This window comes from Oreochromis niloticus, linkage group LG7, assembly GCF_001858045.2.
Source record: "Oreochromis niloticus isolate F11D_XX linkage group LG7, O_niloticus_UMD_NMBU, whole genome shotgun sequence".
NCBI classification, from domain to species: Eukaryota; Metazoa; Chordata; class Actinopteri; order Cichliformes; family Cichlidae; genus Oreochromis; species Oreochromis niloticus.
In genome coordinates, this window is record NC_031972.2 from 11,698,839 (window position 1) to 11,765,042 (window position 66,204).

The 66,204-nt window shown below is 38.6% G+C and overlaps 1 protein-coding gene across 1 annotated transcript; it reads right to left on the bottom strand.

Moving 5' to 3' along the window:
• Window positions 1-5,771: 5,771 nt before the first annotated feature.
• zswim6 (zinc finger, SWIM-type containing 6) lies at window positions 5,772-55,497 on the bottom strand. The gene is made up of 14 exons (XM_005459665.4): window positions 54,041-55,497; window positions 28,770-29,126; window positions 27,484-27,632; window positions 27,036-27,186; window positions 24,138-24,317; window positions 22,946-23,122; window positions 22,702-22,848; window positions 21,458-21,598; window positions 18,999-19,259; window positions 16,817-16,952; window positions 14,919-15,076; window positions 12,477-12,640; window positions 12,277-12,358; window positions 5,772-9,839 (listed from the first exon to the last, which is right to left on the bottom strand). Exons 1-14 carry the CDS (start codon window positions 54,465-54,467, stop codon window positions 8,974-8,976), a joined length of 3,396 nt encoding a protein of 1,131 aa, XP_005459722.1. The 5' UTR covers window positions 54,468-55,497; the 3' UTR covers window positions 5,772-8,973.
• Between the last annotated feature and the right edge of the window lie 10,707 nt (window positions 55,498-66,204).

Sequence of the window (66,204 nt, forward strand, 5' to 3'; positions counted from 1 at the left end):
TGATACCGATTATGCCGTTTAGCTTCCTTTTTTTATACCACCTTCATTTCTAGTTCAGAAATAAAGGTTTGTAAGGAGTTAGAAAGAACTCAATGATGGCTCGTGTATAATCTCCTGTGGATATCCACAAAGAGCAGTAGTGGGGCAAGTCAGCTGACACAGCATATGACTTATTTTTAAATGATTCTTTTATGCTACACCAGATCTGATTGTTCCTCCACCAATCCCACTTTAACACCTGCTGACTATCAAGATTATAATGGGGAGGGGGTTGTTTTTTTGTTTTGTTTTTTAAAATCTTCCTGATGCTTCATGCCCATGCTTGCTGCTGAAAAGATGGAATCAGGAAAGGCTAAAATATCAAAATGAGCATTGCACGACGTTAAAATAGCTTCAAGAGAAACGATGAGTTCATTCTGGAGATCATTCACCTGGAGGTTGTTTACTCGTTTGAGTAAACGAGTAAACACACGTTTGCTTCTTTGTTTATGAGGGTCTTGATATTCAAATTCAAATTTCAAATTCAAATTTATTTGTCACATACACAGTCATACTCAGTACAATACGCAGTGAAATGCTTAGACAACTGCTCGTGACCTAAAGAAAAAAAGACTATGAATAGGATAGGAAATAAATATGAAAATTAAAAAGGGTAAATTTAACTAGGAAGGAATAAAATAAAATATAAAAATTAAAGTTAAAAATAAAATAACTGTACAACAACAAATTAGAATGAAGGGTAAATTTAACTGGGAAAGAATAAGATAAAATATAAAAATTAAAGTTGAAAATAAAATAACTGTACAACAAAATACACAATACACAAATACACAATATAGAAATATATAGGAATATATGAAGAAATATAGAACAATAACAGCAGCTGTACAAGTATTAAATGGAAATGAAGAAATATAATGTCCAGGGTTGTGCAATCCACATGTGTAAGTGTCTTGTGCAGTGCAAATATGCTTAAAGTGATTTAAGTGATAAAGTGATTTGATTTGATGACCACGCAGTGTAGTTGTGCAGTGGCCACTAGTGTAAACAATGTCCAGAATGTCCAGTGTGTGTGTAAAAACCATATGTGTGGGTCAGTATTATGTGGTGGTGTGATTGAGCTCCTCCTCAGTCTCTCTGTGTTGGTCTTCAGGGAGCGGAATCGCTTTCCTGACCTCAACACAGAGAACAGCCCGTTGTTGGGATGGCTGAGGTCCTTCACGATCTTCCTGGCCTTGGTCCAGCACCGCCTGCTGTAGATTAAGTGCAGGTCAGGGAGCTCGGAGCGGATGGTGCGCTCAGCTGATCGCACAACCCTCTGTAGAGCTCGTCTGTCCTGCATGGTGCTGTTCCCGAACCAGGTTGAGATGTTTCCCGTCAGGATGCTCTCTATGGTGCACGAGTAAAAGTTCCTGAGCACCTTGGAGGGCACTCGGAAGTCTCTCAAGCGTCTGAGGTGGTAGAGACGCTGTCGGGCCTTTTTCACCACGGTGTTGATGTGACAGGACCATAACAGGTCCTGCGTGATGTGAACTCCGAGGTATTTGAAGCTGTCCACTCTCTCAACTGGGCACTTGTTGATGACAGGGGTCCGGTAGTTCCTCTCCTGCTTAGTGCTGAAGTCCACTATCAGCTCCTTTGTCTTACTGATGTTTAGAAGGAGGTTGTTCCTCTGGCACCAGTTCTCCAGATTCCTAATCTCCTTCAGGTAGGCCGACGACGGTGTCGTCAGCAAACTTAATGATGGTGGTGGAGCTGGTAGTGGCCACATAGTCATATGTGTACAAAGAGTACAGCAGGGGGCTCAGAACACACCCCTGGGGGGCTCCAGTGCTGAGAGTGATGGAGGCTGAGACATGTCCGCCCATCCTTACTGCCTGTGGTCTGGATGGGCGGACATGTCTCGGCCTCCATCACTTACTGCAGTGTTGTTGAGTAGGTATCATCAGACTACTAAATGAGGATTTATTAAAAAATGATCAAGTTAATATATTCAAAGTAATTCAGAAAACATTCTCATTTTCTTTTGAATAACAGATGAGAATGAATTCCAGTCCAAAACCACACCGGACCAGAATAAGTTGAAGTTTGTTGAGAAACTTTCACCACATAATCATTAAACTAACTGAAGTCTGAAACGAGCAGATTGGAGGAGCGATGCTGCCCAGGGAGCTTAAGATCAACGATTAAAAACAAACTGCGATCCAAGTAATCCATTATCTTCTGTGAGTCTCTCTCTTCACACAAAGATAAATAAAAAGTCCCGAAGTCATCTTCTCATACATGTCAATCTATTTTTCTTCTCTGACTTCTCAGTTCTTTCTATTTTTTCTTTTTTAAATATCTCAATCAATCTCAAGAAACAGCTAATGTGTATTTTTACTCTGATCATGCTGAAGCCTCATTCTATATCATTTAATTCTTTAAGATTCTTTGAAAAAAATGTGATTATGTTAAAAGATGCTTTACTACAGCCTCCTGCCTTGTATCAGAGGCCAAAATAGATGTAAATAATGAAGGGAAGTGCTTCCATGTTTCTTTGTTTTTTTGGCACATTCAGAAGATTACGGAAGCGTAGAGCTGCCACCCAGGCAACAGAAAAATAGAAGTATATCACGTTATAATGTGAAAAGTTTATTGTTCTAACAAGATACTTTTCATGTTTGTACAATATACTATCATGTTTGTACAATATACTTTTCACGTTTGAACAACATAATATCACGTTATTACAATATACATAATTATCACGTTTGTACAATATAATATTTATATTGTACGAACGTGATATTTATATTGTACGAACGTGATATTTATATTGTACGAACGTGATAATTATGTATATTGTAATAACGTGATATTATATTGTTCAAACATGAAAAGTATATTGTACAAACATGAAAAGTATTTTCTGTTGCCTGGGTGGCAGCTCTACGCTTCCGTAGAAGATAAATAACACTTGTACAAAGAAAAATTTATGGGAGACATACCCAGGATGGCTTGGTAAGCTTTAATATGATGCAAACTAACACTTTATCATCAGAGTATAACACAAAATCAGTTAAACTTAAGACTTATCAATCTGTCAAGCTATGAAGCTTTGAGCCATTTCACCTGTTATGATCCAAATGAAAGTGACAATAGATGCACTGGGGAGACAACAACAAGCTAACCGCCCAAAAAGGAAGATTTTTGAAGGTGATGGCCACAGCCCATTGTTCTCTGTTCTCCCCCTTGACTTATTTTTCTCTATTTTTGCCACTGCTAGTGTTCTTGTCACTATTGGTAGCACAGATAGGTACGATGAGGGAGTTATTACACGAGGAGATCTGGACAAGGCCATAGAAGGGCATCATCCCCACAGGATGTGTGAGGAGGACCAGGAATGAACAGGAAGAGTACTACTGCTTCACTACTGCTTTTATTACTCTGGTCACTGTTGTATATTACTGTTTACATTGCTCTGTTAAATTACTTTGGCCATTTTGTTTATTCTACTTGCACTGCTCTGTCAATACATTGCTGTGCTAATATGGGACAAAGCACTTTAACATTCCATTTGCAAATGTACATTTTCAGTTTTTAATTTAAAATTTCCAATTTTTTAATTTAAATTTACTTATTTTTTATAATGTTTTGCACAGTCAAGGAGCAGTTCAGGACACATTTCACAGTGTGTTGTATTGTATGGCTATGCATGTGACAAATAAGGAATCTTGAATCTACCCTATAAAATGACCTCCATTCTACAAATGTGCGATTTTCTTACCAGACAGACATAGTAAAACAGTTTTTAAACTGCCAGGGGTTTAACTGGCAATGCCCAACACCTCTCCATAGCTGAGAGCATGGCTAGGACCAATGGTAGAACCTAATTAACTTTGGTCACTCAAGTACAGGCTTCAATGTACTTATTTTAAAGTAAAAGCACTAATTATATAGAATAATATTAATTACATTATTTTGTCTTAATTCATAAAAATATTATATATCACTAAATTTATACAGCAAAGACTACAAAGTAATGAGCACCCAGCTTTAAAAAAAAAAAGTTATGACGCATAAAGTAAAATATTTAGATTCAAAATAAGTAGGAAGTGGCATAACACAGCATATTTAATTATTAAAACTTTTTTATTATTACATAAATAAGATTAAGGGATCTTATATAATTAATAATAAAAGGGTTTTCTTTCACCACTTTGTAAAATAGTTTTTCAGAAATGCTTAAATGACTTCGTAGTACCACTTTTCACAAAGTCTGCATCTGAGAACTTAAATGTATTACATTTATTTTAATTCAACATGGTATTGGCAGATGGAACAGGAACTCTTGGTATCTACTGGCTCCACCAGAAGCCTCAAAAAATTGCCCATTGCCCCCAGAGACTATGTCAGCAGGTTGGCTTGGCATGTGAATGGATAAACCATCTTTCTGTATCCATCCTGGCTGACTTAAACTAATCAGATAAACAAACCATTTAATGCAATTGGTAAAACAAAATCCTGTGGAAGTCAGTCAAGAGTAGGAAAATATTTTTTCTATCATTATCATTTTTTTTGTCTTGTAATTATGTATTACTAATTAACAACTTAATGGACAATAAAAAGAGGAAGTAATGAATATTACTAAATGAAAAATTAATTATTTAATAAATACTTCTCTTTACTTGTAAAGAGATTTACAGAGAGAAAAAAGCAACTCGGAACAAAAATGTTATTTTAAAAAATAATTTTAGATTCACAAATAAAAACGGTGATTTAAAAAGAGAAATCTATAGACCTTTGACCTTTGACTAAGGTCAAATTAAGAATGCAGATTATTTTCTGACATTTAAAATGGTGAGCTCCTCCTTTTCAATTCAATTTCCTTTTCCTATTAGCTTCTGGATTCATTGTTAGATAAGCTTTATCATATAGCAGTTCTGTGTTTTTTTGGTCCCTGGAGAAAAAGCTGTACTAACTACATATTAGCACTAACATGAATTACACTAGCATCACTGCATGTAGCGCCAGCTTTTTTTTAGGCTTATGTTTGCTTGTGAATGTATAGCATCCCAGCAGTACCAGCTAGCTAGCTAGCATTTTTGGTAAACTAATGTGCTTGTCACAATTAAAGTTTGAAGCAGTTCAAACTTTTAGAACCACTACCGAGCCCTGTTACATTTATACAGTAAGATCAGTGGCTGCCACCTACAGCGTTTAATATTATGATTAAATTGCTGTAGGTGGCAGCCAGTGGCCTGGTTCTGCTGGAGATCTTGTGGGTTTTTGCCCTATATTAAAGTGCCTCGAGGCAACTGTTGGTATGATTTGGTGCTGTCTAATTTAGCATTAAAAGAATTGAGAGAGGATTATTAAAATGATAGCTTACAGTTCTGCCGTTCGTTGTATTTTACGGTTTTCTGTTTTAGCAATTACCTTATGCAGAATTTTACTAAAGCTTTCAGCAGCACCAGTTTAAGTTGTAATGTTATTTTTTAGCTATCCCATTACATGGGATAGCTACAAACTAAAAATCTACTTTCCCGATAAAGTCAAAATGACACTGACATACTACGGCATCTTATGTTACAAATTGGTATTTTACCAAAGTACAGCCCAGCTCAACTTAAGTTGATATCTCTTTAACACAATACATAGATCTTTTGGAAATAAACAGGAGTGTTTCTTTACATTCTGAAGATAGCTATAGTGGCTGATTATAAGCCATTTAAAAAAAATCAGAAATTACAATATGTACCTTAAAAGCAATAATAAACACAAAGACATTTTCCTCTCAAAAATCTAATTTAATTAAAGCAAAGTGTTGATTCATTAACAACTTTATAAAACAGTGATTTAGTTACATAAATAAATCGATCAGTGTATCAAATCTTAGTTTTAACTTCATGAGCATGTTGACATGGTTGTACAATCATTTACCTAATATAATAAATAAAAGGGCGCATCATTCATTTCTAAACAAAAGAGCTACTAGTAGACCTCTAAGAGACGACACTGAAGAAGATGAGATGAGCTTTTCAAGCACAAAATACAGAGCCAGTTCAGCTACAAATCAAAGACACTAAAAGGCCATCATCATGGTCAGTTTGCGTATGAAAAGAGTTTGGTAGTTAGAACTCCCATTTGGTTATTTTAAAGCATTAAGACAAGGCAAGAAAGAAGGCTGTTCTTGTGTGAGGAATTCTAGAGACATGAAGTTGAAGAGGAAGAGACAATAACATTACAATTAAATTAATTTTTAAAAAATGAAGTGGAACAGTCAAGACCTGTTGTACAGAGCAACTTTCTGTCCTGCACAAAGTCGAGATGTGAGAAAAGGCATGGACTTTTTAAAAAAAAGAAGAAAAAGCAAAGCTTCATTTTGTGAGCGAGTCACTGCAGAAGGTGGAATGAGGCAGACTTGACCACGATGAGAGAACTGCAGCAGCTGGCAGCTGTATGTTGCTGCCGCTCTGCCTCCTTCAATGACTTGTAAAACCCCTCAGTACACTTCTGTGCTCCGGATAATATCCACTCTGCACGTCCACTTCCTGACGGCCACTTTCTGCAGTTCATTTCATGTCTGCAGAGCCCAAACAGGGCCCGTAATGCAATGCCAGGCCAACGTTTAGAAGTCCTTCTGATATGTTTTGCTTTTCGCTTGTTTCCAAAATTACTGCAGCTTCAAGTATTGTGTCTTACATAGAATATTCTGTCATAAATTAGTTAACATATACATTTTTTCAATATTGAGACATATACTTTCATATATACACAGGACAATAAAATGCTTTTGTTCTTTTTTCTGCTTATTTTTGTTTGTTTGTTTCGGTTTTTTTGGAGAAATCCCTGAGAATATACATTGTTTCCACGAGGACGAGAACTGAGATGGTTTGTCGTCGTGCTATCGTGGCAAATGTGTCCGTCAAATAAGCATACTGAATGTTTGCGACAACACTGCAAAGCCAAAACAACCAGCCTGGAAATGGCAGCGAAATGAATTTTGATGGTGGATTTAGAGCCTTTCTTGAGCAGATGGGTGAGGAGGCCTGGGGGGAAAGAGTAAAGCTGGATCCTTTAAAAGAGGTACTCGTCGCTTCAAATGGTCCATTTGGTTTAAAGCCATTTGTCTTCTCTTTGAGGCTGTGAGCATTAGCCGAGGGAAGCAGGAGCAGTGCAAGGCAGACATTTTGCCACTGGACAATACAGGAAATACTCAGCATAAAACCCTCTCACGTTTGTATGTAATGGAAAACACAAAATCTTCAAACAAAGTGACAGTTTTGGAAACTAAACACATAGTTTTTTGGGTTTTTTTTTTGACACATCAATACCAGGGGCCAGATGTATAAACAGTGTGTACACCACTCCCACAGATTAAGTGATGTTTAAAAAGTCTGGTCTATTAAAGGTATCCTGTGGAGTTTTCTTAGAAATGAAGGTAAGTGTTTCTTCCCCCATACAACATTGCAAAATCATTACACTTTATACATTTACGTTTGTTACTTAGCGGTCTTATTCTTTGCTGCCTTTGAAAGATAACTGCCAAGTTTGTTGGTGTGTTGACACAAAAAATCATGTGAGCTACATTTAAAAACAAAAAAAAATCTGCTGCATAATGCTAACAGTGGTCAGCGGGGTACCTTCTAAACATCAGAAAGCAGCAAAAAAATAAATAAATAAAAATGTTTGGTATTGGTGAACAGTCCAAGATTTTCAGTGTCTTGTACTGTTAAGACACCAAAAAGCAACGGATTTATATTTCATTTGAGCTGCATACTTGGTTTTTTATGCCATCATAAACCACAATCATTTGAAAGTGCTTTAAGGAAAAGACCCTACAACATTAGAGAAAGAACTCTACCATGATCATACACTTGGTGTCAGTGGGAAGGAAGAACTCCCTGAACAGTCTGAACAGGAACTCTAAAATGTAATTCCTGCTTATCTTTTAAACATTTCATAAGAATTATGGTTCAACGCTACAATATCATGAATTAGTGGAGCTGTTATCTATAATTTTGTGATTATATTGCAGTTCAAAGTAATAAATTTAATTAGAGATGCAATGACTTAATCTATCTGTGGATCAACAGAAAATAATAGTTGGCAACTATTTAAATAATTAAAAACATTTTCAAAAGAATGCTGTCAAATAAGAAAAATTGTTGCTTTTCTGTGTCTCTAATATGATGATGCCACACTGACTCCAGGATGTGGTGATGAGTGGCCATTAAAGGTAAATTCCTTCCTCTGGTTAAATATAATCAGTAGCAGATAAAGCTTTTGGGCATTGCTCTTGCTGCAGTTATGACTACGGTTGTAGCTACTGCCGATGGGGAGAAGATGATTTACAAGTTACATAAGGTCTGATTAAAGCCCTGATGGGAGTGTCTGTATTTACAGTACTGTCTTGGCCGGCATCACAATTGTATGTGTTGTAGAAGCAACTATTTTGGAACAAACATAGTCACAGTGTAGCCATTAGCTATCCACCAGTAGCAACTAAGTCTACATTCAGAATTATTTATGTGACAAAAGACTCGGTGCATTTGTATATCTATTTATGGTGAAATAATCTGGATAAGAACAGAACCGGTATGAAAAGCCTCAAATCTCCCAAACAAAAACGTGTGTACACTCTGTTTTAGTCTTGGCCCCGGGTGTTGCTCATATGGTTTACAGTCTTTTTCTTTCCTCTCCAAATTTTAAACTTTACTCTAAAACCTTTTGGGCTACCCAACACTAGAATCTGTGTGTGATCATGCTTGGTAACGTTTTAACCTCACAGTCTTAAATATTTGCCTCGAAGAAATTGTGTTCGTTATCCATCAGACCCAGCAGTCCTAAAGCACAAGAATAAGATTCACATGAAAGTTGTTTTAGGTGGATTTTCACTTCAAGTTAGAAAGGATTAAAAAAAAAGGAGACAACTAACAAAACAACAACAACAACAACAAAAATACAATTTGGTCATATGATCGTCTTTTAACCAAATCTCTCTCGAACAAGCATCATGAGCTTCTTCTTGCCCTTGTATATCTGTTTTAGGTTGTCTATGAACTGTGTGAACTGGATGTGTCCGTCGTGTGCCATGAGAAATGTTTCTCTGGCTTTGCTGAGGAACTCGATAAACTCGCTGTAGTGGCGTGGGCTGATGTGCGTCAGCCGAGAGTGCGTTGTGTTGATGTAGGCCCCGATTGTGGCGTCCAGTAGCTGCCTGAGTGGAGTTTTGTCCAGAGACATCAGCTTTCCAGAGTTTCTGCGACTGTGTAGTGCCACCATGCCACCTGGTGTTGTAAGAGTGCACCGGCGTAAAATGTCCGACAAGACAGTGGCACACTTCACACTCTTCACCACTAGAGGGATGACGGCTGCCAGTTCGTTTTTACCCAGGGAGTGGCTGAGAGCACATGCCCAGAGCACATCATTAATGGCCGGGTGTGTGTCTTGGTTGTAGCTTAGGTTCAGGTGAGTCATGGCTAACGTTGCTAGTTTGTATGCCCTTGCTGGATAACCACGGTGCTCCATGTAGCGTGCTATTGTAAACAGCTGTGTGTAGTTCATTCCAGTGGCAGCTGCATCCAGTACAATCTTATAGGCTGTTTCAAAGGCATTGTGGTCCTTTTCACAGAGTGTCAAAGCTGAGAGGGCACAGTTTTGGGGGTCCTTCATGGCACACTGCAGGGCTAAGGTGCGGGCAGAGTTGGCCAGGTTCTCCTGCTGATGGCAGTCCAGATGCAGGCGGACAATAGTGCTGTTGGACATGACAGTGCTAGCCACAACGCTGGTTGCTTCAGTGGGGGTGAAGAGGGTGAACCAGTTCTGCATGATGCTGTCCAGAGCAAACACACCTAGAAAGACAGAAAAAGAAATCTTAGCTTGACAGTTAAGAGGTTTTTAAAATGAAGCCTTCAATCGCAAATGTCACTAAGTATGCTCTACATTTACCATATTTCCCAATGAAAGTCTAGTACCAAAAGTGTGTAAAGTGTAAATTATAAGACAGGAGATCTAGTGATGCTGAAAACTGAAACATTACTTTGTTAACCATCCTTCCATGCAAAAACCTTGAACGAATCCAAGCAGAAATTAAAAGGCAATCTAAAATGACTACTACAGGGTTCCTTTAATGTGATTAGTGTTTGGAGTTGTTAAAAAGGCTTTTTACATTGTAATTGGACAGTTTGTTGGTAATTCCTCTGACATTATATGATGTGGCCCCCCCACTCTGCATCACCAGGCTGGCATTTTCTCAATGAATCCATTCAAAGTCCGCTCACAGAAACAGGGTCCCCTTGTCACTCCCCTGCATTCACAAGAGATCATCTGGAAGGAGGGTTTTCCTCTGTAGAGCTCCTTCCCTCTGGACTTAGCTTCCTGTCCACTTCAGGGAAATCAGCCACTGGGTTTCAGTATTCAAGGCCAAACATAAGGCCCACTTAATCAGCCAACAGCCCACAATCTCCCATAATTACTGACCTTCCAGTCATTCCATCTCCCTTGCAGAGAGCTTTCCAAAACCCACTTAAGAAGTCTGACCTGCTGTTTCTCAAAAGTCCCTAAATCTCTAAGCATTCACAGGCACAAACATCTTTACAATCTATTTGTAGCTAACTGTTTGCTATTCCCTTCCCAAAACAGGGCACAGCAGGCCTGTCGAGCTTTTCTACACATGTATGAGTAGACTCTGTGGTGCAATGGAAAGACAAACTGAACTGCATTGTACTTTATACAAAATTTAACCACAAGCATAGCAGCAGTGTAAGAACTGAAATAAACAGTGTGCTTAAAAAAAAACAGTCAGTTTATTGCCGGTTATTCCTGATAACAGCATAACATAAATGATACTCTTCTCCAACTTCATGTCTTGGACTCCTGTTTTAAGTCCACGCTTTAAGGCCAATCCTCCTTGAAGTCAACTCTCTTCTGATTGGCTGTTCCTTCCAAACATAATTTTAGTTTAATTACTAGACAGTGTTGACTGTGTTATGGTGTGTTAAAGTATTCTGATACAACCTGTTACTTTTTAAGTCGCATAACCGATTAGATGTTATTGCATGACCAAGATTTGGGATGATTCTGTCTCATAGGTGGCAGGGGAACAAACAAGATGGCCTTTATATTGTGCTTTTCACACTTTTTGTGCCCAACTGATACTTTTTTGTCAGCATCTAAAGGCCATAATTTAATTAGCACCACAACAGCTCCAAAGCAGTTTAGGCAAAGAATGATACCCATGTTACAACTCTAAACAACCAGCTTTCACAACCCCATTTCCTCTGACGATATGGGGGTGAATGAGCGGAACTGGCATGTTGCATATATGGAAAAGCACCATCAATGCTGAAAGGTGTATACAGGTTTTAGAGCAACATGTGCTCCCATCCAGATGACATCTTTTTCAGGAAAAGCCATGCATCTTTCAGCAACACCATGTTAAACTGCATGGGGCATCTGTTCCAACAGTATGGCTTTGTAGTAGAAGACTCCAGGTGCAGAACTGGCATGTCTACAGTTCAGACTTTTCACCAACTGAAAACATTTAGCCCATCATGAAACAAGAAACATGACAAAAAATAAATAAAGAAATAAAAACCTGACTGCTGAGAACATACAATCTCATATCAGACAAAAATAGGACAACATTCCTAAGCACACCTAATGTACATTTAGCAAACAGTGACAAGCTAAATGCAAAGGAGTGTTAATTTTGTCTACACAAAGGTACTCAATTAGTTTTCTCAGTACTTCATACTGTAATGGTAAGGGGCCATTTTTTTATTGGCAGTAATCTTGTAACAATTACTTTATGTAAGGGTGAAATTAAGAATTATTGACCTAAATTTACTTTAGCTGAAAAAGAAGAAAAGAAAAAAGAAGTACTCTTTTAGTCTCTTATTTAGCACTAGAAGTGCTAAATATATTTTACTAGTCCAGGTGTCTACTGTGACACGGGACAGCCGTGTTTTTTTTTTACCAACTGAGGAACTGAACCAATATCATGCCAGTCTCCATGCTAATGTTTATCTTATTTTATTTGTTTTATTTGTTAATCTTAACAAATAAAAAAAAAAGTCACACTAACACTGCTGCAATGCTCTCACTCTTAAACCTGTACATGGTACATATACGTTTTTATCCAAATATTTCACCATTAGATGATATTAATATCCAGGCTATAATATGCAGAAACACAATTTATATAAAAAGACACCACTGACACCTCTGACACGATTAGCACTGTAAAGAGGGTGTGTGCCACGATTTCCTCTGGTATGAAAAACTCACCAACTTCAGTAGCACAGGTGACAAGCCAGCGCACCATCTCTCTCCGACGCCAGTTCAGTGTAGACAGGGTCATCCTCATCACCTTTACAAAACACAAAATTAAAGTCTGCACAATGGAAACTCTGTGTGTGTGTGTGTGTGTGTGTGTGTGTGTGTGTGTGTGTCTGTGTGTCTGTGTGTGTGCGTGTGTTCCTTCCTACCTGAAGGCCCAGCTCCAGGGAAACCTTGAGCAGCGTGAGGTCAGGCAGGCTGTCCATGAGAGTGGCGATTTTGAAGGCATCCTGGGCCAGTTTAAAGATGTGGGAGGAGGAGTGGATGTTCTTCTGGATCGACTCTAACACAGTTTCTAGCTTGCGAGCATCACCTGGTAACACATCAAACAAAGCAAATGGAGACAATGAAGCAAAGTCACTATCATCTTCTCTATGGAATCTGGTTTACTGGATTCATTTTAAATTTTTACAAAATACGACTCGTTTATATCCACACAAACGTCTGATGTTATGTTACAGAAACAAGCGTATCACAAGAACTAGACAGACCAATTCTGAAAGTGTCTGGAAGTATGACCCTAATATAAATGTACTTCAGAAAATTGCTACTAAGACAATCTTGTTGTTACCAAAACATAAACATTTTGCGATATATCCCTTTGTCTAGCTAGCCCATCGAATAAAAAGTTATTTAAAGGGAATCTTTTTTTATTTCCATCCACTCTTTTATATACTCGTTTTTAAAAAATTCCCTCTATCCCTGCACCCTACACTCTCTGAAATGAGAGGTTTTAGTCACCGCCCCTTAAGCTAACTTGCTTTCTTTCTTCTTTCTGATTGGCAGCCCCTCGTCAATCCCAGGTAGTACTCTTAAACCAAATCCATGTGCCTGATAAGATCATATACATATACAAAATACATAATGTCACCAGGCCCTCTAATAATACCTGGGTAGTTTCAATTGCCTTCTTCTGCCAAGTACATCCAGTGTCACATCTTTTAAACTTTCTACATTTTTGGTAACGTTCCTGAACAAACATTTCAACATTCCCACTTCACACAGCAGCTGCTCCGGTGTGCAAAGTTCTTTACTGAATAAATGCCTTCAAGCAAGACTTGCAGTATTTGAACATTTATTGCCTGTTCAACACTATGTTTCTGTTTTTCATGTGCTTTGATCACACATTTCCAAAGGATATTTAAAGTAAAATCTTAATTAATGTAAATGGGTGAACACAGCAGAAAGTGTGACCTGAATTGTGTATTGTTTGCATGCAGCTCAGTTTGACACAATTATCCTCCTAACAACTATTTAGGGTGACAGGCTTTTTGCACCTTCTTTCCATGTGGTGCTTTGAAGCAGCTAAAAACACTTTCCCTTCAGATGTAATCAGAAACTAATTTATTTTGAGGGTACTCTAGCTCTTACATGTCCTGGGTACCTGCAAGTTTTGTTTTTTTTCCCCCCAAAATAGTTTCTCTCGCTTGCCATAGGTAGTAAGATTAACTTTAGTCTTGTATGTGGTCGCACATGTCAGAAAACATTAAATACCTCTAAACTAAAGGCGAGATTGCTCTGACAGGAGGCTGTTCAGTTTTTTTTGAGAAGTCTAAGTTGACACCATCAGCCTGAGTAGATGCAGCATCTCCTCAGCTCACTGTGCCTTCCATCCAATTTCCTGTTTATCCTGGTTGAGGCTGTTCTAATTTAATTCATTTTATCATTGAAAATAATTCCCACATACTGTGGGGAAGTACTGAAATTGGTGATAAGCAGCATAAAGGATATTACCATCAGAGCGATATTAGGGCTGTCACGGTATCAGATTTTCACTTCACAATTTATTGTGGAAAAAAAAAGGTTTCCATCGTTTCCATGGTATCAGTTTTTAGATTTTAAACATTTCTTCTTTTTCTTCCCATTCCTTCTGTCTTCTACTCGATCATCTTCTTTAGTCTTTATTGTTTCCTGCCTTTGTGTTTAGATGTTTGGTTTGGTTTTGGTTACTTCTTGTTTAACTTTCAAGGTTGGTTGGTTTTTTGGTGCTGTTTTGTTGTTCTTTTTCCCCTGTTTTTTGCATTGGCCCTGCCTTCAGTGCTTTTCTGTGTTTCAGTGTTTTCACCTATCTGATTACCATATCCTCCCTTTGTGCGCACACTTTCTCAAAATCAGCCATTTCTTCTCCCTCATTCCATGTGCGTCAAGTGGCCCCTTTTGTTTTACTTATTGGTTTTGGGTCACTTTTGGATTCTTTTGACAGTCAATAAAGTTTTTCCTTTTGCTGTTTAACCTGTATTTGTGTGTTGCATGATGAATAAACATCACCCCAAAGCCTACAGGTGGATGCTGGGGTAGTGTAGGGGTGTGTTTGATGGAGTCATCTACCTGAACTCTACAATAAATAGTAGTAGTAATTTCCCCTATATTGCAGGACTGTGAAATAAAAGATAATATTTTTCATATGTGCGTTACTGACAGTATTGATGTTTCATTTTGAAATTTGATGGTTATCATGAATATCAGATATTTCTCTGCCTCATCGTACCTATCTTGCCTTGAGATCTGTTTTCTGTATATATAATTCTGTATGATCATAAAATACCTCAAAATGCACTTTTCCAATTTTGAGTCAATGTACGTTTGTGTACCTTTAGCAGCAGTGAGCATCGTGGAGGCCAGTTCACACTGTTGAGTCTCTATGTGGCTTAGAGTGAACCAGCGAGGGTATCGGTTGGGCACCACAGACACTATGTGGTGAGGCCGAGACAAGTCACTAGAGGGGTTTGTGGACTCCAGGACCGGCAACCTGAGCGCAGATGGAAAAAAAATTGTATTAGTTCTTTATTAGACAGGAAGAGATGTGACCTCTCAGAAGAACACTTCATGGAGGTAAACAAGTTATCAGAGTGTAATGTTCCACTTACAGGATCAATCAATAGTTTTTCAGTGCGTGTCCGCACACCTGAGCTCAGGTGGATCTTTGCCTCAGGCTATGAACACTGAGAAAAGGATGGATTTAAAAATAACTGTTCCTTTTCAGCCAAACCACAGAGATGTTCTACCCAGATAGAGCTGATGTACTTTTATAATCATCTTTTGTTTTTAGGTCTGGGGGGGAAAAAAAGTCTGATCGATTTACATAATATAAAAATCAGAGAAGTTTAATTTAAACAAGACGAAATAAAGGTTCCCGTGGTGGTCTAGAAGCAAACCAACAGTGTGTATTTATTATTCACACATTTTCTAAAACTCCTCCTCAGCATTCTTGAATTATTCAGTGAATATTCCAGCAAAAGGAGGTTTTATCATTAAACAGTGTCCCAGATAACTCCTCAGTCTGCCTCTCTTCTTTTTCCATCTCTGCATCATGAACCAGCGGAGACTTAAAGCGGGCAGAGAGGCAGGTTATACTAGGAGGTGGTGTTAAAATTCCAGCCTTAATCTGTCTTTATGTAAATGCACATTTTCCTTTCTCTTTCAGGCATGCAGACTAAAACTGATCCTCTTTAGTGAATGTCTAGAGGATGACTTAGATGATGGACCGCCATCATTAACCCCCCAACTTACTTCCTTCTAACATGAAGGAAGTCTGAATGAAAATGATCGCCTGAAAATGTTAGCTTAGCTCCACTGTCTGCATGTTTTTTTAGTTTCTCAGCCATTTCGTCTTGCCTAATCTAAACATCTATTTTTTACTATGATTTATAGATAAAATATTTTTTGTTTCTTTTTTGCTAGCTTCATTTCCTCAAGAGATTTTGCCTTTTATTGGCCCGTCATTTTAAATAATTTAAGAGTCACGTTTCTGCAGTAATTCTGTAGGTAATAACCACAAACCTTTCTAAAGTTACACTTCAACCTGACGTACACTTTCTTATGTGCAGGCACATGCTGTACAAGTATAAATGGTGGCTACTAACGTAGGCTTAATATAGAAATATGAATCATGTATTGTAATTTTTATGACTTCCTCAGTTAAATAAAGGTGACGTTGACTTACTGCATCAGCCTGTGGTACAAAATACCATTTTGTACACAAGCCCTTATAACACAACACGCCCTCAGTCAGCTTCAGTTGATATGGCTTCAACACAATACACAGATTTTTTTTGTAATTTTTTTTAATTTCGTTTAGGTCACTTTGGTGGTTTGTTCACATTCTGTTAACAGCTTCAGGAACTTACAATAAGTACCTTTATCACTGATGTTATACAAGTACAAAAGGTACTGTATCAGTCGTGGATACTAGTATTCTGTCCTTTTTAAAAATCATGTTCTCAGTGGTTGTTGTACTGCCACTGAAATCACATGAGTACTTTTCCATACAGGATATTTAGAATTAGGTCCTAAGACGATATAGTTTGGAGGTGGGGAAAAATAAAAGACAGGAGATAAAGGAAATGACCTTGAACTGTCACCTTGTCTATCCATTCAAAAACAATCAACTGGAAAGTGAAACATCCTGTTTTCAGAATGTTGTTGGTTTTCTTGTGATGTTTTCTCATGTCTATATTTAAACTACATTTAAAGATAGCATGGAACTCACCTCATAGCCCTCAGTGCAATTCTATATGCCAGTTCAGCATCGTGAGGTAGCAGGGAGGTGAACAGAAACTTGGCAAAAGTGTGCATGGGGACACTCTCTCTGTAGAGTATTTCCCCCAGACCACTGTAAGGACCAGCTGGAAGAAACAAGACACAACACATGGATCAGTTCAGTCTGTACAGAGTCGACGTGAATACAGATGAGTGCAGAGAAGAGCTTCACATATGACTGGGTGGTAACCCTGTGTACCAGATTGTTTCCCAGCCTGATGTTAACAAGTTTGATAGTGCTGATTAAACCCACAAAGTAAAGCCGAAGTGTGTGAGTCAGCTCTGTATCAGAGGGTTGATCACTGTGTTGGTGAAACAGAAAGCAGAAACGTCTTGCTTTTAAACTGTGCAAGAGGACATCCTGAAACATGTCAACATGCATGTAGTTCTAAAGAAAATTAAACAGCTTCTAGGAAAAGCTTTCAAGTGCTGGTGTGGTGGCACAAAAAGGGCTTATTTAATATAATCGCTTCTATTAGTTTCAATATTGTTTTTTTCTAAGACAATAATTCAGTTAAATTAAAGAAGTTATTGGATTTAAGAGAAATACTGGGGTCAGTCTCAATTTTCTCATGCTTTATTTCTTTATACTTTATAAATAAAAGAGTTAAAATGTAGTAAAAGAAATAAAGATTTACAGACTTTGATAATATATATTAAAATGATTATTTCCTTCACTTTTTTAAGCCTTGCAGCTGTCAGTGGATAACTGCCCTATTCTTTGTGGAATATATAATAAGCCTTTTTTCACTCACACACTCAAAGCTCACTGGTTTTTACTTCGTATTCAAGTCTTTTTTTAAAAAAAAGAAAAAGAAAATCACAATTATGTAGTTTCATTTTTAAATTCTCAGATCACCTGGGAACAGGTTTTTTCTACACTAAAATAAATAAACCATTTTTAACTGTAAATGAATGTACATTTGGTACTTCGGGCAGATTATGGTTTTGAGTGAAAGTTTAGTTTTCTATTAGAAATTACGCCTTTTAACATCTTAACCTGGAATCTAAAAACAATTTGCATGAAAGTACTAAAAACAACAGTGAGTTAGGTTTCTTCTGCTGTACGTGAGAAGTAAACTAAAACAGACTACAATGTGTGTCCATAGCAAAGAAAGATCATGTCACACAATCCAACAGTGTTGACTCATGGATATGCTTTTAATATGCTTTTGGAGAACAGCGGAACTTTCTGGCACAGGAAATGTCAGCTTTTAGTAGGCTTTTGCTGACAATAGAATAGAGTAGAATATCACAAGATTATTTTGTGTTAACATTTTTTTCATAATATAGGGACAGTGAATAATTTTACCCAATAAACCATGGTGTGCAAAAGCCATATTGGCAGGAAAACTAGAGCCCTAAAAAATATACACACAGACAAACACAGTGACAACAGACTGACAATGCAAACAAGTCCACAATTGTAAATACGGGACTCCAAACAAAGTGTAAACGTACATGTACAGCACAGAACCTGCAAAGTACACAGAGTTAACAACCCTGTACACACTGAGTCTGTTCTTTAAGCTGTCTGTGGGTCAGGGTGTGAAATGGAAATTTTCTTCCCACCACCTTTTCATGCACATCATTATGAAAAGGTGGTGAACAGCAATTTGGGAAATCTTGCCATTTCTTTATTAACATGAGTCCAGGTTCAAAGAATTTGATGCACAATTATTTTGGATTTTCTTCAGTAAAAACAAGGTCATATTTAGGACACTAAATATCCTGGACGAAACCCATTGACCACGAGATTTGAACGAGGAACCTTCTTCTTGAATTTTTCACTTTTAAAGATCAATGTTTTGTAGTCATTCAGCCCAACATTGCCAAAACATTCACATTCACGAAGAGTGCATCTCAGCTTTTAACCTAATGTGTAGGGTAAAAGATGCTAGAGGGTTGCAGGCTAGCTTAGCTTGGCATAGAGGCTGTTTTTGCTTGCCTGGTCCAGTCCAAAGGCAACAAAATCTCACTAAGTAGCATTGTGCAATCTATTAAAAAAAATATATATCTGTATTTTGGGAGAAGAACTTACTCAATTAAAAAAAACAAAAAACAACGTATTACAGCAGTGGCTCACTGTTCGAAAAAGCAGCTTAATGTTGTTAAAGTTGGGTCCAACTCACCCTCTAGCAGTAAGACAGCTTGCTTCCGGAAGATCTTCACCAGCATGTCGTTTAAATCAATTTCTTGAAGCTTGCCCAATAGCTGCTCTTCATTGCGACACACTTTCTCCTGAGCGTAAAGGCCGTCTGGCATCACTCTCTGCTGCCCCAGTCCAATGAGAGCCGTCTCCACGGCCAACGACAGGAAAGACTCTCCTTCTTCCAAGAAACGCTGCGCTGGGAAAACCGGATGCTCCGTCCATCTGCCTGAACCCAGCAAGCCTGAGGGTAAGAGAGAGAGGTGGGAGGAGGACAGGGTGAGAGATGACTTAGCAAGGACAATGTACCCTTTGGGGTGCAGATTGAGCTGAGTATTGATAAATCTACTGATCTGTTTGTTCATTCTCATGTTCCATTTTCCTCACTGTGTACTCTCCTGATGGTAATCATGTGTTTTAATGGTTTAATGATGTCTTGGCAGACCTTACAGTTCATCCCAGGAGAATTAACAGTCCCTAATGAGCGCACACACACACACACACACACACACACACACACACACACACACACACACACACACACTCTCAGTTATAAATAGCACAGGCTTAATTGAAAACCTTCCCACCCCCCCAAAAAAAAAAAAAAAATCCCTTATATTCACTATAAAAAGTTCCTTCACTTCTTGAACTCATATTGACAATTTTTACCCATCAATCTACACTCAATAAACCTTTCCTAAGTAAAGGTCCAAGAGTCTCGATGCAAACCACCACAGCTGAAGTGTGTATGAGCAGTGTATGTATGATACCAAACACTTTGGTATCAAACTATTTATCTTTATAGTTGGTGCTTTGATACCATCGAATCTTTTCATAGAGTTCATCATCCATCTAAACAGAGAAGCCCTCTGCAGAGAAGGAAAACATGCAAACCAATTCAACAGCACTGCACCAATTAGACCTTTACAGTAAAACAGCTGGATGAAAGTAAGTCTGAGCGAAATATTTATGACTGCTAAGAGCTTAACAAACTGTACAATAAAGGGCTGAGAGAACACGAGGAAAAAAGACAGCTAATTGAAGGATGGTGGCAGTAGCTCCCTGCTGCGGTGGTGCTTCTAAGAAGGGGAAAAGGGAAAGGGAGATCAGTTAGGACTAAGAGCCATGTGCAGCCAAACAGAGAATTTCTTGAAGAAAACCCCCTCCAGAGACCAAAGACTGGGACTACAGTTCAGCTTTCAGCATAACAAGAATCTAAACTGGCGAAGATAATAATGGAATGGTCTCAGGACAAGTCTTCAGGGCTGAAGTTGAGTGTCTCAGCCAACACCCCACAGACTACCTTTGGAAAACTCAGCGGTTCAGATGCTTGCCATCCCATCCTGCCAAGCCTGACAAGAGGTAGAAAACAAAATGGGAAGAACTGCCCAAATCTAGGTGCTCCATCTTGGAGACCTTCACCATCGACAGGAAAAGCCTGCGGAGGCTTTTCCAACATGACACAATTACATAACTGCAGCTAATGGTACCTCTACAAAGTACTGAATTAAGTCTCTGAAAACTTCTTTTAATAAGGAGATTTCAGTTTTCATTAAGAATTCATTGTAGATTGATGGTGTATAAAATCAGGGTTATGTATTTATAATTAAATCTAGAACATAAAAATGAAGGGCCCTGAGCAGTTCCTGAATAAACTGTTCTTTACAAGCAAAACCGAGTGCTAATGTGACGTCTGTTCTGGCTGCAGTACGCTGAAATTCGTCTCGCTGAGCTCCCTGCATAATTAATGCATTTTAATTGGAGTGTTTTTCCTGCTGCATTTCTTATTCATGAGCTGTTATTGGAGGATGACTGGAGGCCAATCAGCATGTCTGTGTCATTTGTGCTGATTGCGACCTGAGGGCCTGCAGCTCTGACAGAGAAGATACAATCACTGCAGTGTAAATGTTGGAGGCACACTCTGGAAAATGAGTGTGTGTGTGTGTGTGTGTGTGTGTGTGTGTGTGTGTGTGTGTGTGTGTGTGTGTGTGTGTGTGTGTGTGTGTGTGTGTGTGTGTAACATCTGCAGCAAAGGAAAGCAACCATACATACATAATCACTTGAGTATTTTCATTTTCAGCTACTGTATATTTCTATATCATTGCATTCAGAGGACAATATTGTACTTTCTATTACCACTACACTTCTTTGACTTTGCATCCTGTGGTAACATTACAAAATCCAATAAAATGTTAAAGCTCATCAGTGACTCACCATACTTTTGCCCTATTACCTCTTAAAAATCTGTGCCTTGTTGGGTTCTCTAGGTAATTTCAGCAAACACACATCTTCCATACATATTATCAACTGTCCAAAAAAAAGGACATAGTATGAAAATATCTCACAAAAGAATTAGAGCAAACAAAGGCACCCCTCTTCAGAAAGAATTTTGGCACCAGAGGATGTGAGCGATTCTACAGCTATGTGTTCATCTGCACGCACCTGAGAAATCAAGTAGAGTTCCCTCCTCGCTGCCCCTCCCCGTCTCCATGAGGGTGCTGAAAAGAGTGCCGATGGGGTCCAGAGGGTGGCCCACCCATCCTTCCAGGTTGGTGACTGATGTAATTCCTCTGTTTAGCAGCTCTACAGTAACACAAAGACACTAAGTATTAGTTTAAAACATTTGTTTAAGCAGGCTAGGAAGACCATGTCATGATGCTGAATAAGCCTAAAACATCCATGTATCTCATACAGGGAATACTATTTAACTGACTTAAGCCTGCACACATTTCCACCACACATCCTCTTTTCCTGTTGTTTTTATATTGTTGTTTTTTTTTATATTTGCACCAGAACAGAGTGGGATATAAATTCCTGCATATTAAATAATCTTTCATGGTCGTAAATTACTGTTAATGAACTGTTGACAGTCTGGTGTTAAACTGATAGAAAGTGTCACAGAAAACTAAATACAGCTTGTATGCAAATCTAAAAAGGGTCTCCAGCAACAGATGGTGTGATCCCCACAGAGCCATGGTGTCAGTGTCATTGAAGGAATACATAGATAGGAATATATAGATACAGATACGCAGAGACACCTTAATCTACTCCAGAAAAGCACAAAAAACAAATAACCTGTGGTAAAGGTCTCCAAGATGCAGTTCCACTTAATCCACACATGCAAATTTCTAGGTCTGTATTTTTATTCTACAGCTCTGTTGGCATAATTTTGCATGATTTACAGTTAATAAAAAGCACCTATTTATGTTAGACCAGTTTTTCATAGAGAACTTTAACTGACCCACAGGGCTCCACAAACCCAGTAATTGAGTTTTTTCCCCCATTCTTCACTCAGAATGACTATCTCCCAAATAAATGTTCCTCATGAATGTTCAAGCCCAAATTTGAATTATACAAGCAGATAACACCAATAACCTTAACAAGAAAAACAAACAAAAAAACAAAAACAAGAGCAACCGAACAGATGGCTGTTTGTAAAGATGCGTGAACATTCGCGCTTTAGTTCAATGCAAAATAATGTCTTTGCATTTGTTCCATACGTGCTTGACCGGTCAAGTTCCTGTAAGAGGGAAACCTAAATAAAAGCAAGTGAGGATGTTCTTCACGGGTGAACAGATGTTGTGTATACAGATAATACAGCAGTAAAATGAAAACAGACTTTGGAGGGCACTGATTAAAAGTAGGAAAGCAAAACTAAAGAGCACATTAAAGGAGAGTACACTGACCTTTTTTGTGGGAGCGAAAGAGCTCCAGCTGTTTCTTCTGTTGCCGCCGCAGTGTGTTGACGATGGCGATGGCCAGCCTGAGCGCTTCTTTGGGGTAACCGTGTGATCTCAGGGCATCCACTCGGGCACACGCTGTAGGGACGTGCTCTGTGGGAAGGAGAAGTTATTTCATTTGTGTTCCTTCTGCCTTTTTTTTTTCTACATTTATTTCTTGTTATCTCTAACCACAACTCTTCTCTCTCACCATGCCATAAGGGCCACCCTCGGGTGTCGAAGAGGGACGAGTCGAGGTTCTCATGGTAGCAGTAGTTGGTGTAGTGGTCCTCCGTGATGATGTTTTGCAGGTGGGGGTCCTGCCAGTGCAGGTCGCAGGCCTCAATGGCTCGCGTGAAGACCGTCCGGTGAGGCCGAGTCAGCGAGTCTGTGAGAGACGTCAAATGTTTTTAAACGTCAAGCTGCGAGGTAGTGGAGTGTGGTGGTTTATTTTGTGTGCCTAATTAGACTATTTAATCAACATAGTTTGATGATAAAGGCAAAGCATTTATTAATTACATTTCCATCTGAGAAATTTATTTGAAGCCTACATGATACAGGTTCCCTTCGGGTTCCTCTTATGGCCACCTGAGGCTGACTCTGAGGTCAAGCGCAAACTTTTTTTTTGATTTGATTAATTTTGGAATGATCAGGGGTTAAAATGACTAGGAGTTAAAAGGCATGTTTACAGCCTGGTACAAAAGTCCTGATGGATGGTTTCATTTTCGTGACACAGTTATATTTCCAGTCTTAGATTTCCCAAAGTGCAACAAAAGCTGAATACAAAAGATTCAAGTTTCAAGATTACTTGAAAAATGGCAAAAAAAAAAAAAATCATATTTTGCATGGTTGGATCTTAACAAGGTTCCAAGTAGAGCTTCAACATGCAACAAAAAGAAATGGGAGTGAGAGAAAACATTTTTTTGAGCATTCAATTTATTGATTGGGAGTGTATATGAAAAAGACAAAGAATAAGAGTGACAAAATGTATAATGAATAAGTTGAATAAGTTGAACTGAAGAAAAGGTCAGTAACATAACAAGTGCAGCACTGTTACAGGCAAAAATCTCAGCAGTAATAAAAGGTCCTTTCAGCTCATTTGAAACATTTTTATTACTGCCTGAAAGAAACATTCATTTCTCTTTTCCTCCAATTTAGCTAAAGCTGAGGAGAGAATAGAGCCAGAAAAAGCTTCAGGACCTCAAATGTGTTATTGGGATCATTCTATTAGTAAAAAGGTAATAAGCCTCGCAGCCGCTGAGATTGAAAGGAGACTTGATTTTTTTTTTTGGGGGGGGGGGGGGGCAGTGCTGCTGGAGATTGGAGAAAGACATGATGTGATGCAGGAGAGCGTCTGGAAATAAAACAATAGGAAGACATATTTCCGCCTGGTGTCATCTCACCTGGGTTACCAGCAGGGCCCTGGGGCAGAACGTTGGTGAGATTGGTCAGTTCGCTACTATGGTTACCATCCTCCAAGGGGCAAACGTCCACGCTGTTCCACCTGCGAAGCTGTCGTAGCCAGAAAGCCTTCTGCTCAGGTTTGCAGTGGGGGTTCAGCACGATGCACATCCACAGGGCCCCTGCGCACACACATCCAGATATATTACACTTACAAACTTTGCTCTCCTCTTCTGAGACTTACAGCAAGAGAACAGAATGAAATGGAATTTAATAACCCATAAAGTTTTGTAGCCTCATGTTAACTTGTTAAATAATTGAGGGCTGCTGCTAGCCAATACTTTCATTATTGATTAAAAACTGCTGATTATACTGGTTTATAAATCATGAGATTGTTTTGTGCTCAGTTGAACCGGCAACCTTAGGGGCTAAAAAATGAAGCAAACATGGAAGTGCCAATAAAAAGAAATACAAGAAAGGATCTGCAGTTCCTCTAATGGCCACTTGAGGCTGGCTGCAAAAGCAGACCATTTACCTCCCCTGTTAAATTCAGACAGCAAATTTCAGTTTTTGTCTCTACAGCTAATTTCCCGTTACAAAACATCAGAGAGGTGTTTTTGTTTTAATAACTTACCCTTTTTGATACTGATAAAGCTTAAAATTTGAGGTGACTACTTTGACTGATGGATATGCCGACACTGGCAAGTGTAGCTAGTAGCCTCACCTGCACCTTTTCATGTAAATTATAGCATTATAGCAGATTGTAGCATTTAATGAAGTTATCTGTCTATGCTTTGACCGCTAAGCGCTAATCAGCAGCTATCCATGCCTGTGTGGATATATTTGTATACGTTTTAGTTTATCAGTGCAGCTTGCTAGCAAATGCTTGTCAGCATTAGATAATAATTAAGTACATCATAGGCTTCTCTAAATATGGTTATTTCTAGCTCTGGAAAAACTAACACCAACAACCAAAAGAATAAAGGTGAATCCTACAGATGATTAGGCTCTGTCCATCTTCAATATACAGTCTATAGGCTTGTAACGTCAAGTCAAGAATCAGTTTGCTGTAATATTAGATCAAGGAAAGCTAAAAATACTGGAACAAAAAAAGGCTTTTTTCCAAACAAACAAAAAAATAACACAGTTGAAAGAGAGTTTTGGACCAGCATTTTACATATTATTATTCAACTCTTTGATGAAAGCACCAAACAGATGGATATATTTTTATGTTATGGACTAAGCAATCAAAGCGGAAACCTGAATCGATAAGACAGCAGGAAATATTCTTATTGTTGTTGTAACCAAATCAGAGAAAGTGCCAATTCGTTCTGAACAGTCCAAGCATGTGCTGCTAAAATATGATGTTTTGTTTTGTGTGACAAAATGACCACAAAAGGAAAAGACTAAAATCAGTAAGTGATTATGCCAATTCAATTCCTGATGCTGTATTACTCAACTAATTGTTGCAGCTCCATAAACAATTGAGAGATTAATTGCACTGTTGGCTAAAACCATGAAGACAGTGGTGAAAAAATAACACACACACACACACACGCACACACACACACACACACACACTCAAAGAGGCTGAAGAAGGATGAAGGGAATAATGAATATGTTAGGGCAAAATGAAATTGAAGAAAAAAAAGATGTCCAAATAAAAAGAGAAGACAAGTGTTGAGGGGAAGGAGGGATGAAGTGAATACAGGAGGGACGGAGGGAGGCTCACAATGAGGGGGAAGGGGAAGGAGGAGACAGGCTTTATCCTCTGTCTCTTTGTTAGGGCTGCACCAAGGACAACACGGAGGAGGGAAAACAGCAGGGCGACGTCACACGTGAGTGACGAAATGCAGAGAAAGAATCTTCAACAGCAACACACAGGGGAAGGAAAGAAAACAGAAGATGGGGAAATAAGTAAAACATTAAGATTTAAGATTTAATATTAGAATTTTTATCAAGGACTTAAATGTTCATGAAAACAGGATTTTGAGTTTGTTTTTAAGGGAAATCTGAGTTGTCTTTGATTACAAGCAAATGTGTCATTTGGGTCTAGCTGGTTTTGTTTCGTTTTTGGTCTGTTTCTGCAAAAGGAAAAGTCACCATCTGGGACAAGCGATTGGAATCAGCCATAGACTGTATATAAAAGATGGGCGAATCCTGATGTCACCTATCAGCAAACTCCTGTTATGAGGCCTCAAATGGACCATCACATCAGTCTTGACTTGATTTGTTTTTTGTGTTTTTGTTTGTTTGGTTTTTTTTAAACAGGATGTCACTTGCTTTATCCTGGAGCATAATTTACAAAATTCATATGACACTGTATTCAATAAGACGTAAAACTACTGATTGAGATAATAAACTTATCAGGAAAGTGTTTACTGAGGTCATAGAGTAGGGGAGACAAAGAGTTATTTTTCTATAGACTTCTACATAGCAAGAGTTCTTTTTGCAAACAGAGGAGTTTTCCCCTGCTAGAGAATAGAAAAAAAAAATCAGGTTTCAGGCAGGGTCCACACTGGCTTAGCTTTAGACATTTAGATATTGAATACATATTTATATTTTATGGTCTTGCCTGCGATTTGAGGATTTCCTGTATGTTTGTTAATTTTCTTCAATTCATTAAGAATAACCCAGTAAATAAGCTTATTCCTCACATAAATGTATAAAAACTAGCGGCGGATGAATACAAAGGATTTCACATTCTTTATCTTGCAAGATTTTGAATCTCAGAATTTCAAAATTTATTTCTGTAATAAATAGTAATAAACAATAGGACACCTAAGGGTTAAGAGTATCATAAGAAAAAGACAGCTGGTTGAAGTGCACTGTAGCCGCTCACACACTAAAGCTGCTACAAATTGGTTGAAATTCTGTTTGTGTGCCTGTTATCACTGTACCTAGTTCGTCCCACAGCTGCCTGTACTTGTCAGTCATGGCCGTCCCCTGTTGCCTCCACAGCGCCAATCTAGGGTCACCCATGAACTGCTCTGTGATCAGTGTTAACATGCGAGCTCCATTGGAGTCCCTCATCTTCAGCATCTCTCTCACCTGCAGAGACAACGTCACTGTGAGTAAACGGTATATATCACTTTTATTTAATCAGGTAATAGGATCAAAATCAAGATGACAGTTCCGGATTATTTTAATTTCACCAAAGAAATAAAACACTTTTAATGTAAATGATAAAAGACCAAGCATGGATCATTCTGGTACCCCTTTAGGTATTAAATTTGGAAGGTTTTTTGACCATCAGTGCAAATAGCTTGTAGAGTATCAGAAAAAATATACATAAAATCAACAAAATCACCATACATATAAGACATGATGTGATTAGAGGGTCAGTACCTTGCTGAACAGTAAGTTGAGCTGCTTTCCTGAGCCATGGTACCCGCCCTGGGAGAGAAAGAGCTTGACCTGTTCCTGGACTTGCTCCTCGTCCAGATGCCAACAGTTCTCGTCATCCACACTTGCCCCCGCTGTTGGATCAGGAGCTCCTGCAGTGAATGAAAATGAATAAGTCAGTAACTCTTAACAACAACTAGATGTCCTCATAAAAAACTGATTTGATGCAGTGCAAAAGAGTATGTAATGTGAAAGCATCAAAAGCACAAGTACTAATATATTCGTATGTCCATTAATGCATATGGTCTTATTATTTTTAAACAATGCTTAAACAACTTGCTCTGATTTCCAAACAAGTGTCTTTTCAGGGAAGAGCACAAAATGAATATGCCACCATCAGCATATCTACTAGTTTACCTTTTGCATTAAAGCATTAGTGCTGTGCAAGCTTAAATGCTGATCAATAGTGAAAATACTGCAAAATCTGCAACAATAAGCATTCTACATGAGCAAGGAGTGCATCCTTCATTTCTAACGCTTAACACCCAACTCCAGGGAATATATAATCCATAAGGTTTATGCTAAATATGTTCCACTATATGTACACACTTAGTCACCCTCATATTCTGATAACCAGTCATTTAAATCATAATTTAAACATTCATATACTGTATTGTAAAATACTTAAAAGATTTACTTTGTCAACCTGGGATTCAGGAAGTTAAAATGGACAATTTCACGATGTTCTGACATTTTAAGGGTAAAATGATTCATCAGTACAGGCAACAGTTTCAGCAGTAAAATTAAATCATAGTTAGCTGCAGCACTACTTTAAATTTTTTCTGCTCTGTACAACAATGTACATAAGACCATTAATACTAATGTAATTCAAAAACACACAGGTACATTTTCAGGCAGATAATTTGTTCAAGAAGGTAATTTTCAGTTTAATTTTAAGATACTAAAGCTACATATACAAGAGAGTTTTTTAACATAAGATAATGTATTCAGGCAGAAGTTTGCTCAAATATATATGAATTGGTGAATTATGTGTCACAATGTATCACAAATACACACAAAGAATGTCTCCTTCTTGTATGCTGTAGTACAGGTGCACTTACATACACAGTACATATGGAGATGACAACTGGACATCCACTGGCGGAAGATGAAGAAAATCTAATCTAATCCAGGTACCTGGATTTATTTGTGTCTGTTTCTGTGTTTAGGGTCAGCTTGCTCTTTGTCTAAAAATCACAAACCACCCTCAGAGCAGTGCCTCCACTCACCGTGGACCTGGTTGATCTCTGAGTTCTGTGACAGTATTTCATCTGCCAGCTTCTGTGCTGTCGGCAGCACATCTGTGTGATGCACTGTGATTAGGTACTGAACAAACTTCTGCAGTTGATCTCTGTTCATTTGGAATAGAGTCTCTGAGATGGGCAGGCGCAGTTTGACCTGCTCTGGCTTCCGTACTCGGTACAGTGAGAGTGCCACAACGTGGGCACAGTAAAAAATGTCCTTGTTGCCGCAGCTGCATGTCACTGCTGTGATTTTGCAGCGGTCGAAGCTGACGCTCACATTGCAGACTAGCTCTGGTTCAGAGGGTGTAGCGGGTTCCCTTACTGTGCCACTGAGGTGAAAACCTGCAAAGAGACAGAAATGACTATTAGAAATGAATCGCACCATGTATTTTCATGTACATAATTTCACCATGTGCATAATCACAATCCACGACTTAAAATTAAAATAAGATGTACTTTGTTTATTTATAATTTCCAACAAACCTGCATCCAGCATGGAACTCAAACCCACAATTTTGAGATTAAAAGTCTCGTGCAACATCTACTGAGCTACCCAGAGCACATTGGTACAACAGAAACAAACTGGTATCTTAAACTTTAGGAAGTTAAACAAAATGACTGGCCAACATCTTAACAAAAAAACAAAAAAAACATGTTCCTTACAATATACAAAATAATGGAGTACCACAAGGATCGGTGCTGGGTCCTTAACTGTTTACACTCTATAGGACTTAAAATATTCATTTTTTTTTTTTTTTAGAGAAAAGGCCAGTTGCCCTTACAATATAAGGTACCTTCAGACAAATATGTGTTCTAGGACTTTTTAAATAAAACTTAAAGTGAATTGAAGCTTATTGTTGTTATAATTGTATCCAATACAATAATATCATATAATATATGTTTGGTAACATATTATACTATATAATATAATATAACTACTTTTTGGCATTAAGGAGCTAGTGAGAGTATTCCAAAACAGTCAGTTAAACAATGAGTTGCCAGATTATGGTAATAATTCACTACAAATGTATCCCTTCATACAACTATTTTTATCTTTGGATGTTGTTCAGAATGATCCTATTCTCGTTCTTTGGTTCTACCTTAATTTCACGTGATTGACAAAGTGCTGCCCAGGTGAAAAAAACATGGACACAAAAAAGGTAAAGGGCACGACTGAGTGCAAAGACCAAAATATTCTCATTTCCTTTTCATTTCCTTTCCACAACACCTTTAGTGTTTACCTTACCCTGAACAGCACTTCAGCAATGACAGGATCATTCACAGGCACTGAGAACTGTTATTGTATTCTGAACCTATGGCCCTCTCATGGCCAAAATGTACAGGCCTCTGTGTGTTTGGGGAAAAAAAGAATTAAAAAACGTATTTTAATGTGAATGCGACCTTGAACTTACTCTTCCCAGCTTAGGAGTTTTGACAGGGAAAAACATAAATAAAAGCCAAATGTGACAAATACAGCTTTAAAAGAACAGCAACACTACGTGGGAGTGAGTTTTAAATATTGTGTTGAGTTTTGAGAGCCATAACAGATGGACATGTTTTGGCAGAATATGACAATGCAACAAGTACTTTATGGGTAAAATTCTTCTGTAATTAGAATAAATGGACAATCTGACCGAGTTAGTGGGTTATCAGTTGATGACAGATGGTTTCATAAGCTCAGCCAGAGCTAAACTGATATAAACATTTTCATTTAGTCTGTACTGTTTTAATCTTACAACAGGGAGCACATGCACAGCTCATTTTACGATACACGAGCAGAACAGTGGCTTATTTAGACCTCGAATCGCAGGAGCATGATGTACGTCTTGCATCATGTTGTCATTCAAACTGAAAATCATGTAACGTGGCCAACTGGGAGGCTGATAAGCCTCCATGCCAGACAGTGACAGATGACAGACAGCATTATTAGATGGTCGCTTGAGCCAAGGAAAATGGGAAATGCATCAAAGAGCCAACCTTCTGTCAGATGCTGTCTATGGGGGAGTTTAAGTAATCGTTTGAAAGAGAGAGAAAGAGATTTAAATCATATCTCTTTAGAAATGAGACAAGTGATATTAAGATATTCAACCAAGACTCAAACACACACAACCCCACACACACACACACACACACACACACACACACACACACACACACACACACCATTATATTCCTTATTCTAACTGTATCTGTATGATATCCGGTCATCTCAGGCATATATCTCTGACTGTGAGGACAGAAGCCCCACGTACGAACTTTCTGTTTGTCAAGAGCAGGCAGTCAGTCAGAACAAAGTTGGCTTTAAGATAGAGGGAACAGAGCTAAAAAAGCTTCTTTTTTTCAGACAGAGGATGAACTAATGGGATACACGAGGGAGATCAAGATTATTTCAATTGTGAGTCAGCAATAGAGTCCAAGAATAAAAATAGTGAACTGGAAACTAGCATTATAAGTCTGCTTTAAGCATATTAGGGAGATTCCAAAACACTTTCTGTACTGTCAGCAATCATTTAGCTTGTGCAAAGGCTGCATGAGTTGAAAAAGAGCAAGACCAGAGGCTAGCTAACTTTAGCTAACATTAGCTAACATTAGCTATCAGCTCCTGGTCTTTTCAGGCCAAGTAATGGCACACCAACAAAACCCCGAGTACAGTAAGTGAGCACGAGTGTTCTACTCCCTGCAAGTTCACTTTTTGTCACCAAATCTCATAGTACCAGTTTGTTTACTGTTAAATAAATGCAAAAATGTTTTCAAAGCCTTTCTACATTGAATGACATCATAAATGTAAAATTTGCGGCTCAACTTCTTTGAAACGAGAGATTAAACTAAAAAGAAGAGAGATTGAGAGAGGCGCAAGTGTTTTTATGGACAGCACTAAATCTGTGTCACAGCTATGAGTATTTGCAGCAATATCGCTATGACGCATGTGGTCACATATTTATAGCTATTAATGTTAGTGCTGAATACAAGTTCTGCAGTTGCAACATCAAAATCGGATGTTCCCTTGCTCGGTAAAAGAAGCAAACAAGAGTAGGTGTTTGTCTGCAGATGTGATGGTGCTTTGTGAGAAAAAACAAAAGAGGCGGAAGGACTACAAGACAATATCTGAGAGTGAAACTTGTATAGAAATAGAAAAGAGAAAAAAAACTAAGGTGTTTCAGTTCTTTCTGCTTTTCCAGCTGAGCAGACACTCAGTCAACCACACAACCACCAGTCCACATCCTGTCTTTTTTTTTTTATACAGACACACACACACGCGAGATGAAATGTGTGGTGCTCTCTGTTACGCCGCCCTGCCCCAGTCATGCCTGGCCTACAGCTGAACCACTGACGTAACAGAAAGAGAGTGACTCGAGAGGAGGGAGGAGGCCACCACTGTGCTGCTGGAAAAATCGGTATGCCCTCAGCTGAGTGTGTCAGTGAGCACATGCAGGAGTTGCTTGGCGGCGAGCCAAAGCCCTGAGCTCAGCATTCTGTAATGCACTTCCTCGCTCTCTCTGTCTGCTCTTCACAGCTTGCATAATACAGCTCTGTACACCACATAGCAACCAAACTTAACTCCTTCCCTCCCGACACATCAGGAAACTAGTCTGGAGCATTTTAAGAACTAAAGCTGGAGATGTGACGCAGGAGAAATGCACAGTTGAAAGACTTTTCATTCATGTTTCCTATGCGTCCATTTAGGGGGGGTGATAGTTACTGTTGTGGTAATTTATTCCACTTGGTACATTTACCCCTAATTCTGCGCTGCTAAATATAAGAGCTCTCCATGAATGAAATCTCAAGGACTGCTATTGGTCTTTGGGGCACTTTAGGAACCCTGGAACTAAAGCATACTACCAGTTTGTTTTCTGTGTAATGATTCTGCAGTTCGCCAGTGTCAAGTCGTAATTTCAAGGTAAATGCTGTAATGGAGGTCTTCTACTGTACAAGTACCCAACAAGCCCTCGACACCACCACTGGCTCATCTTGAGGTTGCTTGCTGACCCTAGATGAAACTGGTTGCAACTCTTTGCAAGAGAAGTCACAAACAGACTCAACCACTCTTCATTTCCTCACAGTTGTAAGTTGCAACAAGGTCGGTGCGTAAGATGTCGATTTATCTGCAAATGCTCACCAACTACTTGCTAAGTGTTAGTGAAATTAACACAAACCAGAAAGAGAGTGCATTTGTTCTTAAAGTAAAAGCTGCTCCTTTTGAAACATGTTGGTTTCAACAATAAGACAAAACTTTTACTTTGAAGTTCTCCAATTCTGGTTTGCGACGCACTTTTTCAAGTTTCACTATCACTCAGTGACTGTTGGCATATATGTGGGCATCTTCTATGAAAACTACAGGCAAACACCACAATCTGCTGGTGCAGCACCCCCTCTGAAACTAATTTCACCCAGCGACAGCAAGGAATCTCCTGCAACCACACGCCAACCAATCGGGAACAAATTTTATTTCTCTAGAGAAATGTGGTTTCTAGGGGGGTCATTAACCAGCATCTAGCCTTATATGAGTGAGGCCTCTGGGGCTTTGTTTCAGGAAGACGACTGAAAGAGCTTGACATTAAAAAAAACAAACAAACAAACAAAAAAAAAAACCGATGACCAAATTAATAGAAGTGTTGAGGTAGAACCTTATTTTTCCACCACTGTCTGAAATCCAGCAAAGATTAAACAGCTTAATCTAACTAATTGTTTCAGAACAATTAGGGAAAAATAATATTTAATACTATATTTTCATTTTATTTTGTAATGTTTATGTGCAGAAAAAAAACTAAAGCAGGACCAAATAATAATATTGTGGGAGGCTGTTAGCATTATCTGCAATGTACATTCCGCACATAATGCTGGTTTAGTTTTCAATAGTAAGCAAACCTCTTTTAGCAAGTACATACTGCATACGTGCTTGTCACATTAGTGAAGATGCTTTCTTTGTTTGTTTTGGTGCATCTGAATACGCCTCAGTGCATTAAGGGCCATCGTACATGCTGTTTAAAAAGAAACTTGCTTTTAAAAGAAAATTGCTTCTTCAGATATAAATAGAGCTGCAGATACCCTGAATACACTCGCTCGCAAAATTGAGGTTTAACACTTCACCCCCTGTTAAGCTGTCTCTATAGGATTCACTGAATCCTATAGAGACGGCTTATACAGAGGAGGGGGGCGGTGGTTGAAAACAGGCATAGGATGTTAGCCCGTGAAACAGCAGTAGCTCAGCTCTATGTAGAGTTCAGCCTCAGAAGGCGTTTGTGCCAGCAACTGTGAGCTTTGTCGCGCACTGAAATTGTGGCTGTAAGGGGTAAGTCACCGCAGTGTGGCCAAGGATTTCAGCCAAGGTGGTATCTTGACTTTATCAGTGTGTGCATTGTGTGTTGGTTCTGGTGACAATGGGGAACCTAATCCCTCACCCATAGAGATACCGAGGTGCCTCTGGGGCTGTAGGAAGGAACAGTAAACAACCAATCGATAGTCACAGTGGACTCATCACATTCTGTCTTTAATTACTGGTTTTAGATCAGCTTGCACTTTCAGAGCTTTATGGTATAGCCACTAATCCTAATCGATTTTTGTGATTCATTATTTCTAGCAGTTGATTGGATCAACACATTTTTCTAACAAATTCATGATTTCATCATTTGTTTGTTTTTTTTGCGAGACAGAATAAAACTGTTAAGGGTAATGAATGGGATGTTGTGTTATTATGCAATTTCCTTGCATTATGAGTGAAAGCCAGTCTGATTTTATTTCTTATACTTAAGAACTTGCACTACAGCACTTATTAACAAGCGCTATAGTGCAATACCATCACAATACCATTTCTTTTTCATGTTTTCCATATGAATCATAAACAGGTGTGGGTGATGGCTTTTTACTGGTTAATGTAATCCTTATGAATGTTGCTATGCTTGAGACCACTGCTACCTAGCAAGTTACCTAGCTCAAGCTAAAAAGGTTGTATGTAGACAACAAAAATATTAATTGCAGAATTTAAATTAGAGGCATTTTTTTATCTTCTTTTTTTTATTTTTTAATATACACTTCCCACCTGGCAACATCAGTAGCTGTCAGCGATATATTTATGGTTTATCCTCCTAGACCCATTCTTGTGAATTTAGTATCTCAGGAGAAACTTAGAGAAATGTATTTAAAGATGAACTTGTTTCAGATTAAATTATATGTTAAATACACCATAATATCACACTATAGGTGACAAGATCAAAGGTCAACAATGCTGAGGCATAATATTTTCTGGACTGAGAGGACAAGAAATACAATCTATGTTAATTCTACTTTTTATTTTAATGCAAAGTTAGTATTTAATATGTTACTGTACATGAAAGAGCCACCGTTCATAAGGTATTCTTCTTTTCTTTTAACAGCTTGATGGTGGTGGCAACCATTAAAGGGAACTCCATAATCAACATTCTTTGTCAAATTTATTCAGTAACCTTCCTTTACACATGCCCAAAACCTGAGCTGTCCCTCTTATAATACTCATACATACTCATACTACATACCCATTTCAACCCTTGCCTAGCCTAGCATTCCCAAATCCTTCTCTCCATCATAACAAACATCTCTTTCCCTTTACCAACACAGCCCTTACATTTGAAGCCCCTTCCTTCTCTTTAACTGTCTTCAAACATGCCTTTCCCCCTTGTCCTCTTCATTAGTCTGTAGCTAATAGGAGCACAGTTTCCACTGGCACCCCATTGGCCAACAAAACTGGAGGCAGAGGTTGTAAGCCCGGGCCCAGACCAATCCGGTATGGAAATCTCATTCTTCATGATTCATGTTTTTAATTTGGCAAAATCTTTATGCCAGGTGGCCTTCCTGAAGCGATCCTCCCCACTAAGACTGGCTGTGTCACTAAGAGTACACTGCCCCCACCCCTTGTGACTGGGTTAGCCACTGTCAATAAGTTAACCTGCTAGAAAAAGGGGCTTGAAAGGAGCTGATGGAGGCAAACCTGAAATAAGGTCAATGAGGATTTGAGTTAACTAGGTCAATCTGTGTTCCTCTTAAGTGAACACCAAAAGCTCCTTCCTCACACCGTGAACCTACTAATCAATCTCACACGCTAGCCGATAAATGTCATACCTTGTGCCAGTTCTCATAGCCCTACAGTGACTAAAAGGTAGTTAGGGAAAACAAGACTATAGCCAAAGCCAGTGATCTCCTTCCTTGTATCCAATGTCCTGCTTTTGAAACAGAACTGTAGAAATAGCAAACTGCAATGAAATACTACACAGCTAAATGAGTCCTCCTTTGACTGAGCAGACAGAAATTCCTCAGCACTGTCAGAAAAACAAGAGGCCACCTTCACCATGCATGAGAAATTGCATACGGTCTCATCACTCAGAAAAAATAAAAATAAAAATAAAAAAACAAACCCAAAACAACTCTTCCAGTAAAAACCATGGAAGCCCATTTCACCATGCAATAAAAAGAGGACATAGGCTGATATTTGAGTTTAACTGCTGCCATTCAGGCTCCAATGAGGCCTGTCTGGCCTGTAGCGAGGATGGGGAAAAAACTCTTATGGTTTTGAAAGAACCACTGCAGTTGGAATTACTTAATCTGGCAGTGAAAGGATAGAGAGACTGGCCTTTTAACAGCAACATACCACTCTAATAGCAGCAGCAGCAGATGAATCGATTAAGAACATAACTATCAAAGCACTTAGAGATGCTGCACTCCTTACTGCCTTCATGTAATGCCATTTGAGGACTATGAGAGCAGGTGTCACACACAGCAGTCAAGCATTTTTCCAAGTCTTGAATTGCAAAAGACTATATTATTATTTTGATTAGAGTGCAAATGATTTCTTTATTATTAAATTAATTGTTTGGACTTTAAAAGATCCAAATACTGAAAAAAATAAACATATTGATATCTAGAATAACTGCAGAATATTGTTTTTTGTAGATTCAAATCTTTTCAAATCTGATAAATCAAGCACAGTGTTCCTTCAGACCGGACTTAGACAAAGATCCAGGAAAATCCTGAGATCAGTAGATCTCAATAGCAGGTCACATCAGCTGATACTCTTCTACTTAGCAAACTCACCATCTTAAATAGAGCGTGCTACTTAAGCTGTTTCAGCCTGTCCATATTTGTTATGCTTCTACAAGCCACTTTGCAGCTGATATGTATTTACCACTTTGTCACATGTGAATTGACAGCACCCTTTCTTCTCAGTGAAACTCGCTTCTCTGCTGTCAAAGTAGAGAAAAGTTTAATTCAGGGCCAACCCATTTTGCGTAGCCAGCAGTTATTTCAGCTGTCATCACCAAATGTCATTCACTGTCAGTGAACTCTTGCAAATCCTAATATTTTAATTAAAATATCTGTAATTGCAACTGACATCATCATTTACTAGCATTCTTTGAGCTAAGGGTAAAATTTGCTTCCTGGTCCCGATAATGTCATAAATCTACATTTTAAAATGGAATCCCTTTTCAAGAGAGGGCCTCATCAGGTTCTGTCAAACGGCTGCTTGCTAAACTTGTATTGTTGGAGGCCCCTCTGGGGAAGTTACCGTTTCTCAGCCTTGGTTTTACTGAGCTGCTGAAGTTTTTTTTTAAAAAATCAGATACAGAACATAGATTTATAGACACATGGTATTATATAGTACTTGTGTACTAGGAACGCATGTTAAATTAAGCAGGACATTTCTTTTCTTATATATAGCTTACACAACATCTCAACTTACCCGCAGTAATTAATCCTGAAGTCTAAGCCATCATAGTTGTAACCGTAACACCATCACTACCTTTATTTTGAACAAAATGACCTTTGATAGATGTTACAAACTAAAAATATTACCATATAGTTATAGTTATTATTACCATATAGTTATAGTTATTAATCCAAAGGTTTCTAGTTTACTTAAAATAGTGATTTTTTAAGGCCTACTTACAGCCAGTCATCTGTGTAATGAGTACCTCTACTTTTGATACTCGAAACTGATTTTCCTGATAATGCGACAAGTTAAATCTTACACGGTGTTAAATCAATTCGATTAGTTCTGGTGTTTGTTTATTTTAGAGACTCTTCTTACACAGTATAAATGTCTAAAGTCACACAGAGTACAGGGCACATGGTGCTGTGAGTTGAAAATACATCAGAAAACAACCTCCAGTGTTTCACTCTCTGATTAAACTAGCTCCTCCGTGGAGGATCATGGACAGACAAACATGCAGTTTCACCAGCATTTTAAAAGTGTGCCTCTTCTAAGATGAAAAATAATGGCCATGAGAGGTTTGAAAACAAGCTTCTAAAGGGACAGAAGAGGATCTTTGCTTCCCCATCTTTCCCCATTTAAAAGCATTTGTTTGAGTGGTGTCTGTTCCCGATGTGCTGTGCAAAAGTCATTTGTTTAGCCTCTGAGGACCATCAGCAAGGCAGCCAGAGCTTCTTCTCTCCAAATCCATTTGTTCCCACCCCTGAGATACTGCACGGTCTCCACAGAGATCCTTGCAGAACAGCGTTGCTGCCACTAATGAGCTCAGGAATCCCATAAAGACATAAATAAAATCAAATGCAAGCTTTTAGTGTTTGCTTACATGTTGATCTGATTGTAGCTGATCAAATCTTGTTTTCCAAGATGTGATTAGTGAATATTCTGTGAATCATGTACGTGAGAGGACTTGTTTGACACTTTGAGACATTGAGAGCTGGTAGCTAGATAAGAAGATCAATACTTCTTTTATGTGTGTATGCTAAATATGAAGCAGAAGCCAGGGCATGGGTAGCTGACACTGCATCCAGTTTCTAATTCTAATGTTTCTCTCACCTGTTTAATCTTTGTTTTAAAAAAGCAGAAAGTTGGATATTTAACATGCTGCTACATATTCATACATATGTGCTGCACTCAAAGCGCTTAATACAACTTGCCTCATTCACCCATTCATACAAGCACTTTTTGCTATGCTTGTTATATGTAAGTGCTCTCTGTCTATCATTCACACACACTCATACGCTGATGGATGCATCAGCAAGTAACTTGGGGTTAGTATCTTGCCCAAGAATATTTGGTATGGAGACAGGGATCGAACGACCAACCTTGTGATTAGCAGATGACCTGCTGTACAGCTACTGAGGTACACTCAGTCCTCTAAAATATTAACATTGTATCTTTGACCACATGTGCCATGACAATGACCAAAAATAACCCAAGAAAAAAACGTCAATGTGGAAAGAGGCAGTAGCTCAGACTATCTCTGAGTGGATAAAGTTAACTTAGAGTTAACTTGAATATTTTCTGCTCCGGTGGGACTGTGCTGGTGCAACTCCAGCTGTTTCTGCATTTTGATTTCTCTTTAATGTCACCATATCCCTTAACTGAATCAGTACAAACCATCTCCTGAGATTATTGTCTTCGTCACTGCAAAAGAAAATAAAGAGAGAAAAAAAAAGACAGCACATATACACTACATGTGTAAGCAATGCCTTAGTTTAAAAAAAAAGCACAACATGTGTCATGAAATTCTAGTGCTCGGTTAAAGTACGAGGCTCAGAAGTATATCTAAAAGTTAAAATACTTACATTATTCTTATTTTTTTTATACAGTTGTTAGGAAAATTGTAACAGATGTCATAGAGGATTCAAATTTGGTTGTGACTGGTTTATTTTGGAAAAAATATAGCCCTTTTCCCACGACCATCAACGACACTCATGGCGTTCTTCAACCTCAGTTACACAAGCCTAGAGACCTGTCAGGGACCATCTGGCAACCACCAGTCGCTCAAAGTTGATGTGAAATCGACTTGCTGGTAACCACAGTTCACCAGTAAAATGTGTGTATTCTGGGACCAGCTGGGAAGTGATTGTTGGTGGTTGCTGGAGGTCGGGGGCTGTTACGAGCATGAAATTGGTCACAAAGAGATATATGGTCCAGTACCAAAGACCTGCTTGTGACTGTTCTGGTCACTAGCAGGCTACCACAGTATGTTTTTTTTGAATAGAAGACACCTACTTGTTTCCAAACAGTCACAATCAAGCAGTAGTGAAACTGTGACAAGTGTGAAAGTGTGATCCAAACTGGAAATGAAGAACATTAGCCTTCAAATTGAAAGTTGCACCTTTTGAAATGTGCTGGTTGCAGCAACAAGGCCATAACTTTTATTCTCCGTGTCCAGTATGAAAGTACGGAGAGAAATAACCTTTTTGATATCAAAAATTAAACTATCATTTTAGTGTTCTAGTTTTATGCTGAACAACTTCTCAACACCCAGTTGTTTGTCAGTTTTGGAAAAATAATAATAATATGCTCCGTTCCACTTTCCTTTGCCCAAACACAAATAAAGAAAACAAAAAACAAAAACAAAAAATACTGGAAACATTGTGTTTTTCTATATCCAGGAATTTCCCTGCTAGAATGTTGTTAGTACACTATAATATTGAAACTATCATTACTTCTATTTATACAGTACTAAAGTACTATCACCAGGTGCAGCCTATAACCAGCTGAAACATTTCAAACAAATACAGAATTATCCCTCACATTTCCCACTCAAATCATTCAGAAGAAACTCAGCCAAAAAAAATCATTCAGAAGAAACTGACTCATACAAAAATAATCCTTTTGTAAGGAATACTCGGAAATGAGCAGTTTGTGTCACACTTCAGGCCCGCTTATAGAACAGAATGTTGTGGTTTGCATCACAAGTTAGCGAGGGTGGTCTCTGCCCATGCAGCTACCCTCGGAAAATCCCGGAAACTATTCTAATGGCCATCGAACCACATCTTTATTGATATATGCTGAGGTGTTAAAAGTCGTCATTGGGGGAGCAGGGGAGGTTGTCTATTCTCATCTTTATATACACCACTACACCAATAATGACTCTTTCTATTCGCTACGGTGAAAATGAAATATGTGGGTGGTGCAAAGCTTTAAAGGGTGAACTAAACCAAAAGTCTAACATGTCCACAAAAAACCCCAACAAAAAACCTTAAGGTATACGTGCAAAGTCCAGTCTGCCAGATTCTGCAGCACCAGCAAACAAGGTTTTCTTTTCAAGAAGCACTGTGACCATTGACCTCTGCACTAACACCAGTTGATTCCTTGAGGTTACAAAAAGCCCGACGACAGCAATATAGGTTGTGCGTATGTATGGCAGTAAATTTAAAACAGATCTTGGCTTTGTCAGGTGCTTCTTTTAGAATGTATGCAACTAAGACTCCTTGAGTTTTACTAACATTTGCATCTTGCAAGTCAAAAGAGCATCACTGAAGCGGCGTCACATGAACAATATAAGTGACTAAACCAAACCAAATGTGGCTGCGCCAACCCTTTCCAGTAAGCGTATTTTCATATCTCACTTTTCACACACTGTGTTTGCATACATTTCTACCAAAGTAAACCCGGAGACATCAAAAAGAGAGAACTAAAAGGGCACAGTTCCCTTATACTGTGTGTTCAAGTAAATGATGACTCAGAGTTTCTGAATCATTATGACCGTTGTGTTCTTTAAATGCTGTTCAGCTGATGCAGATGTTCTCTGGGTTTGCTTCAACTTTTCTCAGTGGGGAAAAAAACAAAACAAAACAAAAAACACACACACACACACACACACACACACACACACACACACACACACACACACACACACTTCAGCTTGATGTGCTGCACTACTTCTGTTCTACAATTTAGAAGTTTAGAAGTTCCTATAAATAAAAGGAACGTTCACTTGAAACATTGCAGACAGCCTTGAGACACTGGTTTGTAGCCATACTGTACATTATATATAAGCTCTATGTATACTGCTGAGTTCAGTGTTTCAAGCTTTAATTTATTCCTTTCCTTACTGGAGATTGTGATTTGTGCTTGAATATAAAAAGTACACATTGGTGTATGTGTTGTTGTGCAGTTTAAAGGCCCATCAAAAGACAGAATGGCAAACCAGGTTGTGCTCTTAAAGCAGTGGTTCATGCTCTACTTGTTCATATATAAATAAATCAACACTCAAATCAAAAACTGTTCGAATGCAACACGCGTGTTGGACTGTTAGCCTGACGACATGCCCTGTGCTTGCCTTTGTCTCAGACCGACTGTTTAACTGTCACAGTGTAACGTCACAAACGGCGTGCCTCCAGGAGGAAAAGAATGCTTTCCTACAACGTCACGGCAGAGGAGGGGCCCCTCGCTGTCAAAACAGGATGCGGGTCACACCTTATCATGGCAGCACATCAAACCAGAGTTACACACCCTCAGCCTCATTTCTGTTTGGGCTAAACACACTATACGGCTTGCTCAACATTTCTGGAGCAAGAATATCTGTGTGCTTAAAGAGCAGGTGTGACAGGACTGTAAAATAAACAACACTATAATCACACTGAGCTACTGTCCAACTGATCACTCTGCAGGTATTTTGGTTTCTGTTGTCTCGCTGTTCCTCTGTTATCTGTCTGAATACCTCCTCTTTCTGTTCTGCATCTCAGTCACCAGCTGGAGCAGCCTTGCTGCTCACTGGCTGCTTAAACCAGTACTAACTCACTCTCCTTTAACAAAATGAAGCATTTTACATGAGAATGTTTTCTTTTGCAATTCTACTCCGCGTCATTTCATTTTATTCCATTGCTACATCTTTGGTTAGTGGCTACGGTTAGTTAAACGGTTAATCGGAAACAGACTCAAATGGCAAGTGTTTTGGCAATCAATTGATTATTTAGGTCATTTGGCAAGAACAGAATGGCAGACGTTTGTCATTTACAGGTTCTAAAATCAATCGTTGGGGTTTGGAACAACTGCTTAAAAGAAACAAAACAAAAAAAACAAAAAAAAACACACACACAAATAAAAAAAAAAACCCCAAGACTTTTAACCCTCAGAGATGTAAGACATCATCAGCCACAGCCACAAACTCTAGCTGTAAACCTGAGCAATCATACTATATGTAATTTTTGTAACACATCAAAAGTATTTGAACCTACCCCCTAAATACATTTTGAAAAAAAAGTTCTGTTTTGCCTTTATCCAAAATACAGAGTTAGGGTAGGTTAAAGGACCAATGAGTGTTCACTCCGAGGCAATACCAAACTACTGTATCTAAAATTACTCTAATGACTCTAGGGCTAGTAATAAAGTTCTATAGTGCAATCAAAGAGTGTGTCCAAACCTCACTAATTAATACATTACCTTCTGGTCAATTAAAAAAAAAAAAAAGACGGGGTTGAATTTAAGAAAGGAAAAGATAGATAAGTAAGGGGAAAACACAAGAGCGTGAATTTAGGTAAATAAGCAAATCTTGTAGCACCAAAGAAGTATAAAAGAAGAAGTTTGGTCATCTTCAAATATCAATAATTGTATCAGAATTAATGATCTAATTTTTCTTCAGGACTCTGAGTGCATTTTGTTGATATTACTTCTGTGCTTTTACTTTAGAGGGAGTTGGAACACTTGAAACTTCCTCCAGCGTGCAGTTGCACACATTCATCTAATCAGCCCTCCCTCCCTGCTCTGCCGCCGCTCCCTGCTTTAAACTGCATTAAAGCCCAGTCGATGCGGTTTTCAAGTGCATCCCGTTTCCATCACAAGTACTGACATTACTCATCTTTAACAGATGAAAACAATGACTCAACTTGTAGACGCATGCCAGGCATACCCAGTTTGTGCAGAAATAAACTGGATGACTTAGCAGGGCTTGTGAGAACTTGTGTCATCCCTGAGGTGAAGTCGTATAAGCAATTAAAGCAACTGATAGACGGGTGCATTCAAATTATTACAGTTTCATCATATTGCTATCACTTAATGGCACGCTCCGGTGTTTCTAGACATAAAAGAGCAGTCTCATGTAGAGCACCACTTCAACGGTTGTATGAAGCACCCAGTGACTCCTTTATAGTTCTCATGTTTGACAAAAAACCTGCAGTACAAACTGCTTTTATACAATTTGATGGTCTAACAGAAAGAAAAATATACTATGCAATATTAGGGCATGGATGAACAAAAAGACTCAAGAGTTTCTTTCTTAAATTAAAAAAAAAAGTCTAAAAAAAAAAAAACCACACAAAAAAGTGAAAGTGAAAAATACTAAAGACCACTAAAACTGGTTTTAGAATCTGCATCTTTAATCAATTCCCTTTTAGCTTCTTAGTCAGTCTTTTTAAATGGCTTTGACTGGCTTCTTCCATAATACAATTGAGGATCATCAGTAGAATACAACTTTCAGGAGGCAACATAAAAGAGAAAAATCTTATTTCTTTATATAAAATTTATTTTAATGTATTACTGTGAAATATATGAATGAAAAATAAGTCAAACAAGCTGAAAATAATTGGGTTGTCTTTGATTTAACTGTAACCAATAGTTTAAAAGTCAATTTATTAATCTATCATAACATACAAGAATATAAAAATGCCAGATACTGTATTTAATGATTTTAACTTAAAAAATTTTGAAGTAGAAATGGTGTAAAATTTAATAGTATAAAACAAGAAAGAGTTTAGGAAAACACATTTACTAATTAAGAATATGATTTAGTTCTCCCATCCCCAATTCAAGTAACAATAAAAGAACATTTGTTACTTGAATTGGGGATGGGGCTCTCAGTATACAACTCTATGAAAGACACCTGAGAGCGTAAAGAACATGTAAGATTCTGTATGTTTGAACCTGACATATGAGATATTTCAGCTTCTACTGATTTCGTTTTTGTTGTATGCTGGTTTTAGAAAACAGCATACAACACATAACAATTTCCTTCAGCACAAAGTACAGAGTTCATATAGCTAGTTTGGTCCAGCGAACACTGCACCATCCAAACAATAGGCAGCCAATCTTCATAATGATTGGTATTTCTGGTTGAAAAGTAAACTGTTTGTTCAATGTTTTTTCATCAGGAAATATTTTCACATTAGATCAACAATAAGCTCAAGTCCTCAGACAAATAGTTTCAGGACGAGCCTTAAAACCTGGTTCTACTTGTCCAAGTTTCAACATGACATACTTTTAAAGCTCCAAGGCACTCGTATTTATGAGTCAGTGAAACTTGGGAGCTGTGATGAAGTTTGGGGAAAAGCAAGAGATGACAGTTGGACCAGGAGAACAAGATCATTTGCTTGTTATTACAGATGCAGACAAAAGTGCCAAGGTGGAGCATGCAAAGAGGCGGAATAACAAACTGAAAGTAGGCGGTAGATCCCGAGTAAAGACAGGAAGTAAATAGTCACGGGTACAGCAGTCAATGGTTTTACGTTATTTCACACACAGTCTGGGTACTTTGTGAATTTGACTAAGCAAACACTTTGACAACTTCTCTCCCGGAGTCAAACATGCACAGACATATAGATAATGAGAGCAGACGGTAAAATCGTTATCTAGCAGAGCAGGTTCAAACGCAGGAAAGACACACACCGATACTTAAATTTGAATCCGCCCCATCATTCCTACATATAGACTAGAATGATAATCCAGCTAATCTGCATGCTTTTACATTACACACAGGGCATATTTTGAATATAATTTTGGAAACAATGCCGAAACTAAGCTTCAAGATTCTGGGTGGACATTTGATGGCTACTAATGAGAAGAGACCTACTCTAAATTTCCATAACATTTGTGTATTAAGTGTTTATAATCACTTTTTTTGTAGAAGTCTTTCCTCTGAGTTTATTAAACACTGACATTGAAACAATGGCACATTTTAGCGCTGCACCAGTGGGATCTACATTTGTGCCACCACCAGTGAACTAGGGTGTTACTTTTATTAAGTCTATTCTGTTTGCTAAAGAGAAAAATACTCACTTAAAAATTTTTTCAATTTCAAGTCAAAGTATTTGCAGTAGTGATTACTCTCATCATTATTATTAGTTTTATTATTGCAAGGCCATCTCTCTAATCATCCATAATTTACAAAATAAAACATCATTTTATGATATCCTGCAGTAAAGATGCTGTGCTTAAATAAAGTAGTGTAACACCTGGAGAGATTAAATGAACAATTACAGCAATTACATAGGAATTTGCTAATTAATTTGACAAATACACAATGATCCCATCATTTCCCTTTTCAGTACAACTCCAATAGGTTTATACCTTATGCATTACAAATGAAGCATTAGCAGTCTCTCTGACAGTTGTAGCACCTCCATACACCAACACAGATACTGGGTCAGTTACATTACCTCACCTCCATGTGAACCAGGACATTATTGCTGGGGAATCTTTTACTGCTTAAAAAAATCAAGTCAAATCAAATCAAATCAAATCAAATGCACATGTCTTTGTCCAGATAAGTGCACAAAATAACTCCAAGGCTACAAAAGGATATATTGTATAGGTAGAGGAGAGGAGCATCAGTCTTCATTAAGCATGCTCTGGTTGTGAGCTAAGGTAATAGCCTCTGATTGATGATAGCTTTAAGTTCCCATTAAAAGGTAAGCATTGCTCATAAGCAGTCTCTGATCAGGGCTGAGGCTGTGAGAGGTTAGTTGCCTGCTCTACAGAGACAAAAGCTTCTCTTTGGTCTGCAACACTGATCACAAGCTCCTTGGCATCCTCTTTATGAGAACAGGAAAGACTGTTTTGCTGTGATGACCTCAGAAAATCCTGAGTTTGAAATGCTCCAAGCACTTCACCTGTTAACTAAAGTGCTCTGTTTGCAGATATGCAGTGAGCCAAAGGGCCATCGTCTTCAGGGACCACTTCACGCTGGTGCCCCATGTTCCCATACAGCTGTAGCAATGGCAGGCTTTGACTTGCTGAGACAGTGTGAGGTTGAATAGCACTCCCCAGACACTGCCAAGAAAAGACACCACTACAGACTGTGGGAGGCAGAGGCTGTTCTACAGCTGAAACAATTAGCTAATTGACAACGAAATCTATTTCCCAAGAAAACAAAAAAAAAAAGACAGATTAGCTACTTCTTAACAGTGTGCTGCATTAGGGTTTCACATGATAGAACTGCAAATAACAAAAGAATAATCCAGCTAACCATTTCTTAATTGACTGATTATTTTGTTTATTAAGAAGACAATTTTTTTAATAACGAATAAAAAAAATATTGCAAACCCTTCAGTTTACCTTTGTTTGCTAGACAAAGGTAACAAAGCTACACATTTGGCCAAATAAATGTTAATTCAAGCTTTTTTCTCTAAATAAATTGATTTATTAAAAATACATGGTTATAAATATGAATGGGACTAAACATCAATCACTGACGCTCTAAATTGGAATAAAATATAACTATAACTACCGTAAATAAATTATGAATTTCACAACTGTAGTCAGACAAAAGGAGAAATATGAAGATGTCGCTTTGGCCCCTAGGGGAAAATCGTGATGGGCATTTTTCACTATTTACTGACACTTTATAGAGCGAATGATAAATCACTACAATAATCAGCAGATGAATTCCTAATGAAACACTAGCAGCAGCAGCAGGGGCATGATATGGACAGGTGAACATGTTGGGCTACAAGAATGACAATGAGAACAAAACAGGATTTATTGAGCCAATCGAGTCAGGCGGAGGTAAACTAGTTACTCCCCTCCTCCATCCGCTGCTCTTCTCCGCCGCCTCTCCTCTCTGACAAGCTGAAGGTTAATGACGAAGGGATGCAGCAGAGGAATACAGATCAGAAACACTAAACTAGCCGTAGTAAGAGATTTGCAGAATTAACTATATACCAACATATTTATATTACATACCTACGGACATGGAGTGTTTTTTTTGTTGTCATCAATATCCGTTTTGAAAAGTCCCCCAAAAATCTCTAAAAATTTGCATGTAATTACAGCTTGTTAAGATGCAATGTTGTTCAAAAATCTTAGCAACTATAGGCTGTATATAAAAGATGGTCTACACCATGAGGTCAAACATTAGCTAAAAAGCTTCCACCGAGTGTCTTGATGTGTGTTCAATCATCAAGGTTAGGAAATCCCAGAAAGCTGATTCCGTTCATCTGGATGCTGTGTTTTCAGTGGGAGAAAGGTTTTCGTCGCTCATCCAAGTGACTTCTTTGGTCTTTCTCTCGTCCATATAAACAGAATCAAATTTCTGGGACTCCCACTGAGTGTTTTCACCACCACCATCTTGTTCTGAATAATAGTTAAGTTTTTACTGACATCAAGGCTTTTTTCCCTTAGTAAAACTGGCTGTTTTCCCTTTGAAACTAGAGTCCCCTCCTGCTGAAATGCAAGTTTAAGATATTTTCTTGGCTTAATTTTTCAGACTTGGAAACAAGTCCATCCTTTATATACAGTTTATGAGAGAAACCTCAATGTAAATTCAATCTCATTCAGCTATTCCAAATCCTACTGAAACACCAATTGTACATCTCCAAGAAATGCACTGTTTCCTCCTGTTTCAGTAATGTTAGCTAAAAACTTCCAACATTCAGCTGAGCTACAAATTTGTGATTATTTTCCTTTTTTTTAAGATATAGCTCTTCCGTAGAAAAAAAAAAGATATGCTTGGCCAAAAACTATTTTTGGTTTCTCTTCACTGGCAGTTGCTGATAAATGGGAAAAATACAGTACTAAAAGAACAAGCCAAACAAAACTCTGCATCAGCTGAGCCGCTGCCATCCATGTGGAAACAGAAATGACCTGAAAAATACCTGGGCACTACTCCAAGTCTTCAACCAGCAACAACAACTCCACTGAAACCAACTCTGCTGTAGGACATCAACACCCACTGCTCGACGCTTTGTTTTTTAATCTCACGCAGGTAGGCTCACTATGCTGTAAAACCATTTTTCAAAATGGCAAGTTTTGCCAATGGCTGCTCTCACAGCATGCGGCCAATGTTGCTCCAATAAAAATTGATCTTGCAGAGAAGAAGCATATTGAGGTCCTATGCACAGACTATTAATGCTGATCAACAAGCTAAAAGGCTGAGTGTGGTCGTCCCTCGGCATACTTACAAGGCTTTGCATCATTCAGTAGGTGTGCCCCAATTCATTGATTCTTCATAAAATTGCAGATGAGAGCAAGTAATGATTGAACACGAGAAAGGCCCGAGGCTTCGTGTAAGCATCTGCATATGTGTGTATGTGCACGTGAAGAAAAAGCAGTGCTTTCATTTATGACAGCACGCTGGATTTTTAACCTTCAAAATACAAAAGTTAGGAATAGGTTTGGAACCACTGGACTACAGAGGTTCAGGATCTGTACCTAGCTGCATCCACCTCTACCGCCTTATGCATCACTCCACTGATAATAGCTGTGTAATTTCACTTTCAAAAGGGTTCAAAATACAGAAGTGGCTGCAGGATTTCTGCACCTGCTTGCAAATGCACAAAGCACAAAAAGAACAAGCACTGAAATTACAAAAAGGAGGGGAAAGAAAAGGGAGAAACAAGAGGCAAGTATATAAAAGGACCATTTCTTTGAACCACTGTGGCTTTCGGGGGTAGTGTGAGCTGCCTGTACTTCGTCTGAAGGACCTGGGCACTTCTATCACCACTGACCATCAGCAGGAAGCTGCACCTCCTCAGAAGACTGCTGAACTAGAACAGGCAAAGTTTGGGCTGGACTTCGGCCGGCTCCAGTGATTACAGAAGTGCACCAGTGATGTTCGAGTGTTAATGCTGCCTGCAGACTCAAACCTTACCCAACATCTGAGCTCAGAAACAGAGCTGCCTGAATATCACATGATGAAATGTGAGGAAAACTACATGCGCTCACACGAGCCCGGTGGACATGCTGGCAGTCATCACTGCCTATCAACCCTCTTGACTATGAAGCAACAAGCCGGTGACAGACTTGAGGGCTGAGTCTCAAATTCTGCACTTCAGTGTACAAAATGACAGTAATGTTGACATAAATGTCAGGAAATGGTGGAAAATGCCAGTTTTCCAGAAGCCAGGGTGACAGCTTCAAAAGTCCAAAACCTAAACAACTTTTGCCATTTTTTGCTTGAAAGATTATTAATCAGTTATCAGATAAGTTGACTCAGATCCTGTTCTTTTCAACATCAACACTCTTGTATCTCAGTAATAAATGAACGTTTCACTTATTATGCAGGAAAAAGTGGTTAACTAAAGATTATTTACAAGCTTCTGCATTATGAAAGTGTACATTAACATGCAGTTCCAGCTGCTTGTAGAATGATATTAGCTAGCTCAAACACACAGTATCTAGTGGTTACATTTTATAGTAAATATTGCCTTTTTTCATGTGCATTGCTTGACTTTTTAAATGAACAAAAAAAACAAACAAAAAAAAACAAAACAGCGTGGCACTGTGCTGGACATTTATTTGTCGTTTTCTGACCATGAGCAGCTTAAACATTAATCAGAATCATCTTTATTTATAAAGCTAACTCTCGATTTTCTTTCATTCCAGGCTGAGCAGAGAAGCAAGAAGAAGAAAGAGGGGGGAGGGATTTCCATTTTCCCATAAACAACAAGTATTGAATACCAACAGCATCGATATTTCAAAGACCTCTGACCCAATGTAGTTCAAGCAGATGGAAGTAAATCAACAAAGGATCAGGGAAAGAGAGAAGTGCTTCTGAAGTCTAAGTTCAGTGTAAGTTATGAACCTGACCTCCTGAAAAGTTCAAGCAGCTTAAATGCAAGCTAATAACTGGGAAACACAGGTAGCAAACACAATACAGCACGTTTTCTCGTCATATGTAGAATTTGACATACACATATACATATAGATGTGTCTCCCTGCCCAGATAAATGTGATGCTGTTTACAGTCCTGATATTTTTTCTACTCCCTAAAATAACCATGCTCAGTGCAGACGCAATCACTGCAGCCTATACTTCAGCTCAAAGCTATACTTCAGCTCAGACTTGCACTCTGTGAACTGATGTCTATAAAATGCTCTACGTCATGTTTACAGCGAAAACCTCAGGGTGCAGGAGGCAGCAGCCATTATTATTATTTAGCAGCCATTATTATTTAGACACTTTCATAAATAAGCAATTAGTTCCTTCAATACTGACCACGAGACTGAAATCTTGTCTTCATTTCAACATCAAGGAAGTGTTATTGAGAAATGCTAGCAAGGAGGTTCTACAGATATCAGCAGTTCACAGGAAGAGCCCCAGTGACGTGACCCCCTGATCCCTTTGTCAGGGTACTCATATGATATTTTTTCCCCTGTAGGATGATCTATAAATAAATCTGCTGAGCCTTCAACTTGATCTAATACCATCACAAGATAATCTATTAATTTGGACTTTTAACCCAAATTATTAACTACAAAACCCATGAAAATACTTTCAGGATTCCTTTATGTTTAGTTCTAATTATACAACGTTAGCATACAATATCCGTAAGCTTGCTTTACAATGTTGGCATGTAGACACTACTATTGGGGGCATTTTCAGGGCTCCACTTTACAGTGGGTACCTCCCAGCATGAAGAACTACTGGATGTGATGTTGCTAACTGGTTAAACTTGAAGAAGACAACAAGTAGCAATAGAATAAGCAGTGTGACCTTCTCGAGAATTGCTATTAGCATCATAAAATTAATCAGCAAAGGCTAACACAACAACAACAACAGCATTACAGCAGCTGTGGCAGTTCTCGGTTGTTTTTCTGCTTTGGCAACATTCAGTACTGACATTGCAGTTGAAGCTATCACCAAATTATTATATCAACTCGTTAGTCTGATTAATTTTACATCAAAACCAATGGAAAGAGAACTGGTGGTCATTAGCAACATCACCCTCCCTCTGAACCCACTTTGTGTTCCTGGAGAAGGTGCCTACAGCCTCTAACGATGAGAGATTTCACCAGTCAAATCAAAGCTAGTACAGGCCAGTGGCAGGGTGTAGACTACATATTGGCACAATTTTGGCTGGTTGTGTCGAACAACGGGTATTCACAACGTTTATCCAACAATACTACTTCTAATGTGTTCTACTTTCTGTTCCCTTTCTGCTTCTATTTTCTTGTTCCGTAACGACTCAAGAAATCTTTGCACAAGTTGTCGTTTCTTCACACAGGATGCATTTCTGACTTTTGACCGCAAACTGAATTAGACCCTGACCCTCATAGCCTACTTCTAACAACTAGCCTTCAAACCCATACCTAAACCTACTCAACCCTCAAACCTAAACCGTAACCATAAATCTAATCCTAAACAGTAACCTGAAACATTGACCCTAAGCCTAACCCCAACATATCAGAATATCTTATACTTGGTTTTTGAAAAGCCAAATTAGGGCCATTTTTCATCACTGATTAAATTCTTATCTTGGTGAAAGTTAACTGTAATTTACAATTGGGAATAGAAGATGACCTGTTAGGCTACAATGCAGTTATCTGGAGCAGTTCAATAAAATGACCACAAACTACCATATAGACTAAAAAGGTAATAAAGCAGTCATCAGGTCTACACGTGAAAAGCTACACTGTCTGTTTTATCAAGAAAAAAAAAATGTCTAAGTTGATCTTTGCTCAGATTAACAGTGCAGGTCTATTGTGGAGCGTGAGGCTCCGCAGCGCATGTGTGCCAATTCATTTCCTCAAGGTCTGCTGCAAGAAAACCTTCCTCCTCCTGTGCAGCCCACATGTGGGGAGATTACATCTTTTATTTATCACTTCTTGGCTCTATTTTTCCAGCAAATTCCAAGCTGGGGTGCAATCAGCCAAGAAAGCCTCCCTGTGTGTGTGAGCGTTTGGGATGTGCGGACTACTGTTATTCCTCTTTGTAAGAATGCACATCGAGCCCAGATTCAGTTTCATTCCTGCAGAAACATTTCCCAATATCTGGGAACATAGGCCTCTTGTTTTGGCAGGGGAATGTGTTGTGAGTGCGTATTCACAAATACACAATGCCCACATGAACCGCCTGCATTTGATGGTGGAGGGGGGGTAGGCGAGCGATGGATCATGCAAGCACTCAGATTGCATTACAATTCAAATTAAGCACATGGAGTAATGGGATTACAGCCCTCAGAGATTCGTGAACTCACAGGTGACAAACTGTAGCACGGTCACAGCTTCCCCGCTGACCAAAACTGAGGGCTGTCTTCATTAAAGTGAGATCTTCAGATATGCACAAAGACACAACCCAAACTGGCTGCAGACTGGTGTGAATCATGGCCCATTTAAGAAGAATCTCCGTGCCAGTATACTTCCTCTTTCCAAACCTCTTCTACTTAACAAGGGAGTGAAAAGATGCTTTTGTTTGCTCTTCTTTTGCTGGCAACGGGAAGCTTGAAAGACACAAATGAACATGTAAATAGGAACAAAGTGCCAAACTCACAATGGAAATGCTGGGCATTTGATATGTGTGCTGGGTAATTAAAATCTCAAAGAACCTCTTCAGAGAGGGGGAAAAATGACACAAAATCAAGCACTGATTCCTGCTGCTGGTGGACTAAAGTTGTCAAGCACAAGCACACAGGTGTCTGTTCCTGTTTCACTTGCTCTCAGTGGGTTCTAAACAAGATCACGTACGGTAATTCTCAGCTTCTTCTCATATATATTTACTTTTTTCTTGCCTTTTGAGAAAACAGAACTCTAAAACCATCCCATCACTCCTCTAGATCTAAATATAAAACATCAATAGTGCATACTTGTCTCCTTTCCAGTGCAGCAGGTCGTGTTTATCAGCTTCTCACTGCTGCACAATGCTGATCAAACTGTATGCAGGCTGTCAAAGCCACAATGCATGCTCAACTATCATTATTATTCAACAGCATATCAATTGTGCCACAAAGAACAACTCATTCAAATGTAATGTGTGTCAGTTGGGACCCAACCCAGCTGAGCACTTCCCTTATTACTCAATAGTTTTATGTAATCTTTTAAAACTGATTTTAAAGGTCAGACGGTATTTGAACAGGCTTCTTTCTCATGATATTTGATACAGAAAAAATAAAGCTTTAACGCAACTAAATGCTTCTTCCCCGAGTCACGTCAACGCAGTCACCAAGTGATCCAAGCCACCCGGAGGACAGTAAAATCGCTTTATTTATCATTAATATGACAAAGTTTCGCCGTCATTCTGACGCTGTGGGGGAAAAATCCTCTTTTGTTTTATTTTCAGCGCAGTCTGTATTTTAAGGCTTTTTTTCACATTCAAACTAGCCCCGAGCTAAACAGGATTTAAATGCCTCAGTCACACATTCCCATTCATGCACCCAGCAGATTTAAAGCCCCATTGTAGCCTCTCCGCGAGTCTGTCGCCCTTTGTTGTCAAACCCTGTCACTTTACCTCCTCGTGTTAATCGACACATTCACGCGCACCGACATTAAATCTCTCCTCTTGTTCTTTCTGTTCTCAACTGAAATTGTCTGGTTGTTTCATTTTTGTCCGTTGAGCCCAGTCTCGCCACATCACTCACCGACTTGGAGTACGTTGTCCACGCAGCCGCTCTCCAGCAGAGCGATGCCCCGTCGGAAAGGCAGCCGCGTCTCGTCGCCGCTCTCCCCGCTACTTCCGATCTCCTCCCCGCCAGTGTTGAACGACGAATACATGCAGATCTCACGCTCGCTCCTCGGGAAAGACCAGTACACGATCCGTCTCTGGACGGGCTCCGGGATCCGCTCGAAACGCTCCTCTACCCTCTGAAACGGCCACTTCTCGGCGACTTTCCTTGCCGCGATGTCCAGGAGGGTCTCCGGACTCTGGGTTCTGCTCGATTCGCCCTGGGTGGCACCCGAGCTGCCGCACGGCGCCCCCGCGGCCCGCTGGCCTTGTCTACATGTTGAGCCGTAGCCCGGTCTACAGCAGAGCCGCTTGGCTGGGGGCTGCTGTACACGCTCCGCCATGATAGCTCCGCTTTAACGGCGACGGAGGAAGTCAACGCACCATATGAACGGGATGGGGAACGGAAAAGGTTACCCACGGTCTGATTGTTGGCCGTGTATGGCCAAATCATCCTTTTATGGCAACATGGGGCAGGGCTTCGGCGAGCTTGTCAAACCCCTTTGTTGACAAATTAAGAGAAGGCGGGGTCTGCGGGGCAAGCTCCGTGCTGAGGACTGCCAGGGGGGTGGAATTCCCGTCCGGCCCTCGTCCTTTGAGAGCCAGATTTCAGCCCAGAATGTTGACTTTGGAAACGGTGTGGTTGTATTAAAGAGCTACCTCAGACGGTGGTTTTACCGGTTGGCGTTCACATTTACTAGGGACGGAGAGAGGGGGCTTTGTCTTTCGGTGAGGTGGATCAGGCGGATGAAAGCTAGGTGCCAATGGGCGGTTATTCGCCTGTCAACACTCGAGCCTCGTGGTTTGGGGGGGGAGGGGGCAATGAACCCAGCACCGCCCCGTGTGACGTTTACGGTCCACTGGAATGTGGGGCGTTTAAAGGAAACGTAACTGCTTCGTGAGATGTATGGAAGTCAATTTTTGACAATAAAAGAAACACGAAATCTAGTTATGAAAAAAATAGTAAGGCTTTGTCACAAAGCATGATGAAAGACAAATCTTTGAGTTATTAACTACTAGAATACGATTTTTAAGATGAAAACATAATTAAATATGTGCATTTTGACGTAAAATGTTTACTTTTACATAACCTCTCATTTTCCACACCTTTCCTGTTTTCTTACATGTTTCTCAATATTTCTGAATAATGTTAAACATTAGCATTTTATTTATTTATTTCTGGACTTCACCAACTGTACCTTTAGCTGCCACGGACGCTTTGCGATGAACTGCACAGTATGTTACGTCATGTTGCATTTGAAATTACCTGCTGCTGACAAAAACACTACTCTGTATGTTTGCTTCTAATGCTAACTAGATGCTGAGAATTGTGACATCTGTAACATGAATGCAAGAGAAGAAAAAAGGGTTGTGGTGATGGTGTAAGTAGGCAATGGGTTGCCATTTATTCATATTGAGTAAGACTGCACCAAAATAAAAAATAAACTAATTTAAAAGTAGTCTGCTTATTAGATGTAACTACTCGTTAATTGAAGGTGCCAGAATGCTATTTGAGATCATCCCAGCTAATTTTAACGCCTGAATGGAATAGTATCATACATTGGCTTCACCAGAGCCTGGACCTCAACATTACTGAAGCAGTGTGGGATCATCTTGATAGAGAATGGAACAAAGGGCAGCCAACATCTGAAGAAGAGCTTTGGAAGAGCTTTTGTCCTTTTTAAAGACAGGAGAACTATTTTTGAAGACTGGTTAATGACATTTCAAGACAATTTGCTCAACACAGCCTAACTGTGTTGAAGAATAATTATGTTCATATCAAAGATTGACCTTCAAGCTCATTAGAAAAAAAAAATCAGTAGACTGCTGCATCTCTGTGAATTTTTTCAATTTTGCCAGTAAAATATAAAGAAATGAGGGGTGGCTTAAGACCTGTGCACAGTACTATACATAGATAGATGTGCAGTGTGAGAACACATATCTGAGTCCCAGTTATGACTGGGAGTACAAAGTACAAAGACTAGAACCAGCTTGAACAAGTTTTAAAGCTGCAAAAAGAGCAGTTTTTGTTTTTTTGTGTTGTTGTGTTTAAAGTATTTAAATAATCATTAAGGCTTGTGCAAATCTTTTAAAAATGTAATATCTGTGTTTCTCTATTATTCGTTGCTGCCTTTCTAGGACAGTACAGCATGTTATACTGAAATGAAAACTCCTGGCAGCCCCATCCAAAGATGTTTGATATCTCCTTTTGATCAGCAACTGGGGAACATTTAAGACACAAATTTAAACAGTTTTACTTGAGCATAAACACACTATTTGTCACCGTAATGGGCTTATCTGTCACTTTTCTCTTCCAGTTACAGTACCACCTGCTGCTCCTGCAGGACAGAGTTATCAGCAGCCTCATTTCAGCACACTTGCTCCATGCTGTGTAAATGATTTAGGCCCCCTGGTTGACAATCTTGAGTATTGTCTCATTTTACCCTGCAGACAGCACAGAAGAAGCACAGTAATGGCTGAGTCTATTCACTCAGCATGGTGGGAACACAGTGGGTGGGCTGGGAAAGAGAGACAGCAGCACAGACCATGGCACATTCTGTTGAATAAGACAGTACAGGCCTCTAGCATTTGACTCTGTGCTCATTTTTCAGGCATTTGACCAAATCTATCTTTCACTGTATTCAATAGATTTAAGGCAAGTACATATATTTCATTATATTTCATTAAATTGTCTTTTCAAGAATCTCTGTTTCTTGACCCATCTGAGAGAGATATTTTAAAACCTTTTTGATGGATACACTGAAATTTGGTTACAACATTATTGTTCACCTATAGCAGGGGTCTCAAACTTGCAGCCCGGGGGCCACTTGCGGCCCACATCACCTCTACTTGTATATTGAGGTGAAGAAATAAAATGCAATTTGGCCCTTAAAGTTACTTTTTTTGTTAGAGAGGATTTACTTGTTGTTGAGTGCAATGTTAAAATAAGTTATTTAAAAAACAAAAAATTATTTAATATGAAGGCAATATGAGAAGAGAGTACAAACACGTTGAGGGACTGGCTGTGTTAGTTCAGTGAGAGAGTTATTTGTAGAGCAAACAATTTTCACTAGCAAAAACTAATGTGTACACTTATGTTAGCATTTTTATTTTGTTAAATATGAACAAAATTATAGCAGAAGTGCTTTGCTTTGCTGCCTACTTATTATCAGTGACAGTATTAGTCTACTGATAAAAAAAAAAACATTTTAGCCCAGAAAACCTTTTTTGTCATAGACCACCATTATAAAAATGCCATCTGTAAAACTGTTGATACAGCATATCACACTGCAGACATTGTCTGCTTTTACACTTTCTAGTATAAAAGATTCATTCATGAAGTTTTCGTATCTGTGAAACATCCAAAAAAATATAGAAAATAGTTTATTTTTGCAGTGTAATTACACTACTGGTCTGCACCTATTTGCTGATTTGGAACACTTGTGAGCATATGCAGTGGGCTGCACACAAACCTTAAAACAAACTAGAAGCTAGAACACTGTTTTGGTTTATGAGCAATTTGCAGCTATTATCAGTGAGGTATGCGGCTGCCATCTGTTTCTGTATATCCATGCTCAGAACTCTGGAAACCTCTAAATTTCCAGATAGCTGACTGTATTGGGACAGTCACTTCAGTAAGCAGATTGTGGTCCAGTGTTCATGCCAGGGTTTACTAGGTTTGGGCTGTATGCCCTTGGCCCTATTTGGGCTGAGACTCAGTCACCACAAATGAATTTAGGTCTGGTTTAGTTTCCAGTAAAGGTATTTGAGCTGACTCAAGGGCATGATTCATTAGCCCAAAACTCATAAGGTAGTACAAAGAAAACATAATCAATTTCTATCAGCCCAAGCTATAGCTCATTTTTGTCTGATGCTAAATATCAGAAGTTAGCATCTTAACGTACTGAGGACGATCAACATGGTAAATATTACTTCTGTTAAACATGCATATTGCCATATGTGTGAGCATGCTAAACTAAAAAATTAGTTTCATTTCATGAGGCAAGCTACAGAGTTACCAGGAACATTTTTCATAATCTTGTGCCCAAATCTGTTATGAACTCAGAAAACTACAAATCCAATAATTATATTATAGTTGAATATAAAATTCAAGATGGCTGCTTTTATACATAGAAACATGCTGTTTGTGGGGGTTTTGTACAATGGTGTGCAAAAGTCTTGAGCCACAGCCTGAATTCTTTTAGGCAAGCTTTCTTGTAATTTCTTCAAACATCCTTCAGGAATACTTCTTGAAGGCCATTCCATGACTAGTAATGTTCCATGTGTGCTTTTCTATCCAGGTATACTTGTATTACATTTGGCAGTGTATTTGGAATCATTGCTCTGCTCAGAAATGAAGCTGTTGCCAATCAGAAGCTTTCTAGATGGCACTGCATGGTGGAGCTCACAGTAATTTATTATTCTTAAACTGCAATAAACTGTGTTTAATGCATCCAGGAAAGAATCATTGACGTCAGCTGAAAGAAAGTGTTGAAACTAGGCTAAGCAAAGCTAAGATATGAACCTAAGATAGGGTTTAAGCATTTTTAATTTAACTTTTTAATACATGTAATTTAAAAATATAATTTAAATAAACCTATGTGAAAAAACAATGTAGTTAGTAAATGTTACTGTTGTAATTATGTCTTTTACATAATTTAAACTAACTGAAATAACAGAATTTTGTGATGATGACACAATGCAATATAACTCTTTTCAAATATCAGAATGTACAAATACCTTTCTCACTACTTTTACTGCAGCATTGAATATTTTGTTATTAAATTTGACTGTAATTTTTTTTAAAGTATTGGCTATATATGTCATATATTTGGCAAAAAAGCTAGAAAATTGTTGTTGGTCAATTTACTGTTTTGATAAGTTACACTATGCCTATTTTATTAACTAAAGCTACTGCTGAAAAGCTGCTTTTTATGTTGTTACTCATGCGCGCACACATCCACAGTAAACCTTTAATTTCAATTTTCAGTTTCATTATTTATTAGTATCTACATGATGTGCATGCCTCCTTGAATTCATTGTACCTCAGTGAATATTTTCCATGCAGATCATTGGAAATATTCATATATTAAATACTATCCAGGTATTCAGCCACAAAGAATGCTTTAAGACTTCCATTAACATGATTTCTATGGGTGGACTCTCCCCGCTCAGCTAAAATGGCTAGTAAGGGTGATAATGACACTCTGGCTCACTCCTGGGGATAATCACACACACACACACACACACGCATATACACACACATGCACAATACAAACCATAGTATCTGTTCACGCTGGGCTCATTTGCATTCTCATCAGTATGCATGAAATTTCTCGCTGAACTTTAATACCCTAACTGCTGCATAATACACTTTAATGAGCATAAGAGTGAGCATGACAATTAAAACTCGCATTAATCACTAAATGCTGAGGGGTGGGGATGTGGGGATGAGATGAGAGAGAGTGGAGGCAGGGAGGGAGGATACTGACTGAGGACTGGGGGGACAAAAAGCACTCCAGAGAGGATGGGGTGAGGAAGAGAAAAGAAACTGAAGTGAAAAATGAAGAAAACATGCAGCCAATGGATGCAAAGAGGATAAAAAAAAGTAGGAGGGGGCTGATGAAAAGAAGATGTAAAGGAATAGAGTTTACTGAGTTTCTCATATTAAGCGCAGTTGATCTGGTGGGGGCATCTCCACATGAGCAGCAGATGAATGGTGAAGTTTGCAGACAAGCGAAACACCCTCCCCTCCCTGTTAGTCCTCCTTATCCTTCACTCGCTCACATTTCCCCAATTTCTCCTTTTGTTCAACGTCCTCTTTAAAGGGTGACAGCGAGTATTGTTCATAAAGGGGATAGTGTTCCCTGATAATGAAAACCTTTACCTCCCCCCTTTAAGGTGCTCCTCCCGTTACTTTGATGCTGATGATGAGATAATTTAAGGGTTATGAATATTCATCTAAAAGAAACAAATACAATCTCATTTGGTTGTCTTTTACACCTCTGATCCCCCCACCCTCAACCCCCTCCAGTCAGAGCAGAGGCACAAATGTTCAGAGGTAAACGTTCTTCTGCTTAATACCTCTGTTTCATGCTTTTGTGGGTTTTTTCTTGGTTTTTTTAGGGGGGGGGTGTTCGCTGCTTTATAGGGTAAGTAATACCAAAAAGATTGCAACTGTTTATCCATTATCTGTATGCTTTTCTTTTCTTTAGGGCGAATCTGCATTTCTAACCTGATGATTGATGTTTAAATGTTTTAGGGCTCCACAGCTAATTCTGTTATGGCAATTACTTCTGTCTTGCTGTGAAAACACAAGAAGAAAAATGACATATGTAGTCATAAACCAGTAGTGGTATGTTATATGTAAGTATCTGAAATGTGTGATGCTAGTCTATATCTCTTTCAGAGGAGGAATATACTTTCAGGCTAAAAGTGAGGCTACAAGTTACTTGCTAGATAAAGATTTTATTGTAATATTATGTTTTATATTTAATTTAATATTAGATTTTATATCTATATTATGTTATGTTTATATTAGGAAAAATAGAAACGAGAGACTGGCAACCGTCCAGGGTACTGCACCTCTCACCCCATGTCAGCTTGGATAGACTCTAGTCCCCCTGCAACCCTGAATTCTATAAGCAGAAGAAAATCGATGGCTGGATTAAAGCAATAACGTCTGGTCCAAAGATGGTAAAATATCAGACTTTATTAAATGTATTTTATGGGCAGAAATAGGAGGTAATGTATAAAGCTCAATAAAAAAATAAAGCAAATGTCAGAGAAAAATAGAAGCCACTCTACTAAACTATCTATATGTATGTGTATAAAATAGTTCAAACTAGCTCTTTTGGAGGCAGCTATGGATGGTTAAATGATGTTTACATGTTGATCCATGACTATTAGCAAAGGAATATTTTTTATAAATGAATTTATTGTGTTTGTTTCTTTAATAGGTAATGTATCAGGAGATATTTTTTTTCTGCAGACAAAAATCAAAGAATGTCCAAACTGTAGAAAAGCCATGGATGGAAACGTATACATAAATATTAAATAATACCTACAGACAACACACTGAGCTGAGTATGGATAATAGCTATAGGAAATACTTCATAATTTATAGTAAATGTGGGTTACAGTTAATAAATATGAAGACGTCTTTATGCACAGACAGATGTGTTTTCATCACTTCAGAAGTGGCAGACACTGACACAACACACTAGAGTAAACATATTAATGCTTCCACAACATGCGTAATACAAGTACACACAGAGGAGATGGGTTTTTTATGCGGAGAGTATTCACTTTTCTTACAGCATTTGACCCTGTTTTGTCCTTCTTTAAGCTGAACACAACGTGTGTGTGTGTGTGTGTGTGTGTGTGTGTGTGTGTGTGTGTGTATCTTGAAGAGGCGTAATAAAAATTCCATCTGCATTTCCATAAATCAGACAGGCAGGTTTGTTGTCACCCAGTTGAGGGGCCTTAGAGCGAGGCCCCAGGGTCTGCTGGGATTATAGGTTGTGTGTGTGTGTGTGTGTACATACAGTAAAACACATTACACATTCGCAGTAACAGTACCCACAGCTCATCAATGGTTCATCACTGGTGCAGCAGTCCTAATGTTTAAAACATATTTCTGCACGTTTTTCCTTCTGTCTGTGCTTCCTTTCCTGTTTCTGTCCTCCCCTTTCTTTATGCAGCTCACTGTCCTTTCATCACTAATATATTTCTACAATACGTAGGGCAGACCTGCCCTGAAAAATGATATGAAAATGATTTTTTTAGAATGTAAATTCCTGTTGTAACAGCAAACAACAGGCAGGTTTTTATTGAAATTTAATGCAAATTACACCCAAATTTAAAGAAAATCTGCAAATGTAAATGCAAATTAATACCTACTTCTGTGTCCTAACTATGTGGGTTTTTAAGGTTGGTCTATTGAGATAAACAGCAGATAGTGCTTATTCTCCCAGTTAGTGCCTTTAAATTATATGGTTTAAAGGGGACCTTTGATTCTCACTCTATTCTTGTACACTACTAGAGCAGCTTTACATTTCTCACATGTCACCACCTTTTCACTTGATTAAGTCAACTGAATAAATGGTTTGTTCTAAATGTTGTTTAATTTTTATAAGTCAACTTTTCCTTAAATAAAGTTAGTGCCTAATAAACCCCACCCTGTTACAGAGAGTGCTGTAATTGTTGAGAATAGAGTTCGATCCCAGACTGTGGAGACATTGGATTGCTACTGATTCCAGAATCTCATCTCCATATCTCTCTGCATTGAGATTACCTCCGATGATGACCGTGGTGAAAAAGCCTTGTTTTTACAGTGAGGGAGTTGTCACCACACACCATCACACTGCCTCCACAAAAAGCTGTTAGCCTGTCAGTGCACCATTCAGCTTAACATTCTCTGCATTTTTTCCATACTTTGACCCTATGATCTGACTTCCATAGACAGAATCTGGACTCGTCGCTGGACATAACATTCCTCCATATGTTCAGTGTAAAGGTATCTGATGGTGAATGGCACTGATGGCAGGCCTCTTGACAGCCCTATGAGACTGGAGATTGCTGCTGTCTGTTCCAGATTGTCTGTGTAAAGAGTCATCAGCCATATTACCCTGCAAACTTTGACTGCAAATGTGTAGAAGGCTGCCTACAGTTCCTAAGTGCAGACAGCGCGAGGAAACACTTCTTGTGGCCCACTTCACAACCAGTCCCTGTCATGAAACTTGGCCTTCAGTTTGGAGATGGTGCTAGGGCTCATTCAAATTTTTCTGCAACGTGGTTTTGCTAAACAGCTTGAAGTTCTCCAGTATCACAGACGCTATCCAGATCAGTCAAGTATTGCATGCTTTGAGCAGACACCAACAGATCGTTGTAGCTGGGTCCATGCTCACAGGTGCTGCTAATCACCTGTTAATCAAGCACCTGATTATCAGCACCTGGGTTACCAGCAGCTCAAAACAAGAGTAAATAACAGAATGAGTTGGTTGGCATTGACAGAGAACATTTGGCAAGTTTTTAATGTGCACAACCCACAAATGCATGTTCCTTACAAATGTGGCACCGTTTAAAGGGAAATAAACTGGCTTTCCAATAGTATGAGTTTTATGGTATACGCCAACGAAATAATCATTCAAACACAAATTTCCTTACTTTTGTTTACTCAAGTTTCTTTGCTACCTAGTTTAAGGTATGGTTAACACAATTGTTTGTGCACTGTGTTGTATTTTAAAATGTATGTTTGTATGTCTTTATATATACTGTTTGTTGTTCATTATTATCATAATTATTATTGTTGTTCTTGTTGTTGTTTGAAACAAACTATTAGTTACTCTTCTTTTAAGTCAACTTTTATCTGATTGGCTGCTCACTCCCAGAGTTGTATGCTTAACCATATTAGAGATCTGTATCTGGAAGTCCCACAGGATCTTAGCTTGGTCATTCTCGACCACCCTAGGGGGAATCTCCCATTTTGTCCTCAGGACTTCCAGGCCATACTTGGCACAGATCTTCCGTTATACAATGCTGGCAATTTGGTTATGGCATTTCATACATGCCATGTACACTGACTTCATTTAATTGCCCGTGTTTAATCACTGCTGTAACAGTATATCACAGAATACTGAAAAGTATAATAGGTCACCTTTAAAAAGAACTATACTCAGAATGCTGCAATCATAAAGGAACTGTTTTCTTGTTTGTTTGTTTTTTGCTTCATCTATTAATGTGATGAGAGTGTTTTTATTTATCCAAATACATATCTGATGTTTGGGTGTAATATTTGATGTCTACTCCTAGTTGAAAAATAGTTTGGAAATGAAACATCAAGGTGCAATGTACTCTGTGAACATTATCTGAAAGTCATTGTTAAGCTTTCAATCAAGAGGAAGCTGTTCAAGAATTGTTGCATGGAAATTGCTGTGCTTTCTCACCTGCTTTATCTCTGCAGATCTCCCATGAAGGAATGGGAGATCTTTTTCTTACTATGTTATTGGTACAGCTACTCTTTTATATCAATATTATAACAATATGAGCTGAACTCATATTGAGCCCAGTTAAATGTAATGTGTTATTAAGATTAGTTTCAATTCAATTCAGGTTTTTATTTATTGAAAGCTGGTAATTGTCTGTATGTGCTATTCAAGATGGGAATTTGCTAATTAGTGGACCAACACCACACACCACAATACACACGAGCCAAAGTTATTTTGACAATATAATCTGATAAATGTAGCTATGTGATTGACTGGCGTGATTAACATGAATCTAAACCAGGACTGTCAAATTCGTTTTATATCATGGGTCCCATATAGGATACTTTGATCTTAAGTGGGCCGGACTAGTGAAAATAAATAGTAGTGATATACATACTTGATTAGAATATACTTTTATACACTTTAATATTTCAGATATTTTATTAAAATAGCAGCTAATCACCATTATTGATACTATCAGGAATGTGCACATATTATTAAAACAATACACTTTTAAACAGTCTCGTAATATTATTTGGTAACACTGTTATTTGTTCTTAAATGGTTATTAATAATGCTAAAGAGTTGCAGCTTTACAGAAGCCACAGATGATGCAGATGTTTGTAAGACACGTAGAAGTACGCAGAATTACTGCTTTGATTGGTGCTGTTTCTCTTGGTTTTATTGTTTTTTAAAGCATTTGGTTAGGTTGGAAAAAATGGTTTACGTTAAAATACATCAACTACGACTGAGATGTGGCAGGCAGCTGTTCATTTCAAACAACAATTGTTCCATAACTTTAATGTCTTTATTGTTGTCCACATGATTCTGAAAGTTTTCTTTTTTTAAACCGAACCCTTATTTTTCCTACATCTAATCCAAGAGAATGGTTTGTATTCACAAAGATAAGACATGTGACGTGGACTTACTCATTCGAAATGACAATTAGCACTTATTTTCATTGTTGATTGTCCTCATAGGTGGACGAAAGTCCTACCGATGATTACAGTAACCTCACATATCAGCTCTGAAAGTGTTATTTTGTGATCAGTGATGTATTACAGTATTACTCCACCCCCACTGCCTTTTGATTACATTGTGAAAAAGCAATAAGTATTTAAGGCAAAATTCTTCCATAGCTGTTTTCACATGCACCGTAGCCCTGATGTTTTCTCAGTATTACCTTGCCCAACTTACTGGATTTTATTTTATTTATTTAAAGTTAACCTGATGGCCGATGTGAAAATAATGTAGGTGATAGTGTCATGTGTTCTGCCTGCTATGCAGTCTTATGGAAAAAGGCCAGGGAGGGATGAGGAGGAGTCTGTCTGAGGGATGATGCAGAGGCTGACAAAGCAGCATCTTTGCCCTGATCAGACAAACTGTGTGCATTAGTCATGGGACTATGGGATTTGACATGTTAAAATGGTTTATGTGTGTAAAATAAAATTAAAAAAAACATCCATCCATTGATCCATCCATCCATCTTCTCCCACTCAGGGTCCTGGTCACAGGGGCAGCAGTCTACACAGACACCAAGACTTCCTTCTCCCCAGCCATCTAATTCATCTTTTCCAGAGGGAACACCAAGCCAGCTGAGAAATGTAATCCCAACGTCCCGACTCTGCCCTGAGGCTTTCTCCTAGTAGGACATGCTCAAAACACTTCAGCTAGGAGGCGCCCGGGAGGCATCCTGGTCAGATGCCATAACTACTTCAACTGGCTCCTTTTGATGAGGAGTAGCAACTCTACTCTGAATCCCTATTGAAGGACCAAGCTCCTCACCCTGTCAAGACACCTGTTGGATTTTTTTTTAAAACTGTTGATTTATCAGTCAGTCTATGTTGTTATATCCCTATGATCACAATCTCTGGGTAACTTAAGACTTTAAAAATCTAATGGGTGCTGAAATTAAAACTAAAAACTATCAAAAGTATGCTTACGGTGCCGTTAATATTTATTAGCATTTGAAAAACAACACTGATCAAAGCTGGAGTCTCTGTCATGACAGCCTAAACACCAAAAACATCACACATTGACACATTTCTCTTGACTGACTGTAGTGTAATGGTTGGATATCTTATACAGTTTT

Bases quoted from the DNA above. Each gene is read 5' to 3' on its own strand.
- zswim6 (XM_005459665.4), bottom strand. From the start codon at position 54,467: ATGGCGGAGCGTGTACAGCAGCCCCCAGCCAAGCGGCTCTGCTGTAGA. The intron at 24,318-27,035 runs GTACAGTGATAA...GTGTGTGCGCAG, and splicing joins GCAGCTGTGGGACGAACTAG to GGGCCCTGTGGATGTGCATC. The intron at 15,077-16,816 runs GTGAGTTCCATG...ATCTGCGCTCAG, and splicing joins ATTGCACTGAGGGCTATGAG to GTTGCCGGTCCTGGAGTCCA.